The following is a 61,048-nucleotide window of genomic DNA, read 5'->3' as shown; positions in this document are numbered from 1 at the left end:
AATCCCCTCTCAGTCTTCTCTTCTCCAAGCTAAACAGACCCAGGCCTCTCAGCCTTTCTTCATGAGAGGTGCGCCAGTCCCCTGATCATCTTTGCAGCCCTCCACTGGACTCTCTCCTGTAGTTCCTTGTCTTTCTTGAACTGGGGAGTCCAAAGCTGGACACAGTATGCCAGATGTGGCCTCACCAGGGCAGAGTAGAGGGGGAGGATGACCTCCCTCGACCTGCTGGCTACACTCTTCTTGATGCACCCCAGGATGCCATTGGCCTCCTTGGCCACATTGCTGGCTCACGGTCAACTTGTTGACCAGGACTCCCAGGTCCCTCTCTGCAGAGCTGCTTTCCAGCAGGTCAACCCTTAACCTGTACTGGTGCATGGGGTTATTCCTCTCAAGGTACAGGACCCTACACTTGCCCTTGTTGAACTTCTTTAGGTTCCTCTCTGCCCAACTCTCCAGCCTGTCCAGGTCTCACTGAATGGCAGCACAGCTTTCTGGTGTGTCAGCCACTCCTCCCAGTTTTGTGTCATCAGCAAACTTGCTGAGGGTACACTCTATCCCCTCATCCAGGTCTTTGATAAGTATGTTGAACAAGACTGGACCCAGTACTTACACCTAGGGAACACCGCTAGTTACAAGCCTCCAACTAGACTTCACGCCACAACCCTCCAAGCTCTGCCATTCAGCCAGCTCTCAATCCACCTCGCTGTCCACTCATCTAACCCCCACTTCCTGAGCTTCCCTATAAGGATATTCTGGAAGGCAGCATTAAAAGCCTTTCTGAAATCAGGGTGGACAACATCCACTGCCCTCCCCTCACGCACCCAGCCAGTCATGCCATCAGATTGGTGAACTGTGATTTTCCCCTTGGTGGATCCATGTTTCCCACCCCCCGTAACTCAAATATTTCACTTATCCACACTTTGTAAGCCACTATGAAGTATCATAATTATGGTCTTTTAGCAGAGAGCTGCCTCTATGAAGGCTTGCAAAGAATTTATTCAACTGCTGCCTGTGATTTCTCTAATGCAACAGCAAAATGAGCAGTAAAATACTAGGGCATGCAGCGATAGGATGAGGGGGAATGGCTTTAAACTGGAAGAGGGCAGGTTCAGATTGAACATTAGGAAGAAGTTTTTCACTTTGAGGGTGGTAAGGCACCGGCACAGGTTGCCCAGAGAGGTTGTCAAGGCCACGCTGGACAGGGCCTTGGGCAACCTGGTCTAGTGAGAGGTGTCCCTGTTCCAACAGTTCCAAGAGGGGGGTTGGAACTCTATGATCCTTTCCAACCTAAACCATTCTATGATTCTAAGGAAATACAAGCCTTTTCATCAGTTTTTTACCATAACTCCTTTCAGTCAAGTGTTCAGTGACCCTACTGGACTTAAAGACATTTCATTTGTCTCTAGAATCCAAACACAATCAACCCAAGTTGAATAAAAAAAGACAGTTTAACTAAGGTTTATCTTAATTTTGCTTTACTGAGAAGGGACACCTGATTTTAGATAGAAATGCCATATTTAAGTGTGCCACTACCATGACAACCCAGCAGTCTGTCACAGCTTTCATGTCTGTCTTGATGTGCAGTGCTCTAACATGTTCACATACTACACACCAGCTTTGAAAAGGAGTGTACTGTATCACAACTGAAGGAGTTTCAGGCATCTTCAAAACTACATTTATGAAGCCTAACTTTTTGCTGGAGCAAATATGGTTCAGATGCCTTTAAATATCTTAACTAGTGTGACTGACAGCCATGGAGTCTTAGAACTTGATATGGCTTCTTAAAAATCAGTTCTTCAAACCTTTGTCTTTATTAGTCTTCACACTTAAAGAAATTTAAAAATATGAAAAAAAAAAAAAGTAAATTTTGTTTGGAAGGCTGCTACAGAAACATTCTGAAAGAATCCTCTCTCCTGGAGTTGCCAGAGGCTGAATTTGGTATTTGCATCTTTTAACAAGGCTTAAACTAGGCATCATTTACAATTTCTTATACAACTCTGGGACAACTCATTTGTTATTAATTGCAACTCTATTTCTCTCCTTCCATTAGCTACACCTAGAGTACAGAGATTTCCTACAAGCAGGAATTTTGGAGTAGCTCATTCAGGCACATGTGTCCTAAAGGGAATATCCAATGTAAACGCATTATTTAAGTCAGCTATGAACCTACGCTCTAGGCAGAGGTACACACCAGGCAGTTAGTCCAGTCCCCAAAGCACTCCTAAGGCTATGTCTGAAAAACAGGAATGAATTAAGATCACACCTTTTGATTCTAGCCCATTGTTCAAGAGGTTCATAATCAAAGCCTTCAAAGTCAACTTTCCAAGAAACATTCTGAAGTCAGAACTCACAAAATTGAGGTATACAAAAGACATTAAATATTTATTATAATTACAGCAGCTTTACACAGAAAAGTTAAAAATTTAAAAATATCTCAATTTTTAGATTCATGATTTTTCTTCATGACGGTTGGTCATGGGATATCTGTAGGCACCTTTAAGAGTTCTTCAACTTCTTCTTGTAAAGCCTCAGCTTTTTCACTCAGCAGCATCTATAATGGAAAAAAAAAATACAAAATGAATACAAGCATTAGTTTTAACTGTTAGACAGGCTAACACACTAATGTTTCTTTCCAAACTTGCATGTGGTCTGTAAAAACCTTCTGCTGCTGCTCACAGGACCGCAGTACCTTTGCCTCAAAGGGCATTTTTGCAACTACTACTACCAACATTTTTTACTGTTTAGTGTATAACCATATGAAAAACACTAACACAAGAATTCATACAGTACACAGATGGTTTTCTCAGTCCTGCTATCACATAATACACAACATTTAACAGAACATAAAATAGTTTTGTCTAAATCTGTGTCCTGGTTTCAGCTGAGCGAGTTAATTTTCTTTCTAGTGGTTGCTGCATTTTCAGATTTGGTATGAAAAGAATGTCAATAATGCATATTGTTTTAGTTGTTGCTAAGTGATGTTTATACAAGTCAAGGACTTTTCAGCTTCTCACAGAAGCTGAGAAGGAGCACACACAGAACAAGAGACTGGTCAATGGAATATTCCATCCCATAGATGTCATGCTCAGTATATAAATGAGGGTTGGCCAGGGGGTGGTGGGATCTGTGATCTCTACTCAGGTCTGGCTGGGCAACCAATTCTCTGGGCGGTGAGAGTGACTTGTGTCTTGTATATTCTTTTACCATTATTATTGTTATTTTCCTTTTCCATTATTGTTATATTAAAATGTCTTTATCTCAACCCACAAGGTTTGGGGTTTCTTTTGCCTTCCCCTCCTTTTCTCCTTCTTCTCCCTACCCTTCTGGGGGGAGAAAGGAGGTGAGCAAGAGGCTGCTCTAGTTGCCCTACTTGCTAGGTGGTGTTAAGCCATGACAAATTTAAGAGCATTTTTAACCTTAACCATTTATTTTCCATGTTGGAATAAACATTTGCAAGTTCTGCCTGCCAAGTTGCCAACTTCTTGCTTTATATAAAATGTCCTACTGCAGCATTTTACATCAGATATATAGGACGCCAGATATTAGGAACTGTTTAATCTACTGCCCTGAACTGTTTGTAGCTGGTAGTTGAAGTATAACGGTATAACTATTGCACGTGTAACATAATACATGCAAGCAGTCTTCTAACTTCCCAGTTCGAGAACACTCCCTCAGTTTAATGTCTGAGCATGAGAGTAAGCTAGATTGCTGCATTTAGCACTGATGTAGATGAGGAATCTGCATACTCTTTCTTCTGGCTCACACAGCAGCAAAAATAAAGCAGTAAGGAGCCTACAACAACATCAAATAGCCATGACCTTTTTTTAAGCACATAAACCCCCCCAAACCCCAAAGTGAGTACTTTTACTCCATGAAAATATACAAACCAAGACTTCGTTATTGACTGCATCACTTTCACACCAACCACCTGTTCATTAATTCTGGGCATTCCCTGACTTTATCAAAAACAGAATCAAACATGAAGCCAATGCCATTGCAACAGCAGATACTTAATGGAGACTGAGGAGAGAAAATACTACCACTTAATAAAGAAAGTACTTCCTGTATTTTTTGTTTAGGCACAACTCAATGTTTGTTACAGATCCTTTCCTTTGGATTATTTATGTGTGCCTAAGGCACTAAGCATGCCTTAGAGGCAGATACTAAGTGAAGGCCCTTCTAATAATGCATGTTCAAAATAGAAAACAATTAGAAAGGAAAAAAAAAACCAAGCAACTTAAATAGGTGAGGTTAACCCTATGTGTTGGTTTCAATTTCTACAGTCCTGAAAAAAACTATTCTTTTATTACAACTACGGCTAGAATTTCTGTAAAGTCAGTCCTGAGGTATTGGCAAAATTGAGCATTTCCAGTTATGATTCAGCACAGAGATCAAGGTAGTCACTTAATTCCCACACAAGCTGTGAAACATTTTTGCCCTTTGCACAACTTTCCACTATCCTGTATATACCAAATTGTTTTAAGAAAAGTTTAAGTTTGCCTGGCATTCAGGAGCATGAGGTCAGCAATTGCTCAATTCATAACTTTTAACCGTCTTAAATAAATGATACCGTCAAGAAAATATTTCAATATATTCTTAATACATTGTATTTGGATCACAAATATACACTAGCTAAACCAAATCCTTCACTTTTAATGTCATTTGAACATCCGCTTTTGACATATGGAAGTTCTGAAAGAGGCTTTTATAACTTTGTTTCTAACTCACCCTTGCAGATGAAACAATTTGTTTGGCTTGACGTAGTGACAAGTGCTCAATCATCTTGACCAGAGTTTCTGGATTTGCATTAGCCAAGTGTGCCAAAGTCTTGTACCCCGCATTGTAAAGCTGTTTTGCTCGTGCCTGCAAGTCCAAAATTGCATTAGATTATTAGAACAGGCAATAAGAATTACCATTAAGTGCTAATCTCTGCACCAACCTCAAACATTTCATCTTTGCGTACTACTCCAATTCTCTTCATCGTTCTAAGAACATGAATACTCACTAAGAATCTTTACTCCCCCAAAATACAGCTTTACCTCCCCATACAATCTTACCCAGCTCTTAGGAACCCATTTGTCATTATTTTCTCCAAGCCTAGATGACACTGACTGCCATCCTCTTCTGTTATCAAGTTTTCTGCATTCACTGTCTCTGACAGGAATGACTGTCTCCCATTCTTTGGAGGTGTCTAAGTGAGAGGAGGGCTGATTTTATCCATTTCTTTTTTCCCCCACAGAATTTTCACAGAACAAAGCTTTCACAAAATTCCAGAAAAGACTATACTTTCCTGTTTCAAGCTTATAAATATTTTTTCCTTTCGTCTCACAGTATCTTTTGTATTTCTCTAGTTTTGTGCCAAGTCATGGCTGTGAGCTCACATATACAGGAGAGACATAACAGGAGAGATGCTCTGGAATTTGATTATCACCAGTGTAAGGGGTGTGTGCATTATCTGCTTCTCTTAACTTGGTTTGATCCTGTTGCTATGTAAGGTAGCCAAGTAGTATTTGATTAACAGATGGTCTCTGGGCAAACATTTACTTTGCAAAACAAATACTGCTAGAATTTTACAGAGTTTAAATTAAAATGCATTTCTATATTAGTAGTGGAAGGAAGGTAACTTGGTATATCCAAAGCTTTAGGATGCTGAGTTATGAAGTAATACCCATTTGATAAACAAGTGTCACACCTCCAAGCATTTGGTCAATTACCTTTTGCTTTATTCCCCCCACCTCTTTTAAAGACAACAAGGAAACGACATTCATTTGACAGCATATGTGGTTTTTTTTTTTAGCATCCAACAGTAACAGCTTACAATATATTATCTTCCTCCACAGTAACTAAGGACTATGTATGTTCATTGATGTGAAGTAGGTGTCATTAATTTAACCAAAAATAACCACTAATTGCCAGCAAATATTTTCAGGGCTCTATTTGACTGTTATATGCACAGTATAATCGATGACGCAGACTCTTTCCCCACTAATGACTTAAATCTCATGAAAAGGTTTTAGATTGGTCTTCAAAAACTGTGCGGGTAAATGTGCAGAAAATTTTCTCTTTCACTACAGTTACCTTAAGATTGATTTTATTTCCTCCACAGAAATCTAAGCAAATCACATCTGTTCAAGATGACAGTCTACCTGCTACAAATATCAGCTGTCAGTATAGTTTTAACTCCACTGCAGAAGTATCTTGGTGATGGGTCTTCAAAATTATTGCTATCTTTAAAATACAACTTCAGCAGAATCATCCTGTCCATGCTGGTTTTGCCCTTACACAGAAACACTCCCATATGGAGTAAGCCATGAAAAAAGACTATTTACCTTTTGCATCCAATTGAGAAAATTTGATATATACAAAAAATCCCCACCACACTAGGCTCTAAGTCTTCATCCTTGTTTAGCTTCTCAGAATAAGACCTTACTGGCACTAAATTCAATGGTTTTCTGACAAACCAATTCTATGATAGGCTGAACTGGCAAGCTAGATCATTTTCCAAAGAGGTCCAGTGATTATTTATAACCTTGCACTGAAGCCCAAAAAGATTTTCTACTTTAATAGGAGTCTTCGATTCAAAGACCAGTTAAGTTTCTTATTTAAAGTACATGCAGCACTGCAAGTGATTGTAAAAGCCTAAATTCCCAAGAGGACTGCACATATTTCTATGAGGATCTTCTAGCTTAACTCAATGTGTAAATTCTTATTCCTCTTTACTCCCATGAACTTACCATAAAAGAAACACGGACTCTGTTTTCCAACTGAGTATACAGCTAAATTATTGTCCAAATACAGACTTTTCACTGTTGCAGTGGTAGCAGCCAAAAGAAAAAACATCACTGGCTCCAGCTCACATTTCCTCAACAGACCACTTTTTCCTAAACCTCCAGGATTGTTGAGGGATATCTGCACTATGCCAAATTCTCAATAAAAACTAGCTTGGTGTTCCAGGTATACTTCAAAGGCAACAGCAACATTTAGCATACAAGTTTACATTGAAAAAAATCTCACAAATCCAGGTTTACTAACCTCTAGAACCCCTGCTACCTCCATCAGAGGGATGAGCTCTGTCTTAACACAGTATGTCAGCTGCTTGGTAAGTTCCGTCAGCAAGGCTTTATAAACCCAGAATTCTTCCAATTCCTGCAGAGAGGATCTGATTTTTAATGATCTTTATAAGTTCTATATTTGGGGTGGGACTGATAAGAGCTCTGCTACGGCAACAAGCACATATTTGGCTTTTAGACAGGGAAGCACTATTATTTCTAGTTATCCTGTCAGCTAGTTGCAGAGTTGTATTCAGCACCCTCCACATGCACATGCTAAAGTTGAGGCGGTTCTGAAGGCTAAGCGATGCATTATTTCAACAGAGGAAAAAAAAACAAAAAACAAAAAACAAGAGAACAAGCAGTCAGCTGTTTTCCTGAGATTCCTGAGATGACACTCCACAAGCAGATGGCCTTATTTCCAAGATAAAGGTAAAACAGCCAATTATTTCACCAACAGCACTGACACTGATCAACGGCCTGTATGGTTTGTATATTTTCACATTCTCAGTGCATAAAGCTTAGTTTTAATATAAGTAGTATCACTGTACCAGCATACTTTTCTGAACAGGAAAAATTTTGAACAGAAAAGGTGAAAAAGCATGTTTTCGCACAGGAAAGGTAAATATACCACCTGTGTTCAGTTCTAATGTAAAAGAACGAAACTCCAGCTTTTGTTAAACCAGTCCCAAAGAATTTATTTGAATTCATTTAACACACTACCTCACAGAAATGTAGAACACAGGAGGTGAATGAGGCAGCAGAATTAAGGAGATTTTGCACATATCCTCGGGACATATTAAATTTCTCTGAAACGCTCCATATATTGGTCTCTTTCAGTAGGGTATAAAGGACAAATGACAGGTAGAGTCTGTTTACCGCAGCACTGTCCACATTCTAGGAATAAAGGAAGTTAGAATTCAGAGCCAATATCACATTCAAGATAGTTAGTGCTACAAAGAAATTCTTTTCATCTCTAATCCTTGATGTCTCTAAAACATTTCTTTGGGTATAATAAAGACATTAAACAACACTAAGCAAACCAACGACTGAGGTTGAAAGAACCTTAATTATTACTCTTCTACTTAAGAACAGTAGCAGAAAAATAATCTAGAATTTGTAAATAATCAAATGAAATGACTAAACTGTCATCTTAGGTGTGAGAAATTTCCAGCCTACCTTTCTGATGGCTTGACCAGAAGCCTTTTTTGTAATAAAGCTTTCAGGAACTCCCACAATATCCGCTACTTTTTGCTCTGCTGCACTTAGCTGGTTGAACTAAGATAAGATTGACTACAGTCAAGATTATTTAACAACTCAAAGTTACAAGTCTTATAAAGCAGAAGAGCTGCAGACAATATAAATATGTTCTATTCAGCTTTAAAAAAAAACCAACAGTAGTTCACATCAAATTTATATAATCCTGATACCACCTGCAGACAGATAATTTGCTTTCCCTTTTCTTCCATGAATGACAAGCTTTCATTCTTTTTCATCTTGAACTCCACTGGTTTGGAAATACATTTATGTATATTCAGTGTTCTGCTGATAAGCTTCTGGTGTGCATACATATGAAGTTTTTCTTTTTATAAACGTATAGCCTACGCTAGTATTACAGTGCACACAGCACCATTTTTCTCACATTCCTTGGCAAAAACATCTACTTGTATATTTAAGATTCAAGATGAACAGGTTAAAAGTCCGGGAGAACTAAGTCACTTCTAAGTGCTCACATATTTTTTCCAAGAAATGTCATCAATTTTAAAGTATCTCCTGGATTTAACGTCTTTCCCAAATGGTGATCAAAGGCTGTTCTCCAAGCTTAACAATTGTTCTGCAGACTCCAGGATAGTTTTACAAAGAATTCTCAGATATTTAGTTTTCTTATTATAGAAAACACAAGTTTATTACTCAAAGTGAAACAGTGTTGTTCAATATCTCTATACAGTACTTAAACTAGTACTACTATAGTCACTAGATATAGATCTGTAGTTTCTTTGCCTACTTGTTTGAATTATCTGTAACTGTTCATCACTGAACCCCAGATTTTAACATAATTAAATAGATTTTGGTGCTACCCCTAGTACACAGCACTTCACAGAAAAGGGAGTAGTTGTATTATGCGTGGATCTTAAAGAGTGTGGAAGATAAGGGCTGTGCTGCTAAGGCTGACATAAGCACAGTAGTCTGTAGGAAGGTATTGGTCACAGTTTAATAGTTGCAATCGTGGCTGGAGTTAAGCAATAGACTGATATCAAAGATTACAACTTAACACTCTCTAAACTACAGATTAAATAAGTGAGCATCAGAAGGCTCTTGATTAATTTAATAGTGGTTTTCTTACAAGAATACAATGATGTGATTGCATATAACTATATAGGAAAGTTTTGTTTAGGATTAACCTTGGTGCTATCACCAGAGTCTGGTTAGAGTCAGGATTTGGCACATTGGCAACTCAAAAGATGTGTTTCACAACACAGTTTTCCCCTAATAGGGTCAAATACTATAGATGCAAAAGAGAACTTAGATTTTTATGCAATACAGGAAAGCAATTCTGCCCTGTGACTGAAAATAAAATAGCGTATCTTAACTCTTAATCAAATCTTTACCCCACTCTACATTTCCTATGTGTATAAACTTAACTAAAGTTTAATAAGCAGGATTACTATATGCCCCAATGCATGTTTGCTAGTAAATTCTCACCTGTCTCAAGTATATCATCCAATCTGGGCTACAGTTAGAAGTCATATCGTATGGAGTTGCCAGATATAGAAGATGAAGATTGCTCTCAAGAATCAGCCCTTCCAAACCTTTCTTCAATTCTCTGTAAAGAAGATTGCAGTATGCCAAGTCTATAGACCCTATAATAAGCACACAACATATTGCAATATTAAATAGGCATACAGAATTAAGTGTAATAGATTTTAAGAGTTAAGTGTAATAGATTTTAACATGGAGTCAATATTTTGTTTATCTTCCACAAAAGCTTGTTATGCCATCTAAATTGAAGAGAAATAACTGTAACCTGAATAATTGCTCTAACCTAACACAAGCAGTGAAACAGAACTAAGGAAAGGCAGTCACCTACTGCCACGTATGTCCATTCTTGGTGTGGTTTTGGAGTGTCTGTGAATTGCTTTGGCTTTAATGAAATCCTGGAACAATTCTGTAGATTGAAGTAATCTTTCAGAGATTCGTTCTATTCCAGTTGTGTTCCATACCCTGTATCTTTATGCTATGGCAGGAAAACAGAACTTTCTGATATACTCTCTCCTTTATTACAAGTGGTCTACATGTTATATGCTTCCTTTCCCTCTTTAAGCTTCCCTCTAGGTCAAGAAATCCCCCTGTTCACAATATGTGTTCTTAACAATGAATCATAAAATGAGGCTGTGAGCCACTTCGATTACAGTCACTAAATCAAATCTTTACATCATTTTTCTGGGGATACAGTTCTGGTTTTACTCCAATTGTGACCAGTGTTATTACACTTCATTCCCATCATGTTCAGTCATAAACTACTTGTTCATTCCCATTTTCAGTCCAGCACATCATTTAGTAATCAAAACTGTCTCTTTACAACTTATTTTTTCATTGCAGTTTCAGACTGAAGATGGGAAAATATATCGAACTGAGATGAAAGGATTTGCTGAAATAAAGATTATAGTATAGTAAAAATAAAAATAGTCTTACCTTTGTATGTAGCTTTACCCAACGGTGTGATTGTTAGTATACATTTGGAATTGTGGTCTTTCTCAGATATTCTTCCTTTTACAAGTCCTTTTTCAATTAGATTTTCTAGCCCATCTTTAATTATCTCTGAGAGACGCTTCTCTTTAGACAGCAGCTGCTGCTGAACACCCAGCAATGTACTGCACATAAAATTGTTGATTTCCTCACAGGTAACTGCTATCTGCATCAGTTTTGCAAGCAATTAGTGTGTTTAAAGGTGTAATGTCACATAACATTTCATAAATTAGACTAGAGCAGTTGGATATCCTGTTAATGCATTTCTATAGAAATACATGACAACAAATAAAATAGTCTATGATGGATCCAATGGGATTGTTACCCATCTGTTCTATTATTCTAGCTACTGCATCATGTTAATTTGTTTCCACTGTTAGCATTTTGAATCGAGTATCAGAAAAGGAAATATTAAAACTGTAATATACCATAAGGTAGATATAATTTTTACTTACACATAGGGAAATGGTCATGCCACATGATTACTTGATAACTGAGTTAAATAAAAAGACTAACCAAATCTGTCCTTTTTATCTGATTAAAGCTGTTTTCAACTTGTAGCCAATCTATTTTAAAAGTCTGTTTTTTTCTATAGAAACAACAGATAAAATTTTCTTTGCATTCCCAAGTACTTAAGTTACTCACAGAGAAGAGTTAACTGATACCTTCAGTCCAACCAAAGACAACAACAGGCTTTGCATTCCCTTGGTCAACTCCAGCAGAAGATTGCTGTAACAATTCTCCAAAGGACTGTTAACTAAATCCTGAACCTGAAAAGGTCAATATATTAAGTTCAGGGAAAATATTTATGCACTAGTTTTACATTTTTCATAATACTGACACAAATGATTCAGCTTATAAAGACAATAAGCATAGATGTCTAAAGCTTACAGTTCACATCCGAAAACAAACCACATGAAGGTAGTTTATAAGTATTATTACATAAGTCAAATACTTGAAATGTTGAGAAGCGAACAAAAATTAAGCTACGCAGCTCAGCTCCTCCTGTTTATCCCACCAGATTAATCCAACAATTTAAATTACCAACAGCTTTGCAAAAATTACCAAGTGTTTGTCTTTTTCTTGCACTATGAGAATACTTTCTCCAGCACTGTCAATACCAGCTCGACCAGCTCTGCCAATCATTTGTTTATACTGGTTCTTCTTCAGGAAGTCGTTAGCAACATAAGGAGCTCTTAGAATAACCCTGTAAAGAAGTCTTTAGTAAGTTATGCTTTATATTAAAATTACTAAAGCAGCAATAAGATTTTACAAATGCATTCTTTATTTATGCCCATTGCTTAGTAACCAAGAAAAATCAAATGCACCTGTTTGAACAGTTGTGCAAATCAAACAGGAAAAAATTTAACAATTTAAGGTTTATTGGATAAGCCACATTTATTACGTTTTGCAGCATCTTTGGAACTAGTCTTTATATCTCCTCAAAGGCCTGAGTTTGAGTGCAAATCACTGAGATATAAAATAAACCCTACTAAAAAACATAAGCAACACTGACCATACATCAGTTATGCTAGAAAGACAACACTTGTCTGTATGAATTTTTCCCCTCCCCTCAGATGCATCATTCCAACATACACGCACACAAAACTGGATTCTTAGCAAACAGGTTTTGGTCATACAGAGTACAGCAGCCATATCTTCAGCACTTGTCTAAGGAAAGATAGCATGTTTTTGTGTTAAAAGCTATTGTTTGTGTATAGTTAAAACCCACTAGTTTGTTTTCAAACTGTATCTCCTTAGAAAGATTGTTTTACAATTTAAACACTGTTGTTAGGACAGTATCTAAAGAAACCTTATTATTCTGTGTAACAGTACGAAAATACTGAAGTATTTCCTGAATTTCCTTAATCATTTACTTAAGTGCTCTTCAGCTATGCACTCTAAGGGATTTGCTACCGATTCACATTTCCTAAGTAAAAACTTCGCAGGCTGAGTTGAACACATCTCTTACACTTCCAATTTGCTAGTAAAAGCAGAAAAATACTTTAAATAGCACCAATTTCCAACTTATTAAAGCAATTTAACAAGGCAGAGAATCAATGCAACAATGAAATATGTTTCAGTTACAAACCTTCTAGCTGGCAGGTTGACTCCAGCAGCTAAAGTAGCTGTGCAAGCAAGCAGACACAGGACACCTGTAGAATATGCTTCCTCTATACTTTTTCTTTCATCATTTGTAAGGCCACTGTGGTGATAGGCAATACCAAAAGGAATTGTTCGCATCAGAACAGGACAGACACTTCCATTTCCAATATTTTTTAGGTTCTTGATGAGATCTTGTTTCTCTTTCTCCCTGTGAGCTCTAAATTCTCTTGGAGGAGGAAAAGCATTTTTTTAGACTTCAATCAGTCATTAACTACTTTAAAAAAAATAAAAAAAAAAGAGACATGCTTACTGTCTATTTCTGTTCATTATCCATTCCTCTAACATCTAGGTTGGAGAAACAGTTATTTCCAGTAACTTTAAAATAGCAACACACAGGAGACTGATTAAGTTGCAATAGAACTCTGTTCTTGTTTGTAAACACAGGTAGAGAAGGGATGAAATACTGACTGGGTGTGGGTATTGCATGCACTGAAGAAAGGAAACAGGGCCAGTATCAGCGCAGTGATCATTATAGATACACCAAAAATGGTCTCAATTTTGACAGCAAGGGAGGGGTTTTGTTTATTTTAATGTAATTTCTTCCTACATAAAATTTAACTTTGCTAGACCATTATGAGTTGACTAAATCACATTTAAATGAAGTCAAACATATGTCTTACTTTCTTTGCTTTATTAATGAAGCCTGGTTTAGATTTTACAATCTATATTCACAAAGTAGGTATGGAACAGATACTCAATCTACTACTTACATACAAGACCAAATATCAAGCTATAGAGAAAATATTTGTTTTCTAAGCTTGCAGAGACCAGTTCCAAAGGGACACAAGGTTAGATTAATTTAGTATGCTTTTCCTTTCTTCATTATTATTTGTCCTCTAATAAGCATTTTTTCAAACAGTTTGTTTAAAAAATAAGAAATTTTTTTGGTAAACCCTTTGTTTAATGACCCTTGAGCAGTTTGCTATTCATTTATGCAGTTAGCAACTTTACACGATTCCATATTCAAAGTATTTACTTCTGATCACCAAGGAAAGTCACTTGCAAACTACTACTTAAGTTCTGATCAATTATTCCATAAATAATTAAAAAAAATGACAGACACTTACTTCTTGAGGTACTTGCACACCATTGAAGCCACATTTTCACAGTTCTTTTTAGTGGGACAAAAGATTAGGCAGGAATATTTAGGAATAACTTCAGTAACCAGTGCAATGATGTGGTCAGGATCTGCTTTCTCCAGATTACTAGAATACTATCATAAACACAGATTGCCAAACATTTAAACTTAGAAATTAAGTCATAAACTAAGTACTCAAGATTTGTTCTCAACCTTCACTAGAATACTCCCATTTGCTTTAATGTGACATAAATGCAAGAAGATGTAGGATAAGCTGTTCCCCCAGTCCCTCACTTGAAAGTGTTTACTAGCACATCTAGCTTGAACTGAGGGATACATGGATGTAAAAATCAAATGCTTTGGGTTTTCCCCTTAACAATTCTGTTTCTTTTAGCATCACCATAGTGATGTTACTTGTGCTACTGGCAGTCTACCATAACATACACTTTTCATTTAAAAGGTTGAAATGAATCCCTACAAGGCAGTAATAAGCTGACAAAACCCAAAAAAGATGTCATCTTTTAATACCATCTAAGAGTGACCAAATATTGAGAAAAACCTACTAGAAACCATTTGGTTTATATATATACCAAGCATTTGGTATACTCAAACCCATTGCTCTGCACATGTCAAAATACTGAAGAAACCTCTACCTTAAAGAGTAAGCTCTGTAAACAAATAATTGTAAAATAATACATTTCATAACTATAGTTCAAAGAAACTATAAACTCTTGGGTTTTACCTTGAAATTAAGGAGACGTGAAAAAGTAAGGCCTTTTTCTGTTTTGCTGTCAACTGCATAAATGGAGTCTCGTATCTTTACATATTCCTTTAATTCTACCTAGGGGGATATAAGCCATAAATAGAAACTTCAGTTAAATTATCAAGTCTTCTCTGAAGGTTAAGCTATTACTGACATACAATTAATGCCTTTTTTTTCCCCCCCAAGCATCACATTTTATATACATACATACTTGCATGCACACAAGCACACATTCCACCCCATCAGTAATTTTTTAAAAGTTAATTGTTGTAATTATTTGCCTTGAGAGAGCATCTATTTATAATGAAGAACATGACAAACACTGTATTCCATGAACTATTCATAAACTATTGTCATGATAGCATTCAAGCACCAGTAGTCCAGATTCTAGTTATATCAAATGAACTGTAATGAATTATCACAGTAGTTGTAATTTAGAAACTGGTTTACTTAAAATGACACAAAAGGCTTAAAACAACAACATAAAGGTACCACTGGCATTTGTGCATTTACAAGTGCATAGTGCTACTTATTGTACTGATACGAATGCAAGCAGTAGCAGGCATCATATTACATTACACTGTGAAATTAAGCACAAAAGCTGTGATATGATGCTAAACAGATGTGCTATGATTTTAAAGTCATATCTTCTTTGCTAGTTTGTTATCTTGTATACAGACCGGTCTAAAATTATTAGTGTAGTACTCTGCTTGCAGGAATTTCTGCAGGTCTCCAACATTACTTAAAGTTGCACTCATTCCAATGATTTGCGTGTTTTCTATAAAACAGAAATTGAGATGAATTTATTCACATGTTCACAATTTTTAAGACTTCTGCTCAGTATTTAATTCACAAGCCTACTTTGTTAGTCTTTTTAAATGACAAAGCAGTAGGTTTGAAGGGGGATATAACTAAGAAATATTAGCTGAGACAAACATAAAGGAATCCTTCTCTATAGAAGCATTTAATTGACACGGCTAAGGGGCTCCTATGAAGAAATGGAAGACATTTGACAACACTCAGGATTTCTCAGAGAATAAGTATCAAAAAAACTTCAAAAACCAAAGACCATCATTACAGGGTCAACTGACTAACAGTTAAATAAGTAAACATGGGTAATGCATGGAGTCATGCCACGTTTTTAAAAGCTGCCAGAACACTACAAATCAAGAAAGCAAAAGTATGAGTTCTCTCTAGAGATTCCATCACTACAATATTTCAATAACATTAACTGCAGCCATGACTTACTGCTAGTGTAAAGAATTTTAGCAAGAGTAATTTCCAGTGTTGCTCCACGACTTCCTTCACCAAGCATATGCAACTGTGCACAGAAAGGAAAATGTGAGAATATTACTGAGTTAAAATTATTTCTATTTAAAAAAAGTAAATATGTAGTCCTAAACAAATATCTTTGTTGGACTTCCTCCTGATATCCCTCTGGTAAATGTTGATTGCTAAGTTCCTCCCAGAAGTATAGCCTCACCGAAACAACAATTAAGAATCACGGAAAAACAGACGCAAAAGCAAACGCAGATAACAAGATTTACCTTCCATTTAACCAGACCATATCTGACACAAACAGTTAATTCCTGGCAGAAAACAGTTAGTGTGGAGATCTTTGTATTCACCAGCCTAAAGCAATTCTAAACAAACTATGTTTTAAGCAACGCTTACAGTAGAAGTTAATATAAAAAAAAATTATAGCAGCCAGCTACTACCAGAAAAAGTAGAAGTTAATTCTTAAGCTCCTTTCTGTTTAGAAGCTACTGTGTTAAAGTAAGGTCAGTCAGCCTGAAGCATTCCATGAATTAAACATCCCTGTTAGATGTTACACATTACCCCATGTTAACATTTTACACGTTACAGATGTTACCCCACAATCAACCCTAAGTAACACAACTCAGCCACAGCACTGAAGAGCAGAATAAGAGGCATTTCTCACAGTCAGTTGTCACTTAATAATTTTAGGGTTTTATGTTTCATTTAGTCATTATTAATACCAGACACAAAGTCTCATGGTTCCACATTTAGGACTTGAATTTTGAGATTCATAAAATATATTCCATATGATTAAAATGGTTTATGTTTTTTCTAATACATTAGAGGTGTGTAATTGACAAGTAGTTACTAAGTAATTCACCACCAACCACTAACACAGCAGAACTCTCAATATAGAATCTATTGTCCTGATATAGCAACAAATGCTTCAGTTAAAGAAAAACAGGTTTCAGTATTATGGAATTATACGCCAATGTAGAAAAAACTTAGTTAAGTGGTAATAATTTCATGATAAATAGTGCAAAAGCAATTAACCAAAAAAGCGGCTCTTTGCTAATAATTGCGTATTATAAATATAAGTCTTGTAGCATACCTCATCTACTACAACCAGACCGAGGTCATCAATTCTTTCTGTTTCAATTAAGGAATTCACTAGAGCATGTCCTTTTTCTATAGTAGCAATATAAAGAGACTTTTTAATTCGCCTCTTGATTGGTGGAAATCTTCCTTTACTTCCTGCATATTCTTCAACCAGGAAACCCAATTCTATCCCAAAACTCGATAAACCCCTAACCTGTAAAAAAAAAAAAAAAAAAAAAAGAATTCAAGAAACAAACCCATGCTCATTTTGGATTTCAGAGCTGCCTCAAGAACTCAACATGCATATAACCAACCCACACCACAATCAACTGTTTGAAGTAGTGAAAACATATTAGCTATAATTACTTTTTCCAATTGCAAAGCTGAAGTGTTTACAAATATTATCAAGCTTGGATTACATCTGTTCTCTAAAATTAACTTTTCCTTTATATCAAAGAATTATTGGTTTTTATTTCAAGACTATTTTTTCAGCAAGCTTAGCAGTACAGATCTAAGACTGCAGAACTATACATAACATTGTAAAAAGCTATTATTTCAAAATTCAGCACACTTTAAAAATCAGCATCTTCACCTCATAGTTTAAGTCTCTTATTACAAAGTTACTGACCCTCAGAGCAGCAGTTAGGAGAGAAGTCACTTGCTGATTTATGAAAGTCAGAGTTTGCTAAAATTAGTGTTAAAACCAGCTAAGTAATGAAGCGCATCAGAAACACAGTATCCAGACCTTTTCTTGGACAATGGCAACATACGGCAGGATCATCAGAACATCTTTCTGTCTGCAGAGTAATTCTTGGAGAATTATTATTTCAGCTACAAGTGTTTTTCCACCACTGGTTGGCAATGAGTATATTAAATTCTTTCTTTGCTGTAGAGATTCTAACATTAGGCAATCATGCTGCCATTCTGCAAAATTAAAAAATTATTAGCAATCACTAGGGGAATGTTAATCAGGACCAAAAATGCCTCTACTTCATATGAAATACTTTAAGCCTTGCATTTGAGTTTTTCTTCAATAAACCACTAAAAGCTTTCAGCAATTGACCCCTCCAAAGGATTCTATAAGCCATATCAATCTTTCCCACACATCTAAAAAACCAAAATAACCACTTAATAAAACAACCACTTTCCAACATTGCTTACATTAAATATTACCTTAACTTAAATATTTTAATGTAATGGGTAAAACAGGCAACACCACAATTTTTTTTTTTTTCCAACAAACCATTAGTCACATTACCATAAAGCATTTCAATCCCTCGAAACTGTCTGAACAGATCTTTAACTTTGCTAGGTAATCCATAAAAAGGGCCTATATCAACAGAGGAAGATTCTAGAGTTTTCCTAGCAACGCAAATCTCTTCAGATAAAACAGCTTCTTTAAGCTGCTTGGTCTTAGAGACCTGCAGAGTCTGGGCTTTGGCATTTCCAGTCATAGCACTTTTCAGATGATCTTTAAGACTTTCAGTTTTAAATAAACTGCACTTATTCAAGTCTGAGGAAAAGTCAGTAGGCTTGTTCCTGCGTTCAGCATCAGGACAAAAAGGTGATGGACTGCTGATTTTGTCTGAGGAAGAATTCACACATTTATTCCTCTTTTCTGAGACGGAAGATATTCTAGAACCAGAAGAAAGTTCATCCATTTTCTCAAAATACAAAAGTTGTGATGACGGCAATTCATCTAATACAGATTCAGTCAGTTCTTGATTACTATCCACTGGGTCATTTTCATTCATTTGGAAAGCATCTTCTCTGTCAGCTTTAAGGACAATCTTATCTTCTGAAGTAGAAACATTATCTTGTTTTTTCTGGTGAATTCCTGACTGATTATTCCCAAGAATGATGTCTCCAGCTGCTTTAATATCCATGCTTTTATCCTGCAGGTATTTGTGTTCTATGTCATCAACTTGAGCTAGCAAAGAATCATTTCCAGAAAAGCTGCCAAAGTCGCCAAACATATCTTCTTCACTATCATTACCACACTGTAAAAGCATAACAATGAGCATTAATACTCCAAAGTAACATCAACACATGAAGGCAACGTAATGCATGCAGCGCACATGAGGTACAAGTCATTTAAGTCTTCCCCAACTTAACAAGGAAGTGTTTTCTGATGTTGCTTGTGCAAAAAACCTAGCTTGACTTCTAAAGGAATACATGCTTTAACTTGGTGAAACAAACTACGAGTAGGCATGATGCCTGCATAACTACTTCATAACGACAATTTTTTTTTTTTTATAAAGTTAGTTTAAGGCAAAACTCATCCCCTCTCATACAAAGCCAGGCCTTCCCCCGACCAGTCACCCAGGCTCGGTCTGGGTCAAGCCCCCCTCCCGGACGGAGTCCCCCGGCTCCGCGCCCAGACCTAGGAACCTGCCCACCCGCACCCCGCCATCCCCGCACCAGGGTCTCCGCCGCGGGCACCTCACTACCGGAGCTCGGTCTCTTGCGAGCCACCGGCGAGCAGACGGCTCTAGGCTGTACCGGGGCCCGGCTCCGCTTGCGGACAGAGCTGGGGTGGCTCTTCCTCCGCACCACGAGACTGGGCTCGGCCATCACCGCCGGCCTGGGGAGCTGTGGAGGAGGGAAGAGCCTCCGCCCTGAGAGCAGGGCTGCGAGGGAGCGGTGCCGAGACCGTCACGGTCGCGGCAGGACACAGCGAGGGCCGGCCAAGCAGCCAGAAGAAGACAGAAGAGCCATGATGAGAACAGAGCTCTACTAGGAGCTTCCCCCACCAGCATCACTTCCGTTAACGAAGTCCCGAAATAAGGGTACGGTCACCAGGCAGCAGCCAATCGCCTGCCTCAAGTAGGGCGGGCTGCGACCCTATTGGCCAGCGCATCGCGTTTGTACAGGCGGTAGGGTCAGAGAGCCAGCTCGAGTCGGCGGGAAATGATGCGAGGGCGGAAGTGGCGTTGTTTGTGGGCGGCGCGCTGTGGCGGGCAGTATGGCGGCGCGGGTGGTGGCGGTGGGGTGGCCCTGGCGGAGGCTGGTGCCCGGTGCGTTCCTTCGGCTGCCTCGCTCCTCGCGTTCGGGCGGGGTGCCCAGCGGGGTGCTCGGCGTCTCCTGCCTCTAACCCTGTCCCTCTTTGCCTTGCAGCGGCGCTGTGGGAGTGGCCGTACCGCCCGCAGCATACGGCGCAGCTCAGCCCCTCCGACCAGGTGAGGTGAGCTCCGGTCCGGCCTGCGCTCGGGCCTCCCCCACCGTCAGCGGGAGGGGCTGTGGCTGGGCAGCAGGGGTGTCTGAACATGCTTTCTTCGGACTCTTTAAAAAAAAAAAAAAAAACCCAAACAAACAAAAAAATCTGCATTTGGTCGCCAGGTCTCGAAGCCAAGGCGTCGTTGGCCTGTAGCTTAGGATCTTAATTGCGGCTGCTTGAACCCAGTACTGGTGGGAGCTCAGATGTGGAGGAAAACCTTTGGCAGTGCTAACTAGTTTCCTGTATATAGCTGAGAAATGCTTTAAGGGAATGCACTAGGTGTGGTTATGTCCTAAAAATGTGTTGTCCAGTACCAGCAAAAACTCTTAAAGACTATTCTTTCTCTGCCCAAATTCTACCTATGTGTGCAAAAAAAAAAAAAAAAAATTCTCCTTTAACTAATATCTTGTAAGGATTTGGTGTTGGGTGTGTTCTGATGCTTAAACAGCCTTTCAGGGCTTGGGAGAGATATTTGGGAATCTGTGAGCAGATAGAAGCTCCTTCTGGCCACTTACTTTGAAATTATTTTCCAAAAAATCTTTTCTAACTTACCAGAACTACCTTAGTACCAGATTCAGTAGATATTGCCTTCTAAGTAAAGGGTGTAAGCGCAATTTTATTAATTGCTTTAATTGACTTGTTACATTGTCATTATTACTAAGATATAAAAGGTCTTGTAAGAAGTCTTTTAGAATTCTTGTAAGAAGTCTGTGAGAAGTCTTTTAGATTGCTAGGTATGTGTGTTAGTGTTATCAGTGTGTTAGAGGAATAGAGAGAAGAAAGTTATTGGAAAAACTTCAATGATGCACTAAATACCTCTTTTGGTTTCAAGGCATGTTTTGCCCAAATGGTAAAAATTAGAAACATATCCTTATTTTGTTGTGAAGCTTACAGATATTAATAATTCTCTAATTTCAGCCCATACAAATGGAGAACCCCTATAAAGAGCCTCCTGAAAAATGTGTCTTATGTGGCATAAAAGTGGACTATAAGAATGTGCAGGTGAGTTTGAAAATTCTTGTCCTCCAGCAAAGGTAGGTGGTTTACTGTTTTTAAATGTATGTGCGTAGGAAGTCCACAAGGATAAAAAATGAAAAACTAATTTGTATGCATAGGGGTTTAAAACTTAAGAGCTGTGTGCAGGTAAGGCTCAAATAAGGTAGTTGTGATAAGCTGTTCAATTTACTAGTCCTATATGCAGGTGTTACAACTCTGTTATTTACCAAATAGAGTCTGCAATTCTAATTCCACTGTCTGCTTAAATGTTATGACATATAAAATACTGTCTAAATCTAAGCTATGCTTTTTTTTTTGTCTCCAGGTAGAATTGAGTTTTGTAAAACAGATCAAAAAATTAAAAATAGAATGCAAGCAATAAAATAAACTAAAGCTCTCTAAATCAAGTTCTTAAACTGACTTTAGCTTTCTTAATTTTACTCAGCTTCTTTCCCAATTTATTTCTCCGTATACTGGCTGCATTTATGGCAGGCATATAACAGGTATGTGAAGTATTAAATAACTTACTGGTTAATATTAAAACTCTTGTGATCCAAGTAACTGTGCATCAGCTGTCTTTCCAAAAGTAACTACTGCCAACTCTATATGGTTTGTAATAGTATTCCTTTAACTTAGTAGCCTTCATAAAAGATTGAAAATATCCCTTAAGTATATGGGGGTTTTGTACTTAACAGTATAAGCACACATGCATTTCTTAGACAAAGCTAGAGGAAATTGTCAGTAATACCACCTTTACCCTTTAAACTCATTGTTTGGTTATTGTTGATTTAAGAGACTGAAAATGATTTCTCTCTTTAGGCTTGTGCAACAAGAAGCAGAAGGAAATTACAAAAGCCATTAAAAGAGCTCATGTATTTGGTAAGTATGATTATGCTCTTGAGTTTTTTGTAAGTTAAGCCTACTTTCCTATTAAAACTCTTCCATCTTATTTTTTTACAGGATTTATGCCAGTTATGTTTAAGAACCCATCGTTTCTCACAGACCCCAAGATATGTGATGTCAAGTATCCAGAGTAATATTCTATAAATAAATGAACAATAAAACTACTTTTCATGTTTATATCCTTGTTTACTGGAAACGTGGTTGGCTAGCATAATGTATCACTGACGGAGGGGTGGATGTCAGTTGCTTTTTTATGAAGTGTCAAGTCTCTAAAATTTTCTGAAGGAAGTACGAAATAGGAGAGCAACAGTAGAAATCTTTATGGACCACTTCCTCTGCTTACAGGTCTTGCTAAAGTTCAGGTGGCAGTTTTTCCCTTGCTGGATTGGAAGGGTGGGAAAATAAGTAGTGGATAGCTAAGGATAAATAAAAGTATTTAAATTGTGGCAAGTTATGTAGACAGCTAATTCTGTTAAGCCTGTTACCTATGTTCATTTGATGCTCCCTGCCTCAGCTCCTGCTGAGGGAAGGGTAGTACTGCTTCTTCAACAGCAGCTTGAAGTTGTATCACTCTGAAGCAGTACGCGCCATGATTGTATAACTGCTAACTTCCTGCTAGGGTAGTCTTTAAACCCTGAGGGAGCGAATACAGATGTAACTCTGGAAGGCAAAATGAGGGAATGTCATCTGGACTTGTTTCTATGCCAAACAGGATTTATGCATTAGAAAAAAAACCCAAACCTGTATGTCTTGCAAAAATGCACTGTTTTTTTAATCCCTGCAGTGCGATAAATTGATATACCACTTGAATATGCTGGCAGTAGCTTTTGGTGCAAAGTCATCTGGACAAATCATTAACAGATCAGAAAGTAGGAGAGTGTGGGTATTCATTTGAGTCTCTAACTTTTTCCAACATGTCCTCATCTGTTTCAGTGCTACTCAGCACAAGCTTCCTTTCTTGGTCGCTGTCCTCTTGGTCTTGAAGTAGTTTTTGGTGAAGCTGCAGGGATCTGGATTTCTTGAATGACTTTGATCCTGTTGTGATCCCTCTGACTTTACGCTTGGTTAGGTGTCTTGTTTCAGCTTCAGTGAAGTCTCTTTCCTTGACCATGAGAGTCAATTTGTCCATGACATTAATATTATGGTCAATGTTACAGCATTTCTTGGATATCTGTTGGCCTTTGAAGGAAACGATGCATGTCTGAAGTCCAGAATTGGGGAAAAATGTTTGCAGTGCCTGACAAAGGAGAACATTCTCCTTTGGCTCTCCTGAGGAGTATCTGTCTTCTCCTGGGGAGGAAAAAAAAAAAAAGGCTAGAGTTGCAGTCCCTCTTGCACACTTCTACTGTTTGGGCTGCCTCAAGTTCAGAAGTGTTTTGTGCTTCTGCCAATTGAATCAACTTTGGAAGTCTTAATACGATTGGCATTGCATTTGTTTAACTTACCCAAACAACTTTGTTGCTTTTTCCTCTTTATTTCTTCTTTTAATTTGCTCACCTCTGCTAAGAGTTTCTCTACAGATCGTTCACTGGCTTCTACTGTACAGCATATTTTCTACAAGAAAAGCATTTGATGGAATTAACAGTATTCACAGAAGCTGACTTTAACCTTGTTGCAAGCTGCTTAAAGGTATTCATGACTTTAAAAGTTTGACACAAAGTATGAAAAAGCTTAAGTAATGAGCTTGAGGTGGATTTTAGAGATGATAACTTAAACCTTGTGTTGAATGAGGTGCAAGATGTTTTACTTGTTCCCATCTAAGCAAAGGTGCTCTGACAAACTACAGATACTGCTCTGTCAAAATAATCCTCTTGTGAGCATTTATCACTGCACCTGAGGATTTATCAGTGTTCTTTTGATCAAATGGAAACTTAAGTCTTCAACTTGGAGAACTTAAGTGGTCAACTACTAAAAGTAAATGGAACTCCCTGATCTTTCAGTATGTGCTTCCAAGACAGCTGCATTTCTCATTTAGTGCAAGATGGTGTACCCTTTGCTAGACTTGGTTTTGTAGTACCGCTCAAGGTGACCGTATAGGCAGGTACGTCTGACTTACCTTCAGTTCCTCCTGCAAGGTTGCATACATCTCATTTATCTTATGAACCTCTTGTAAGGATCCATCTTCATAGAAGAATTCTGACCTGTGGACCAAGAATAAAATTGCATAATTGCAAGTTGATGATCCTAGTGCTTACTTATAGGAGCTATAATTGAATAAAGAAGTATTTTGAGCTTCAACACTAGGTGCCTATGTTCAGACAGACAGGTGCTCTCATGGTGAAGTATGGGACTTAACTGATTTCCAAGTACCTTGGAAAGGTAAACAATTGCAGGAAACAGGTCAACAAGTGAGTGGGGTGTGGCTGTAGCATTTGCAAAAGTACTTAAATACTCTTATAGAAGGATAACTATACTTACCTTAACAGAAAGCTACAGCTACCAGTAAATATGGCATATATTGTACCTGTGTTGTCTTACTGCTTTCACAAAGCCAGAAGATATGCAGGAACCAGACACTGTTCTGTAACCTTGCTGTTCTGCCATACCCAAGTTGGTAACCACCAAAGGAACTTTCTGGAAGAGACTTAAAAAGCAGGAGTGTAAGACATATTAACATCCGAAGTACTCTCTTTGATAGTTAAAGGTTCTTGACCATTAAGCATCCCAGATAGAGGTTTACAATGTAGTTAGGTCTTGCTGATTGTATCACATCACACATAGATGACTACTCATGGCTAAAGGCAAACTGCAAGAGCAACAAGACTGAGCAAAATATCCCTTCCCCCCTCCCCCCCTAAATTCTGGGTAAAAGTCATGCAATAGTTGCTTGTTAAGCCTAGCTTAAGGGCAGTATGTCTCTGAAGATAACTGAAAATTACCACCAATTTAACTATTTCAATGATATGTGAGGATGAACACTATGGATAATTGAAGTCCTATACATAAAACCAAATCAATCGAGAACAGCTTATGTGTATAAATGAACTGACAGTGTCTGCCTGTTGACACTGGCATTACAGATTGTTATAAAGGCAAATCCCTGAGCAGAACTCCAGGGTATAAGATTTCAACTAAGCTCTAGCAATCTAAGGAATAATCTTAATTATATTTAATCTTATTTAATTTATTTAATTTTAATGTTTAGTTTCAAGACTAAAATAAAGTGTTAACAGTAATTCAGTTGCAACAAAGAAACAAACTGTTCTGAGTGATAGCACATGCTGTGCTATTATTTTATTAAAACTAGATAACAAACCCATTACCCTTCTTGTGGCCGATGTAAGGCATGTTCCAGTCTGTAAGTAGAACAACTTTCTGTCATCACGCTAGAGGTTAATAAAAGGAATACAAGGCCCTGATTTGATAGATGTGACTGTAAATTCTTATGAAGAAGTCTTTCCCGGAATGTCATGGTCTGGTCTGTATTACGTCTGAATTTATACCATCCTATTATGCTCTGTAGGCAGAAGAAAATTCATTATTACTGTTGAACCATGCTGTCCCTGTGTGTCATATTGAAGCAAGTTAGAGGATTCAGTACAAAGTCATGAATCTGAATTGTTCAGTGATGTGTATCTACTCAAGCAATTAGTTAACTCAAAACCCTTAAAACATCTAAGCCTAATGCCAGTATGACAACTTCTTTTTCCTTCAAAATCATGCGTTGAACTGGCCTGTTTTCTGAGCTGAAACTCTTCAAACTTGGTTCTGCTATTTTGCTGTTAGTCTCTTTCCAGCTTCACCTTTCCCCTTGTGGAACTTTCTTCTGTGGAGAAGACTGTAAATTTTCTTGGTCAAGTGGTGCTTAACCACTTGAGTGAGCTGACCTTAACTGATCTTAAGCCAGAAATCAGTAGAATTCCTTTGGGATACTTGAACTGTTTGCTTGAGAAATGAATAAGGAAAAAATAAAGTTGACATGTACGTAGGCAATCCCTAGTAAAAAAATAACTTAAACCGTTCTTTCGGGGGGAAAAAGGTGATACAGCTGCCTTGACCAGCAGTATGAGGGACCAGATACAACATTTAAAAAAAGAGGAGAGGGTGGGGGAAAGAAACTTGATAGAAAGAGGTATCCAGAACAGCCTCCAAAATCTGAGTGACCTCCTTGGTATTGTTTAGGTTTGAAAATAAAATACCTTCTTACAGCCTGACAGTATTTTCTTCAGGGCAAGTTCATTCAGTTCTCCTGCAGAATTATAAAAGCTAGAAGAAAATTAGGACAATTAGAGGGGGGAGGGGGGAGGGGAATGCTACTGTAGAAATAATTATTCCCTAGCAGTCTGTTAATCATATCACTTTAACAGCGCTTTTTTTTTCCCTGGTAAGCTAGGACAGTGCAGTTAACTTCATTATTCAAATAACTATGTATTGCATGTATGTGGTCTTGTACAGCCCAGATGCTGTTCTGGCATCAGTGCTACTGGGACACAAGTTAAAGGTAGCATCTATGGTCTCTCAACTACAAAATGGTAAGATGCCTTCAATCTGATATGAAATGTCTTTCCAATAACATCTGGGTTTATTCATTTTCAGAAAGATTTGAGAAGGAAATTGTGTTGTGATTCTCCCCTTACAGGGACGCAAACCTGCACAGCAGTGTTCCCATCTATAATGGAACTCCAAATACTAGTCCTTGAAACTACTCCTGCCATGGGGCTAACAAGTGTTTCTTTTTCTGCCCCACTTAGAAGCCCACAGCTGATGCTACCCTTTTCTCTCTTTTTTTGAGGGGTATGGGTTGGGATGTATGCTTTTAGAAAAGCATTTTGTTTTTTTCTTAGTAGTTGACATTATTCTGTAGTTTATATGCTATCATAGCTCACCTGAAGGTGCAGTATGCTGTAACTCTATTTCTATATGCACAGACAAACACCAAAAAGGAACATGAAGAACCAAAATAGGAATAACATAAGGCATTTTGCATCTGTAATTCCAAGGGGTTGATACGGCTACTGTAGTTACAGCTGGGTGATTTTTCTCAGTAATGCAATATAACTTTAATTCTTGAAAAATTCAAGTTAGGGTTCATTTTAACTTTTTTGTATCTGTTTACTTAAGATTCTTACCTGAACAACTGGTAGCACGGAATATGCTTCTGTATATCTGGAAAGAGAAGGTAATATTATTCTGGGTTCATCAGTTCAAGATGTATGTTCTTCTGTATGCTATGATCAGAATTAAACTGGTAGAAGAACCAAGAAAGAATGCTATATAACTTCTTAAAATCAAATGTGTTAACATCTAATTAAATAAGGTTAATAAAGGAAATATTTGGAAAAAAAAATTCTAATTAATTTTTCAAATGTAAAGGGTACCACTTACATAAACTGTATTTTTTTTATACGTTTGTTTTGTCAAGGGAAAAATCAAATTGGGCACTTTAGTTTTTCTTCCTTTCTGTTGAGTACAGGAGTAGTATGTAATATTGAAGGATTTCACTTCAGTTACTCTGCAGCAAGGCGTGGATGCTCTAATAAGAAAGATGAGGCTGGAGAACAGAAACTCATAGGGTAGATTATGAGAACTGAAGACTGACTACCAGGAAAAAAAAACAGTAGGTGATCTAATGGCATTCTAAATCTTTTTCTAAATTCTCCACTACTTTCATTTTCACAAGTTACTTAAAAAAAAACCCAAACTCTGGAGCAACTAACTCTGCCTATGACAATGTGAAGCTGAGGCTCTGGGTAACTTGATCAATGCCACCACAAAAAAAATTCCCCACATTTCTGCTTCAGCTGTGAGATTCAGGGGAGGAAAGTGTTACACCTTAATTGTATCCTAGAGTAAAACTAGAAAATTGGATGCAATTTCTCCCTGCCGTATTTTCAGGAAGACTGGAAACAAGGCACATACTGTACTACCTTCTTTTCTTTCTTTTTGTATAACTGCATTTTAAAGGAATGGAGTTAAATGTGTGTGTGTGTATACGTATGTTTTTGTTAAGGGTTAGTATAAAATGCACATCGACTCCAGTCCCCCAAAGACTATAAAGGAAAATGCGTCTGCTCAACGAAATACATAAATAGTTTGCAGCCTTCACATGCAGTATTTGTAAGTTCCAAATTAGGTAATAGATGCAACACGATAGTTTATATCACTGAAATAGGGCAAGTTTTTCCAGGTAGTAGTTTTTGCTGTAGTCCAGGAGAGTTTGTGATGTGGCCAAGACAAAGGAGGAGTCCAAGCCCTAAATTACCTTTAATGTGACAAGATATTTGGCAAAGAGGAGCTATTGAACTAGTATTTCTGTTTAATTGCTAAAAAATACTACCATTTTACTGCAGAAAATATAATAATTTAAGTGTTACAAAATAACTTTCATGTGGTTTTTTTTTATGTCAATGTGGACCCAGCATCTAGCAGCTTCGATCCTGCTGTAAGCAAGCAGTTGTATGTTGCCTGAAACTAAGCATGGCATTAAATGCGGACAGACTAACCGATTGTATAAACAACTTCAACATCATCCATTTGTGAGTCAGTAATGCTGTTCTTGGCTTCACCTTTCACATCTCCAAGGAGAAAACCTTCCTGTACAGGGGGAGAGAAAAAACAGTTCACATTAACAGTAGCAATGATGAGGACTTTCCCTCTTGTCTATTATTAACACTGTAAACACTGTCTTCAGGAGAGGAAAGAAGCTGTTGAGCTAGTGTGGTTTTGGTGGTGGTTTATTTATTTATTTATTTTTTAACAGAGTAGGTTCTCACTCATCCTTCAATACCTGCCTCTATTTAAGGGAGGAAAAAAAAAAAAAAAAGTTGGAATCTATCTATTCCTCATGTTTTCGTTGACAAGTGAACAGTTTGTGGCTGCCCACCGCCAAGGCTCAGGCCTGACCAGCGTTTCTCTCAGTCCTTGGCAGACAGGGCGCTGCTGCCGCCGCCGCAGCGGGCGTTGGGTGGCCCACACCCTCTCGTCCGAAAAGGAAAAACCCCACCGTTTCCCGGCACTGCTCAGCGCGGAAACCTGCCTCCATCGCAGCGGGCAGGCAACACGCTGCAAAACCGCGTTCCCGCATGGCATGAGGGAGGCCCTGGGCATCCGTGGGGCCCTCCCCGGCCGCGGGGTGCCGGCGGGCCTGCGGCGGGGGTGGGGGGGTGGGTGGGCAGCGCTCCCTTCCGCCGGGGACGGAGGGGGAGGCCCGCCGGCGGGCTGCGCCATGGCGGCAGCGAGCTGCCCGCGCCACCAGCGGCCGCCCCTCCCTCCACTGCCCCCGCCCGCCATATCCCCCCTCCCGCTCCGCCCCGCCCCGTCCCCTCCCGGCGGCGGGGCCCGCGGCACCCACCGTGTCCGAGTCGGTGCTGAGGTGCTGGAAGGCGAGGGCGCCGAAGACGAAGCCCGAGAGCAGGGCCGACGTGCTCTCGCCCTCCATGCCCCCGACAATGGCGGGCCGCGCCGCGGCGGCGGGAGCCCCCAGCGGCCACCGGCGGCAGGGCAGGGCAGGGCCGGGCCCGCTGGGGCACATCCCCTCCCGTGGAGGAGCGGCGGCGGAGAGAGGAGGCGGCGTGCGGGGCGCGGGCAGCGCCCTGTCCCGGGCCGCTCCGGCGGCGGGGCGCGGGCTCTCCTCAGCCGCCTGCCCTCCCCGCGCTGCGGCAGGCCTCGCCGCCTCCCTCGTTCTCCCGGCCTCTTCCCGCCTGCTGCCCGGCGAGGCTCGCTGCAAAACCAGCCTTAAACGGTGTAATTCTTCTGTCTGAATTGCTGGGGGTTGTTTGGTTTGGGTTTGGTTTCTTTTTTTTTTTTTTTTTTGGTTTGGGTTTTTTTTTTTTTTTTTTACCGTTAAGGTGAAACAATGCCCGGTTTAGGAAGGTTGTTCACACAGACACACACAGACGCGCGCACAGCATCTCACGGGTGGCTTCTGGAGCGAAGGACAGCAGATGCAGCAGCAAGGGCTTGTTCCTGAGGGCAAGGTGAGGTGACCTGGCCTCAGGGATGCCTGCTGGTCACCTGCCAGTGGGTTCCGAGGCCCGACATGGCTCCGGGGCCCGACATAACTGCAGGCTGAAAGTCAGCATCTGCGCTTACAGAAGCGCCTCGTTGATCTATACGAAGAGCTTTCGTAAAGCATCAAAATGGCATTCACACCGGGCTGCTAGGCCCATATCATCCATCCGGGAGTGTGGGTGGAGAGGGCTGTATTCATGTCTTCCGAGTGGGAGGATTGTGTCACGCCAACCCGCGATACGGGAAGGTGTGGTGCTGGCTGAGCTCCCGTTGGTAACAAGGCTGTACCTTTTGAAACAGGACATGCAGCTGTGCGTATATCTGGAGGCGCACTGTACTGTTTGGGATCGTGGTGAGAATCTTCTGAGTTAATAACCTAATAAAATGGTAACGCTAAACGATGATCAAACAGCGGTAAATTGTACCACTTCTTCCTAAGATGTAGACTGAGCTTGCAGAATGTATGTTTTGTCTTTTTTTCAGTAGTCACATTTTATTTCTTTTTAATATTTGTGGTAATGTATTCTTCACATTCTAGCAGGTGTTGCTGACCATATCAGCCAGAAGAAAGCTCTAGAAAAAAAACTTAAGGAAGTTAAAAGTGACAGCATTCTTTGAAACATGATCAGAGATCCAGTCTAAAGGCCGCAGGAGTTTTTTCCCCTTCCCTTCACGAGAGTAAATGTTTGATTTCACCTCTCACCAGCACTATAGGTGAGCATACTCTTAGCCTTAGACATTAATTTCCTGCCTCTTGAAACAGGATGTATACTTCTGTGGTCTTTCAAGAGGTGTTTCCACGATTTTGGGGTCTCGTGTGTGTATTTTTGGGTTGCATATAAAATTATCTTTTTAGTGCAATTTCTTTTCCCTTAAAACTTGTTGGCAAGATTTAGAAAGAGAATAGTTAGTTCTGGCATATTTACATTTAAATAAAATTCCTTAAGTATTATTTAAATATATGTGGACGGTGCCAATATTTAGAAGAGTAAAATTATTGTGATTTTTACCTCTTGTCACAGTGGAGAAAGGGAACAGCTAAAACTTTTATTTCTCAACACACTCAGAAATTACCTAGATCTCTGAATAAGGGGGTGACGAGTCTTCAGATGATACAGAATGATTGACAAGATTAATGGGAATTAGCCAGTATGCATTTCTTGCAATGTAGACCACATGGTATTAAATGAATGGGTAATACATACAACACAACTGAAGTTGATACATTGCAACAAATGACTCCATTATGGACCACGTTGCCATGGCAGAGGCAACAAGAACAGATGGATATGACCAGCTTCTATAGCTGTTTGTGGAGAAAATAATGAAAGTGGACATGAATGCTGACGTCTTTCAGAAATTGCCCCCAAGGATCCTATGCTGTGATTGCAGTCCTAAGCCAGAGGTGTGAGAAAATGTTATGCATCTAATCAATGCAATAAATGCTGGCATTGACAAACCGTGTTTGCTTTTGCATTCAGCATTGATGATATGCAAACTATATACAAGATTTATATTGACAATATATGAGCTATTTATTGACAGTCAGGTAAGGCCTACACATCTGATGGGTACATTGCTGAGGCAAACAAATGTAGTCAGAACATGTAGTGGACTTCCCACTTTTGTGATACAAAAACTCAAGCCTGTTGTAAGCTACAGGATATGATGAATAAGGTTCTGTAATTGTTGCATTTATCTTGTGTAGAAACAATAATGCTTGTGTGGTCAGAGCTAAATGTGTTACAGTCATCCTAATGAGTGATACAATATTTAAACATACTTCATCATTCAACTGTTGATGGCCAAAGATAAACCATAGATAGCACAGTCTTATTGTGGTCATATATAAGCGCGAATCTGTTCAGTGGCATAGATGGGATCTGTGCAGACCTAAAGAGCAGCAGACATACATCAGTTAAGAGTATGAATGCAGAGGAGTGGATATTTGCACTTTAGTGCGTGAAGACAATGTGGTTTACATAAATAAATACTGCACCTGACTTTGCTTACCATGCAATAGGTGATCTTCAAGGTTATTCTGGCCTTTTGGAGGATTTTTCACAAGTGAAGCATGAATCTCAGTCTTGATAAAAATGGAAACAAAACTACCAGAGATTATTTCACCCTTGAATGGCAGTCAGGTGAGGGGTTTGTTGAATGTGAGGTTGAAACATTGAGAAGATATAAGCAAAAACCAAAAGGGTCTTTTTTTTTTTTTTTTCTTTTTTTTGCTATAGGTGGTAAAAGGTTAATCAAAAAAGAGGTATTCTTATAGTTTTAATGTGTGGGTACACACATCAGAACTACTGGAGTGCAGAATGCTCTGGTCAGTCCTGTTTGAAAGACTATCTTACCCTCCAAAACATCATTCCGGTACCCCTGGATGTTAAGAGATGCTTAGAAATCAGTCTAGGTTTGCTCTCTTGACTTTGTGTCATTGTCTCACAGGGCTTTTCTAAGTAGATCAGTCTACTTTGCTGTCTTTGTAGCATGGCAACACTTGCATAGAAATACCAGGGAGCTCTACAACTGGAGTCATAGGAACAATTTTAGCAATAGTAACACCTTCATGTGCCTAATGACAATGCTTAGGGCGTACTTCTAGATGTAAGTAGCAACTCAAAACAGGTAAACAATATGCCCTTGTATATATACTGTAAAAAAGAACATCAACTGATAAAGATTGACGATGACTCAGTTATGGAGCCTGTTGTCATTGGCTTCAAGGAGAAATATCTCTGTTAACCTGTAGGAAATGTATTACTTAAACATCTGAAGCACCACCTGGCTGAAGCTGATGTGTCAGTGCTCTTTTGGAACAGTATCTGCTAGGAACATAGGATGTTCTGGTAGTCTGAAAAGAAAGGCATTGCAAAAAAGGCAGGCCAGTATTGGCTGCATACTCTCCTCTATGACATCCCTCTAGGTGTCTTTTGGAGTCACTGGAATAGTTAGTATTGGACAGGAATGAAGCATACCTGGAAAAAGCGCTTTCCAAAATTCCTGTGACTGTATGATTCCTTCTCTTTAGAGGTCACACCGAGTGTTCTTTCTAGTCTTTGTCCACAGTAGGTAACGTATCAGAGGGAAAGCAAAGCCATAGTGATGCTCCTTGAAAGCTGTTATGCCCTATTGCAGTTTTTATCTCTTCACAGTGTATATGCACCTGCTTGAAAGATGAGTGCTGTATAGCTGCTCCTGTGCGGGAAAAGGCTGTTTATACCCTTACATATAAGGTGCTGCAGATAGGCAGAGGTCAGTGCTGTCTTTACTTCTCCTTGCAGTGAAAAAAATAAGTGGGTCATAATTCTGGTTTCCTCAGACAATTGCAAAACATTGCCTAATAATAAGAAATTAATAGAATGAGTAGACCGCAAGGATCAAGAGCCAAGAGTTAGGCAGCTGACACCCACTCCATCTCCTTCTCATTTCCCTAGGAGACCAGGAATATCTTAATTGTTTCAAGTGAATTTCTTATGCTTGCAGGTGTCAATTTGAGATGCGTTAAATTAAAGGGAGCTTTGGTCTTGAATTCCTCCTGTGTCACCAGCATCCCTTTTTTCTAAGTTGGATTTCATTCTTCCAAATGAACAGAGAGTTTTGCAAATTAAGTGTCTTGCGACTTTTCCTGATATACTTCGTCATGAAGAATTGCTTGTAGTTGCTTGTAGTTATTTGGTATAAATTCATCAGCTGTTATTTACTGGACCTTACAAATGAGTGAAACCTGTCTGTTGCTGCATGTTTATTTGAATTATTTGCAATACCTTCACACTTCTGGATAAAGTATCTCTTCCAGCTTCAAAATGGACATGATTGCAGCAGGCTGGCTATTGCTAAGAGGGATAAACGCAAGAAGGGCAGAGGAATAACATACAGAAGCTCTGTTTAGTCAGTGGGTGGCAGAGCTAATTCTTAAAGAAATTATAGTGCTGAGAAATTTTGTGTAGCCCCATCACAAACTGCAGTTATTCACCTCATAGTGTTGGATGCATGGCTATTCATACTGGAATTTGACAAACATGTACATTTCAGTGATTCTTTTGAAATAATAATAAAAAAAATCAATGATTGTGATGGGGGTATAATAAGCTTATGCCAATTTTCTAACTGGAAAATAAGAAGCTGTGTTATGAATTGCCTGGAGAAATAAAGAACTTCCTTTCTTATTCATATCACGAGCAAGTGCATCACCTTCATACAGGGCAGAGATACAATTCAAGCCCAGATTTACTTCTATAGCAATCCTAATGGCTTTGGAGTTAAGAAGTAGACCTGCTTTGACCACCATGTCTCAGTTGTTTTGATGCTCATGAGCCCAAGAACAGAAAGATGCTTTAGAAGTTTTGCCAGCCACTTTTGGCAGAAAATTAACCAAGACTGAACTCCTTGGTCATGATTGGACTAATTCCAGTACTCGAGTTCATTCTTTAGTGCTTTTGGGGACAATTTTCCATTGCGTTATGATTTTTATTCTATACTGTTAATAGGCAGATGCAGAGGCTCTTCTTGATTTCAGCATCATTCCCACTTTGGTGTTTATGGTGTTTGTTGTTTGTTTTTTTTTTACCCTCCAAACCATGCGACAGTAAAGGTTTGCAATAGAACAGTAAGAACACTGAAATGTTTTGCATGGTTTCAGGAGGTACAAAGTGGATAAAGCAAAGAATAAAGATGAGACCTGGCCACATGGGTCTTGTAGTGCCTTTGGGCTAGATAGTTTGACCACCTCAATAGAGAGGCTACTAGCAACTCTTCATCTTTTTTCACTTTATGTGGGATGAAAAGCGATAGACTGCCAAAGCCTCTCTGTTTTATTTGTTCCCTCTCCAAACCTTTTTTTTTGGGGTTGTTTTTTCTTTTTTTTGGACATGCCTGTGATAGCTGTCTGAGCAGCACCCAGAAAACCTTATATGTTTTGGACTGAGTGGTTTGTCAGGGAAAATTATAGCTGACAAAGGCCAGCAGTCCCATCATTCAGCATGATGGAGGGATGAACATGGGAGGGGTTTGTTTGCTGTCTGTTTTTTTAGAAGGTGACAGGGAAGAATTACAGTGTGTGTCTGTGCTGCTGGTGAGGTGGGGAATATGACTTTGTAAGGGTTAGACAGGCAGTGCAAGTGGTAAGGTCCTGCAGGATGGAAAACAATTCTCCCTCATTCAGGAGAGGAAACCTATTTCTTCTTCCTTCCCCTGGGTAGGGAAGTCTGTCTTTCCCTATCTCCTTTTAAGAAAGGATCCCCCTTTTCTGTGCCTAGGCTTATTGCTGAGGCATCTCATTAAGAGAGTCACCACACCTTCATGTGCTTCCTGGTGTGCTATCAATACTTCATTTCGCCCACCTTTCCTGCCTCAAATCAGGTCCCAGAAACTACCTCCACCCTCCTGCCCACAAAGTTCTTAGCACCCAGACGACATGCATACCAATCCCCTGTGCTGAGGCTCAAGGTAGCTATGCAGAGGTGCGCTGCATTGTGCTGGAGGATCAACGCCTGCTCATCCAGTTCTCTGCCGTGTGCCACCCTAGGGAGCGTGTGTTAGCAGGGCAAGCCACTCGAGCGAGAGACCAGAAATTAGAACGTAAGGAATGGCAGCTAAACAGAAATGGGTGAGAAAAGCTGTTTTACAAGCAATGAAACATTGTTTGTAGAGAAGCCTAGAACTAGAGCCTTTTGGTGAGGCAGGTGAGAAATAGTGGGTAATGGTGTGCCTGGCAGCAGCAGCGTAAGGGGACAATGAGGGGCTTGAGGTTGCCATTGAGAGAAAGAGCAATGGGAAGGCAGAAACAATTGAAAACCAAACCAGTTAGCTTTTGTAGAAGATACAGAAGGCTCAGAAAGAGGTCAGTAAGGGGAGAGAAGGTAAAGCAGGTAAATAATGAAAAGAAGATGCAAAAGAAAAGTTAGATTGCTGAAGAAGATGCGAACTAGTTACAAAGACCTGAAGGATGGCATTCAGCAGCAAATCTGAAGACACAGAAGCTACTTGACTTATTATATGGCACAAGAAGCATGTCATGGTATCATGTGAGCTTGTAACATGTCAAGACCCTGCTTGTTGGTGTCTGGGTACATGGTATAAACTAGAGGACTTAGTGGTGGTGCAGCCCACTCTGCTATCTGTGCTTCTGTTACTGACCGGAGAATATTGGGTGCACTTTCTACAGAGGATCTTTGGGTCTGCTTTCATTCCTAAGGAATCCAGTTTGCATGTACCAAGGTTGCTCCACGGCACAAACCAAACAATGGCACATGGGGATGGGGATATTTTAAAAGGACAGCCCCAGCTTTAGACAAACACGTTAAGGTAAGCGTGTGCAAAGGAAGGATCTTTCTTGGATCAACATATCACTGTCTTGGAAGTTATGGCCTAAATGCTCATCATTCCACCGAGGTTAGTTAATTTATTCAGTGATAAGGTTGTAAATGAGCAGCTAGTGGGCTCCTCTTAGGTTCTAGAGATATAGTTATTCACCTTTGTTTCTTTTGTGATGCATACAAAAAGGCAGGAGAGGAGTCGTGTAAGGAGCTGAACTGGGACTTTCCTAAAAAATACTGAATTAAGTTATTGGCATTTGATAGGATAGAAGGAGAAACCTGCTTATCTATTGTATTTAAATTCCGTAGTTGAATAGATGCAAAGGTAGGTGACTTGTTATTTCACCACAGTGCATTTTGTAACCCTGTAATACAGTTTGGCTAATTTCTTGTAGAGCAGTGGAGGGAGCAGGTTTTATTGTATTGTCAGTCCCTGCCTGCTGCAATTTGCATCTCCATTTCACAAACATTATTAAAAAATTAATAAAACAAAAAAGCCCGACTTGCACCTCAAGCTTCAGTTTTGTTCCTTTTGTCAAATATCAAAATAAAGCAGTCATCATGAAGCAGAAAGTCTGCCTAAATAAGTCACTAATTTGAGCTAATGTCAGTTGGAGAAGTAAAGAAGAGAAGATTTTGGGCAGTCTGAAAACCACACCTACTCGGTTCTATATTGTAATTTATTGGTGGGACACCTTGTGAAAATGAGTTGACATATTGACAAGTTTCCTTATTGGCAGCATCTTATTATGTACCATATTATTACTTATCATGTTTTTTCTTTCTTATCCCCTGTATTATATCTGTTGAGTAAATGCTTATCAATTAAAAGGAAATAGGTGGAGTTAGGGCGGGACAAGAGGTAGAAATTACATAGTCATTGAGAGCGCGCGTGGTGTCAGGCTTCAGAGGGCAGCAGTCTTCTCCTAGACATAGCTTTGGCTCTTAGAATGTGTAATTTTTATTTGCCTCTGTTGTTTGAAGCTTGCTGGATTCTCCACTACAGATGAGTGTATATTCTCAGAAAGGCAGCGGGTTGGCATTTTGAAGGAGCAAGCATGGAAGAAAATAGAGAGGGCCATGGCCTTGCAGAAGGCAAGATTTTATCTGTCATCTGGATGATTTTGTTTGTGGTGTTAGTTTTGTTGCCTTCAATGTTTAGAGTATCATTGGGGATTTCTCATTTCTATGTGAAAATTGTAATAAAAATATTAGAGGTAAGTTGAGAATTGGCTTAAAAAGGTATTTGTTTGCTACAGGATGTGTTTAACAAAAAAAATAAAAACCTGTACATTTGATGTAGATGCCATAAAAGTCAGCAGAAAGAATGCCATTAACTTGGATGTGTTGTTTGCAGCTTTAACTTCTATGATAGTTCTTTTGAATGGTGTCTTAAATGACATCTAGTTATGTGCTGGGTTATAATCTGGTACTGGTTTGAGGTTTTCTTGAGTTAGAGATTCCATGATATATTGCTTCTAGTTCAAGCTGTTTAGAATACTTCATGCTATACTCATGACAATTCAAACATAAATAAAAAGTTGTGTTAGTTTATGGGATTTGGTAAGCAACAAGAACATGTATTTTAGATGTACATAAGTTTCAATGGTTTTATTTGGATTATTTGAATTATGTGGTATTAATGAGTACTGTTCTAGGTAAGAATACTGACTCTGTGTGTTTGCTTCTTCCAATTATAAATCTGGGGGACCCAGCAGTCACAAGTGTGAGACTCAAGGAATCCATGCAACCTTCTAAAAGTGTAATTTTTCTAGACATGAACAGGTCATGGCTAAGATCCTGATTCCGCTGATGTCAGTAAAAGTTTTCTAGGGCTTTTAATAAGCCAGAATTGCATTTAACTTTTCAAGTCTGACTTTTCATATCCATCAGTGGCCAAAAGTAGGTGCTGTGAATTCATCACATTGAACAGTGAAGCATTTCAGTTTTCCAGTAGATTAACTGTCTTTATGCATAAACCTGCTTTTCAGAATATACTTTCTATTTGTGGCAGAAAATTTATTATTAGTGTTGTTACTATTACTATTATTAAGCTGCTAGAGCCATCTATTTGTTCAGTAGAACATGTCTGTAACAATGTGACACAATATCATGACCTTGCCAATCCTGTCTTATTTCTGTCTTGGAATTCTTCTGTCTCTCTCTCTCCAGTGTTTTTTTGTTTCTTCATTTTAATACTGATTAAGAGCTCTTGGGCAGGCACTGTCTTCAGCTGTATGAACATCATTTAGCATAGTGCATATGGCTTCAAACGTCAGGGGTTAATTGTCTTTTCAGATACCGATGTCAATGGGAAATGACTGCCTGTAGTGGCTATATGTAATATCGACTTTTATATGTGATACTCAGGGTATTACTAATAATTTAATTAGCATATCACTGGCTGATTAAAAAAAAAGCAAGAGGCTTGTGGCCTTGGAATTGATTTCATCAGGCTCTTCCATATCAAACACAAACCTGAGGAGGTCTTTGGGTAGCTTTGCTGCTGCAGTTAGCAGACATTAAAATAATTTCTGTAATTTTTTTTCCCCTGTGCATTTCACAACTTTGAAGGACATTTGACCCACTCAGTATGAGCTTTATAAAGGAAGGCACTTCACTTTGGAAAAGCGTGTTAAATGTTTTTCTTTCCACCATTTTTGTAACAGGTTATGAGCATGATAGTTTTGTGTTCACAATGTGGATGATTAACTTTTGAAAAAAGAAGTAATTAAGTTAGTCATTATGCAGTCAGATACAGCCTTTAATGTCGAGTTCCCCATTGCCGTAGCACCTAGTAACAGGACAAGCACAGCTCCATATACTGCATGCAATTCAGGCTGGCTTGTGTTGTTCTTTAGTTGAAAGTTGTTCCCTAACTGTCCTGTGGGCAAAAAAGGAGTTTTCTTTGTTTTCATCTTATAATTAAACTCAGCTGTTTTCTTTGAAGTGTTGTTCAAATGCTTCTCATTATGCCAAAAGTGTAACTAAGAGCTATCTTGGCAGAAAATTGGCAGGAAAGAGGATGGAGGGAATGTTAAGTCCCCTTTGCTTGTGCTGTGGCCCACTTGGCTCTTCGGAAGTAAGGGCAGGGCTGGGAAATGCTGGGTTAAAGCTCGTGCATGCAATTGTTGAGCCTCTTTTGGGAGTCCTGGGGCTCACTCACCAGAATGTGGCTGAAATTGCTGCTTGGGATACAGTTAACTTTCAAGCAGGCTTCTATGTGCCCTCTGTTCAAGAAATGAACAACTTGACATTGATAGCCTAGTGAAGTGTCAACTTGTTTCTAGCTGTGACATTATCTACCTGAGATCTTGCTAACAGGGTAATGCATAAAGACCGTCCTTGGTTCCTGTTGTTAGCCTGAGTGGTGACATAGCATGCCTTACCTGACAGCTATGCTGAAAATGCTGAGAGCAGATGCTTAGTCATGTATTGGCACACTACTGACTATATTACAGGGTTGCTCTTGGAAGTACCAAACAACTGGTTGATGTTTCACCAAAAATCCAGTCTTGAGCACTATGACTGGATTCTCCGTTGTGCTGCGTTTGATTTAGTCTGTTATGTAGACCAGCAAACTTAATAGAAAACTTCTCACCTAAGAACACTTTATATTTGCTTCTTACAGCTGTAAATGACTATGCAAATTGGGAGGCAGAAGGAAAACATGTTTTATTTTCCTCTGTGTTTTGTCAATTTGAGAAAAAAGAAAAAAATATTTTTTGACTTTAAAGTCTCCTGGATTTCAGTCTTCACTTTTTTAAAGCTGTGTTTTCAAAGAAAGTGTATCTGTAGCCCTTATTGAATTTTCTGGGAGCTCTAGGTGTTTTAGGATAAAACCCAAGTTTGCATATCTATTACTAAGCAATAAGTAATGGTGGCATATGATGAGACAAGTCATTTTGATTTCCTGACTTCACTGAAGTGTTTTAGCAGTATGAACAGAGACCAGAACAAATGGGCAAGGTGTAGTCTATGTATGGCAAGAATTCATACTGCTGCTTCTCCATCAAGGAGTCTAGATACTTGTTTTTTAGAAACAAAACAAGCTTCTTTATAAAAGCAAGATTCAAGGTTCGAAAATTTGAGGGTGATTGGGTGATTGTTTTTGTTTGGTTTTTTTTGTTTGTTTGTTTGTTTGGGTTTTTTTTCTGAGAACATATGGATAATATAATAGTAAAAGATCTCCGAGACAGTAATTTCTCAATTGCATAACTGTTAGGCCATATTTACTATTCTTACTATTATTTTATCCTTAAAATATTTCTGGAAATTATAAAGATGAATTTGGCTTGGTTTCCAATACGGTTATTCTTTTCCATATGCTTGTAAGCTTTTATTTGTGAAATAATGTGTTTCCTCTAAGCTTTGTATTTGCTTGTCTGTAATAGGGTTTGGTGGAAATGACGATATTAGTAAAGCTGTGCTAGGGACATTATTCCAGGTCTTCAGTATTGCAGCTGCAAAAGAAAATGCATTTGCTAGAATGAAATCTACACCACGCTTTCGCAGTCCTGTGGAAAGTCAAGTAAACGTGTTAAACAGCTGTAGCTCCATTTGCCAAGAATCTTCTGGAATTTTAGGAGATCTGAGTTTCTATATGAAATTGGAGTATTGTTGTTTCTTGAGAAATACTCATGTGTAGGAAAGACATCAGCCAGCTAATAATTCTGGATATTCTTCGAATTGATAGCTCACTTGTACACTGAGGTAGCTAATATGCTGTAAACTCCCACTGGAGTATGGGCAGATGTTGCAGATGCTTAAGCTACTGGAAGAAGGTCACTGCTGTGCTTTCAAATACACGGTTATCCTGAGCTAGCCACTGCATAAAAAAAACCAAAGAAATGATACTTTTGCTTTTATGCCAAACAAATGTTTGGGACCTTTCTCAACCTATTTCATCTACCCTCACTAGAGCAGGCAGACTGATTTATGAGTGCTTTTCACCATCCAGTTGTGGACAATCGCTGCTTGTACATCCTTTCAGACCTGCTATATAATATGCAGATCATTCGATCTGGGTTCTTATTTGGGGTGTAAAAGGGGAAATGAGGCCAGACTGTTGGATGAAAAGGTCGTAAGTGCTTGATCTTAGAAGGTGATTTTAGCTTGCACTAAAAACCTACTGACCTTCTCTTTGTAATTATATCGCAAGACTTTATATGCAGTAACTGCCCCAAGGTCTTTGTCACACATGAGAACAAAGCCAAGAAAAAGACTGAAAGAAGCCAGTGTAATGAGTGATTAGAAAAAGATTTTGTGAGAACATGAGAAGAGGTAGTAAAATATGGGAACATAGAGGAAGACGGGAAAAAGTGAATTGAGTTATTACACAGTACGGAAAAATAGAGTACTGAACAACACACCGAACTGTTCTTAAAAGAAAAAAGGGAGGACAAACCGCAAGAAGTGAGATTTTAAAAAATGAAAATTCCATATTGCATTGTTTTTCATGTCGTGTACAATGAAGAAAGTAATTAATCTAATGAAGTATTAGGCACCCTTATTTTGTTCAGAATTTAATTATAGGAAGCCTCAAACAAACGGGCATTGGAGTTAAGCTTCAGTATTGCAGCCGGGATCACCCGCTGGATGCTTGGACTCCTTGTGTCCTCATCAGTTCAGAAATGGGAGGGAGGAAAGCACAGCACCTGAGTTCTCATTTGGTCAGCAAAGTTAGGAATGAAGTTGCTCCATTTAACACTTAAATTCTGTGTTAGTTGCAACATCTGTGTTTTTGTAAGCTATTTAAAACATCCTTTCATTACCGTTTTGCAACAGAGACCAGCATGACAGCTCTGTCTCAATACTGTGCAAAACAAAGGTGATCACAAAGCCTTATTTCATATTTTAAAAACAAATTAAATGTACAGATGCCACTGCATGCAGAACAACATAGAAACTACTCTGTTGGGTCAATCCAGAGTTTGACCCAGACAGATAGCTTGGTTTTGGCAGGCATCACCTCAACTGCTTGATGAAAAGCCGAGGAGCTGGGTGATTGTATGGCCGTGTTGCCAGGAATACACTCCCAGCTGCTTGTTGCTTCGGCCTCCCCTGCCAATTCATGAGTTAGGAGAGTTTTGTGTCCCATTATGATTTTCATCAGTGTTTTTATGTAACTACTCCCATTTCAGATGATCTCTGGCAGTATGTCCTGGACAATGAACTTGACAACTTAACTGTGTTTTGTGGAAATATATTACCTTTTTCTTGCTCATACACTCTGCCCAGCACTTTCATACAATGCTCACCAGTTCTTGTATTAGAAGAGAAAGCGGATAACTGTTCTTTACACACCTGCTCTGTGCCAGTCCAGACTTCGTAGACCTTGTTTTTACACCATCTCAACCAGCTCTTCTCCAAGCTAACAAGCCCTGTATAACCCTTCACATGTTGAAAGCTCTTCCTCATCTGCCTTGTGCTCTGCCTTTGTAGCCTTGGCTGACTATTTAATTACAAGCTGCCACTTTTGTCCCACTGTTTCTCTGTGCTATGAGGCAGGACTTTATACTTTACTAGTAAACTTTACACATTTTTGTTGGTTTGACTTGTCTTCTTCGTTTGAATTAGTTAACATTTTTGTGAGTCAGCTGGGTCAGTAATTATTGCCCTTTTTCTACATGGGATTCAAAAGCCAGCCTCCCTGAGGTATTCTAAATCCTTCAGGATGGTACAAGCAAGCTCATTTCTGGCAGTGCTTGCCAACTGGCGGCTGCCTGTTCATGTAGCACAACTGTGATGGGCAAGATAAGGGTGGCAGACAGGTAAACAGGAGACAGGAATGCAGAGAGTAAGGCAAAGGGCTTTATTTGCCCAGCTAGGTGATTTTTATTTTTTTTCCTCTTGCATGTTGTACAACTATTCTAAAGGATATTGGGGAAGGGGTGAGGACCAGCAGTACATTATAAAGAGGTTAAGTTTGCCACGTGTCTGCCTTTACTCTCCCTGTAAAGACAGGGAATGGTGAAAACTCATTACCAAAACTACTACTTCAGAAATACTATGGATATGAAACGGTCCCTCCTCTGTTTTCTGCTAACAGAAACTGCATGAATGCCCTAAAACTGCGGTAATCTCTTTTATTCTTTAAAATCCATTTTTAGAGCTATTTTTCCAGCATGCCTCTAATGTCAGTGATAGTATTTTGCATCATTCTATAGCCTGAAGCTAAGCGTGGAAGAGAGAGAGTTTTGGAGCCATGGACCTCATAGAGTTTCTTATGAAGCCCAGTAATTTGTGGGGCCCATGAAAAAAACAATTGCCTGTGTCCTGAAAAGAAGTTTGAGCCAAACAATTTTTCCTGAAAACGGCAAAAGGTAATCTATGTAACAAATGAAACAGGAGGCATGCAGGACAGACTTCAGGCTGAATTTGAAAAATGAAAATCTAAGACCTAGCTTCAATAGATGAGGCTTAGACAATTCACCTAAGGTAATTACAAAATGCCTGGAAATAATGAAATGAAAACCATCAACATCTACTTTTCTTGTTTTGGGAACAGTGGGCCGCCCTGCAGATTGAGGAGGGAGTAAAAAAGCAGAAGGTGCTGGCACTTGAAAATTTAATCTCCACTGGTAAGATCTCTGAATCTTCATCTTGTAAAAAGGCAACTATTTTAATATCTTACCTAGAAAAGAGTAAACAGAAATATAAATTGCATCTGATGTTAAGTAAGAACACTGGAATAACTGAAATTGAGTTTGATGGGCAAATAACTGCTGAAGTTACAAACCTATAAAAGGGATCTTAACTATGTTATAAGCAAGATAATCTGTGAATGATTGAGTCTTCTGAATAAAAGGTGTTAGAGACTAGTGTGGGTATAGAAAGAAATTGCTGATAAACATTTGGGAAGTTGTCCCCATTTTCACAAGTATTTTGTACTTTGACTCCCATCACGTCTCTCTTTACAAGATTAGGAAGAATGAGTATTCTTTGCCCTTGAAATGGCTCTGTATGGGTTCTCTCTTGCTTCTTGTAACTCCTAGTATGCAAAGACCTAGGGTCTCTCAAGTAAAGGAACTGCACCATCTCTCGGGTCACAGTTACAATTTGGACTCTTCTCTAGGCATGGGGATAATATTTGAGAGACTAATTTTCATTTTGTCGTCCCAACTATTTTTCCTTTCTTCTTTGACCAAAGGGGACTGGGTTAAGTTCTCATAATAATCCTTTTACTTGTAGTGCCATTTTTAGTCATTAGTCACCCAGGCTGCTTGGTTTGTTAGCTAATGAATTTCAGGTCTGATGATTTCCTGGATGTTGAAGGCTTGACTGAAGTGCAGCTGGAGGAAAGTGTTGTGATTCTGATCAGGGAGTAGCATGCTGATTAAGATAAATTAAATGTATTTTGAATAATACATATTTAGTGTCATTCAATACCTGTGGTCCCATCTCCCCCGCCCCCCAAGAAAAAAAAAAAAGGGAAAAAACAAAAACACCCAAACAAAAGAGCTGAAAAACTGAGTTAGCTGGTATGAATCAATACAGTTTTACTCATTGTAACCAGCCAGATAAGAATCTGCTCTCAGAGTGACCTCAGCAAACATCACTGAGATTAGCTGTCGCCATCCTATGAAGCATAATTTTACAGATATGGAACATGAATGTGTTGTCATTCTTCCTGCACAATGCTTCTGTGTTACGCTATGTATATCTCAGGGGAAAATTCTAGACACTGATGTTTCTCCATAGTGCAGTGACTCTTAAAGGAGAAGGGATGGGGGAAAGACAGAAGACTGAGAAAAAATACCAGAGGAAGGTGTTTGTTACAGCTGGGAAAAAGTAAAACTAATTGACGCAGCAAGAACAACAACTACACAAATGCTGCCTGAATTTGAGTCAAGGCACCAGGAAGGGTCTGCAATCTTGGTAGTACACTGTTGACATTTCTAGGTGTGTGTACATATGTTGTTTGGTAAATGACAATGAAGTAGGTGCTGTGCTTAAGGTTTTATTTGCAGCTTGCTCTGAATGCTTTTCTCCTTTCTTCAACAATTTAGTGGTGTTATATGGCATAGGATTAGAGAATTAACTTGTGGAACTAAATGCCAGTACATAAATGAGGTGTAACAATGCAGTTATGGTGCCTGGAGTAGGAGGAGAGCTATTTCTAAAAAGCACACTTACTCTTTTTGGAATCCATGTTGTCCATTCCACTGTGTGGAAGAAAGACTCATTTCCTCATGCAGGGATCATCCAGAGAGAGGAAACCTCCATGGAAGAGGAGATTGCTGGCCAGCACCAAGGATGCTTCAACCTTGCTGATGTTATGTACTTCTCCAAGAAGGGGTGTGAGGCAGTTGCAGAAGATGAAGTCACCCGACGGTTCTCCTCTGAGGAGCTGGTGTCCTGGAATCTCCTCAGCAGAACCAATGCCAACTTGCACCATGTCAGCTGGCAACTGACTTTTGTGTGGGTCTTTGGGATTCTAATTCGGTATTGTGTCCTGATGCCTTTTCGGTGAGCCAGATGTAATTTGCTGGGATCTGTTTTTCATGTTATTTTTTTACAAAAGATGTGAAATAATATGGTATTTACTAGTATAGAAAGGAGAACCTGGCATGGCTTTGTTTTTCAAGATGCCATTGAAACTCAAATATCCCTAAAAGGAAAACAAAATAGGTGCTGAAGATGTAAATTTCTCATGTTCTGTATGTTTTATTAGTGATCAATTTGTTTTTAAAATCAAGCAAAACTTTATAGAAATGATCTGGAGATCTTTTTGTTATATAAAGTAACAACTGCGTCAACTGAAAGGATGGGGCTCTACCTGTCTAAGAGACAGGGAGACTGTATGCTGAACACCTGGGATTTGAAGCAAAGCTGATGTTCAAGGAGCACGAGGCTGGATGGAAAAAAAAGAGACATCCACTTGGAATGTATTAAATTTTCAGACTTTAAAAATTTTCTTTTAAGCAAAGCCAGCCTTTACCATATTGACCAAACAGGTTACAAATATTCCCGTGTTCTTGTGAAGAGCAGGAGCTTTTAAATTTTCTTACTTTTTTGTTGGGAGGACAGTATATTTAAAACATAGCTGCAGTGCATAGAGGGATTTTATAGCAGTCAGTCACATAGCAGAGCACATATACCTGTGTGTAAACTTAGGTATGCTACTTAAGAAGACAACTTCTATGTAGAAATGGCTTAAATATTGATTCTGCTCAGCCGTTAGTAACAAATGATGTTTAATTTTCATGATTATGTAGTAGCCTACTGCTTGGGATGGAGATATGCACTGAAATTTTTTGATAGGTTTTTAAAAGTGAAACGATGAGTCCCTTTTGGCACTAAGAAATCTCACTGTCATCTTTGAACACAGTGGCTTCTTTACCATGGGATAGCTGCAGATTAGGCTGTGGTGCTTTTTGGAAGATAGGCTGCAGGCAGCACAAGGTTTAGTACTCAGTGCAGGATTAGTTGAGTGAAAATGTGCTCATATTATCCTGTTGTCCTTAACTGGTTTGTATTGCTAGTTAGATGCTATTAATGGGGGTGGGAAGCATTGAGAAATGGATCAAAGGGTTAAAGAAAGTATTTTCTTGCTTGCTTTTCCAGTTTTGCTTCTTAGCATGTAATTAAGATTATTTTACTTCGTAGTGTCTGCTTGGCTGTTTTCAGCATCCTCTTGCTGGTCTTGGCCACTACAGTAGTGGGACAGTTTCCAAATGGCAGGTAGGTGTTTGCTGAGGGCTCTTTCCATTTCATAGAATCATAGAATCATAGAATCATAGGGTTGGAAGGGACCTTTGGAGATCATCTAGTCCAACCCCCCTGCCAGAGCAGGGACACCTTAGAGCAGGTTACACAGGAACGCGTCCAGGTGGGTTTTGAATGTCTGCAGAGATGGAGACTCCACCACCTCCCTGGGCAGCCTGTTCCAGTGCTCTACCACCCTCAAGGTAAAGAAGTTCCTCCTCATGTTTAGGTGGAACTTCCTATACTCAAGTTTGTGCCTGTTACCTCTTGTCCTGTCACTGGGCACCACCGAAAAGAGCCTGGCCCCATCCTCCTGGCACCCACCCTTTAAGTATTTATAAGCATGGATCAGGTCCCCGCTCAACCGTCTTTTTTCCAGACTTAAGAGACCCAATTCCCTCAGTCTTTCTTCATAAGAGAGGTGTTCCAGTCCCCTAATCATCTTGGTAGCCCTATGCTGCACCCTCTCCAGCAGTTCCCTGTCCTTCTTGAGCTGGGGAGCCCAGAACTGGACACAGCACTCCAGGTGCGGCCTCACCAAGGCAGAGTAGAGGGGGAGGATGACCTCCCTTGACCTGCTGGCCACACTCTTCTTGATGCACCCCAGGATGCCATTGGCCTTCTTGGCCACCAGGGCACATTGCTGGCTCATGGTCATCCTGTTGTCCACCAGGACTCCCAGGTCTCTTTCTACAGAGCTGCTCTCCAGGAGGTCAGCCCCCAGCCTGTACTGCTGCATGGGGTTATTCCTCCCCAGGTGCAGCACCCTACACTTGCCCTTATTGAATTTCATAAGATTCCTCTCTGCCCAACTCTTCAGCCTGTCCAGGTCTCTCTGTATGGTGGCACAGCCTTCTGGTGTGTCAGCCACCCCTCCCGGCTTTGTATCATCAGCAAACTTGCTGAGGGTGCTCTCTATCCCCTCATCCAAGTCGTTGATGAATATATTGAACAGGACTGGACCCAGTACTGACCCCTGGGGAACACGACTCGTCACTGACCTCCAACTAGACTCTGCGCCCCTAATCACAACCCTCTGAGCTCTGTCTTGCAGCCAGTTTTCTATCCACCTTACTGTCCATTTCTTTTTTATTTCTTTAAGGATTTGAATTAGTGTGTTGGAATATAAATCTGCTTGAGTCTGGAGGATTAATGTGGGGTTACTTTTTCTCTACTGTAAACTCAGAAGCACTACAAGAGAGAGTATGGCAATAACATCTGAAAGTGGACATGCCATGTAAGCCAGATAGATAGATACTGCTGGAAGTGTGTCTTAGGGTGAAAAATAGAGTATGCTCTACTTGAGTCAGAATAGAGCAAGTAAACCTTCTGTCCTGAGCAATTCCATATTAATACTGTGAGATAGTTATGTGCTGTCAGAGCAGAAAATTCAAATGTGATTCACCAGCTAAATATTTTTATATAAATTAATGCTAATGAATCAGTCAATGATAGTTGCTTCCAGAGAAAATCTATAAAACAAAACCCTAACTTATTTTTTCTACTTTGAATCTGGGGGGATTAGAATAGATTACAGTAGAAGAATGGAACAAGAATAACTTTGATACGCTCTTCCTGCATGGTATTTTATGGTCTTAATATGGTCTTTGTAATAACAACTATTGGGAATAATTTGGGGAGTTTACATTACATTGTTCTATGAGTGATTGTATAGAACTGGAAATGTATGTATGGCTTCATTTCTTTTAGAGTTAAATGTTGGCTGAGCAACCAGGTTCAGATGATATGTGCCACATTAGGTGTCCGATGTCTAAGTGGTCTTGTCCATTTCCACAACAGGTGAGTGATGCCACCCTGCTCTTGTTGGTTTGGTATTGATGTTGTACAGTACTCAATGTCTCAAGTTGCAGAGTGGGATTCTTATTCTGCTATTGCACATATACTATGGTGGTGCAATTTGATCCAAGAAGCTGTTTGAAACATCTAGACTCTGTCAAGATGTTTGCATGCCGTGCTCTGTTTTCTGTTGTGTATTGGCAGGGTATGCGAAAGTGTAGTAGTACTGTGTTCTTGTTTAAATATACCCTTAGACATTTTTCTCAATGTTTGCCATGAATGTGTTATAATCACATGCAAGAACATTACCATAAAATATTCAGCTGTTCTATCAGCTGATTTTTTTGGTAACTAATTCTTCACGCTCTCTCCTAAAGTAAGTTATGGATGGCATTTCATTAAGTTTTTGTAGTATCTTGTCTGCTTAGTGGTGGAGCTTTATGTAATGGAGGCTTCGGAAATATTTTTTGTTTATGCTTTAGAAAACAATCAAAATTATGCTTTAGTGTCTTTGCTTTTAGAATTTTAGTGTCCAAATATTCTTTGATATATGCCTCTGAATGGTATTGTATGCAGCTAAAATGCCTACTCCAATGAAGTCTCATATTCTCAGCTAAAAAGAAACTGGTTTTGGTGAAATGCCAAAATGACTGAAATATGAAGGAGCTCTTGAAAGTATGAGGAAGGATGACATATCTGCTGTAATGTACTGCCAGAAATTTTAACATCTATCAGAGTAATATTAGTATTTTAAAATGTTTTGTGTTCTTCCACTTCCTATGGATCTGCAGATAAGCTGTGTACCTGAAATGCTTTTGTCACTGAAAGTCGCAGTTGTGGATGTATGCTCACTGGATGAATCACCTGATGGGGCCTGTAGTCTGGAGAATAAACATTAAGTAATTACTTTAATGGTTGTCATTGCAGGGAAAACAGGCCGCAGAAAGGAGGCATCTGTGTAGCTAACCACACGTCTCCATTAGATGTTCTAATCCTGGCTAGTGATGGGTGCTATTCCTTGGTACGAACAAGAAAGTTGGTAAACATTGGTAATGGTGAGATGCCCATAAATGTAGTGTTGGATAAGAGGATAAACTTACTGGTAGAATGAGTGGGATTTGATAGCATTCAAACTTGCATTCAGGACTGCAAAATAATAAACACAGGCAGATGTGTGCACACTTTTGACTGAGAGGATCGGTATCATTCGTGAATGAGCTTAGGCACTGATGCACCTGTGTTCAAAATTTTATCATTTAAGTGTGTGTGGGTGTTTGCATAGTAACCAGTTTCTTTTCGGCTTGCAGGTTGGCCAGGCACATGGAGGGCTTATGGGACTTATTCAAAAATCTTGCATGCAAACCACTCAGCATGTTTTGTTTGAACGCTCAGAAATGAAAGACCGTCATCTGGTGAGGAAAAAGTAAGGTAGTGAGGTGTTTGCTTAATTGTCCCGTCAGCTCTAGTAATTGTGAGGTCCAAGCGTGAGTTGAGAGTGTTCTCACCCTGTCTCTCTCCTTGGTGGGAAGCTGTAGGTTGTCATCAGTGTAAGGTTCGAAACTGCTCCATTAATGAAGGTGCAGGGTGTAGAAATTATCTACTGAGCTTTTGATCATTTGCCCTGTAACCTCTAGGAATTTCCATGTTGCCACAATCGCCCTGCCTGCCACAGGCAGAAGCCTGTTCATTCAGTTTCGAGGCCAATGATTCAGGATGCCAGGGCAGAAATCTGAGTTCTGTCAGCACATCTTCTTCCCAGATCATGCCTTGCCCTGGTACATTTTTCATCAGCTCTGAGCATTGAAGCTGGTTATATCTGCTGTGAGTACAGGATAAAGGGAGGCTGATTGTAGAGGGGGGAAGAGGAAGAAAGACCAAGGTACCGCCTATCTTCTAGAAGCTGGAAGAGTATCCTGGAGAAGTGTCAATATGTTTGCTTAATGTCTATACTACTCTCCAGGCCTGCAGTATTGATTCCTGGCAGAGACAGCATGTTGGACTTTAAGGACATGAACAGGATTGACTCAGTATGGCAGTTCTTATATTCTCAGGTGTTTACAGAGACTGTTCTTGTCATCCTAAATCTTCATGAAATAGGGTGCAATGCAGCTAACATCTATGACAGTTAGTCCTTAAAAATGGAGAAGGTTCCCCCATGCTGGATCAGTCACTCCTTTTTTTGATATCTCGTGTTTTGGTTTTGTTCTTTAATGCACACTGGAGAGGAACTGCATGCTCTTGAGTCATAGGAAAGACAGGTGTCTCAGAAAACAACAGATTTTTTCTGTCAGCAATCTGCTTAGTGGTAATATATTTGTTTTTAAGCGACACAGCAAATATAGTAAAATAGTGGCCTGTCTCTTAACTAGATGCAGAGAATCATTAGATACATAAAAAACTGATGTTATGAATCTAGAAGATGTGAAAATTTGAAATAGGGAATATACTTAGTCAAAAGAAAAGTTCAACTGTGTTCACAGCTAGAAACTGTCAAAGATAAATGGGAAGAGGTTTTTACATGCTTCAGGTTCTCTGGCTTTGTGTTAATTGGGTTAAAATGGTGAAATAAAACTGCATACAGTTTTGTAGAAAACCTGCTTTTGCAATTAGCAAGACAGAACCTCCAAGGTGAAGGCCTGAAACTAGCACAGATCCCGGCTGAGGCTACTGACTGGCCAAGGGCGATTGGGCAAGGGCTCTTCTCATCCTGTGTAAGAGGGAACGGATGTTTAGATTCTTGGCCAAATACAAACATGAAGTATACACTGAAATTTTATTTTCTTTCCACAGAATTAGAGAACACATTGCAGATAAGGCCAAATTGCCCATTTTAATTTTCCCAGAAGGTAGGAAACAACTATATTGATTATATTGCTCTTCTCACTTCTTGCCACTCAGTGCAGTTTATTATATCCAGCCTTTACAAATGAGGTGTTTGTTTTTAGTCTGTAGAGTTAATTAGCTCTTGTGAGATATTAAAAGTCAGATTTTAGTATTTTACAACAGTCTACTTGCTTTAGTGTATAGCATAATGGAGGAGAGAACAGGCTCTGGGGTTATGTTTTGGAACTAAAGCTTACTTTCTCCTTTAGCAACTTAAGACAGTTTAGAATTCATTTGTTGATACTTTTCTTAGAGTGGATTAAACTCTTCATCTGTGTTAATTACGGCCAGGTACCTGCATAAACAACACATCAGTAATGATGTTTAAGAAGGGAAGCTTTGAGGTAGGAGGGACCATCCACCCAGTAGCAATCAAGGTAATGTATCTGCAGTTTTTCAAACGTGGAAGGATTATTTGTGTAAACCTTGAAAAAGGGATTGTTTTGTGTGAATAAGGTACTGAATAAGCCCTGAGAAAATGGGATCTTTTAATGGCGTGCTACGTCTTGCAGTTCAGTGCAGTATGGAAAATGTTTCATTGAGTATCTTTACAACTGGTTAGGAGCAACCTGAAAAGCACAGTTGCAATTGCTATGCTGAATGTTCAGTTCTTCCTGCTCTTTCTGTCCTGCTCTTGGCTCTTATGTGCTTTGGGGATAAAGGCACTTTTCTTGGTACTTCCAAGGCTTTCTGAGTAGTTTTAGCCAAGTCACCCTAGCTCTACTTTTTCTGGAACTATAGTGTTGCCTAATCTTATGGAAATTGTTAAAACTGGTGTGTTTTCAAGGAAACCTTTAACCTTTGAGGTCAGCATATTTGTAGGTGAGTAGATCATCTTGTTATAGTTGAGATGTGTTTCAATGGGTCTGTCACAGTTTGGGGTCCTGCATTGCTTGTAAAGGTTAACTGTTATAAACTGGTAATAAATGTTGAAATGTGAAGCTTTACTCTGAATTTACTGTTGCTTTTAGGAGGTGTGGTTAGATTTGCCTCTGATTTCACAAGTTGAACTGTGACTTCATGGCCAAAAAAGGGGAGCTTACGTGATTTAAACTAAGGTAGCAGATCATGCCCTTTTGCTTATTCTTCTTGTCTTCCAGTATGACCCCCGCTTTGGAGATGCATTCTGGAACAGCACAAAGTATTCCATGATGACCTATGTTTTTAATGTGATGACCAGCTGGGCTATTGTCTGTAATGTGTGGTACCTGCCACCAATGGTCAAAGAGGTACTTACGCTTCCTTATGTTTTGATAATGCTTGCAAAATATTGTCTGGGAGAAAGTCTGCATTACTACACACAGTGTGTTGGCATTTTGTTTGTGAATCTTTATTGACAACTTAATCGACAAAGACCAGAAAGCAGCACTGTAATCTTGAAATTAAGTGAGCATGGATTTATGGGGGTTAGTTATCTTCAAGTGAAAACTGCTCTCGCAGCTATTTAGACATTTCTGTACCATGCTCCCTCTTACTCCCAAACAGCTTGGGTGCAGCTGCCTTGCTTTCCTCTGCTCCCAGAGACTAGAAGAGATGTTAAAATGTGGTTTTATGCTGCATGCCCCTCAGCATGGCACAGACCTCCCTTTTTTACTCCAAAAGTGATACGTAGATTCAGGCCTTCTCTTCACTCCATACTGGGGTGCTTCTGCCTGCTGTCCCCCCCCCCAGCCTCTACCTCCATCTGCACAGCTTCCTCCCACCTCCTTGTTTCTCAGCCCTGTGGAACATCTAGCTGATCCTTTGCCCAGCAGCTTTACCCCACCACTTGGCACAGCCTCTCAGCCTGCTGCCCCTGCATACCGACCTGACGCTGACAAAGTGGTCAAGGCCTTTGCTCCAGCAATGCTCCGGTTTGGTATTGCCTACCCTGGTCTTTGCTCAGCCCTAGCCTTGGCCAGAAAGCCGCTGTAGTGTGTGTATCTTTGGTCCTCTGATGTTTGGGCAGACAGATGCCAGTGAACTCAGAATGATTCGCTGATCCTGAATGCACCAGGCCCCAACCCTTTTCAAGGCACCCCATCTCCTCCAAGGTGATCCTGTCGAGGTGTTCTCAGCTTCAGACTAATAGTGAAGTACCGGGAGCAGACACATATCCTGCTCTGGCCAGACTGTGACCTCATGCTGTGTGTTCTTTGAGATTTGCCCCAGAAATCATGGACCCTCCTACTTAGTTCTTTTTCAGCACCAAATGGTGGCAAACCAGGCAGCGTTCCCCAGGACCAGCTGGAGCTGCCCTGTAGGTCACATTTGGTTTCTGGGCCTGGCATAAACCCAAGTGCCTACTGTCTGACAAAAAGTATCTCTTTGAGACATGGAGAAACTGTTGAAGTTGCAAAGCAAATAATTCATATACTTTTTTCAGGAAGAAGAAGACGCTGTTCACTTTGCCAACAGAGTCAAGGCTGTCATTGCTGCTCAGGGAGGAATGTCTGTGCTTCCTTGGTAAGAAGAAACAGCTTCAGGGTTGGGTTTAAAGCATATTTAGGTGTTCTATATTCTGAAATCTTAGCCTGGAATCTTTTAAAACTTCTTCCAGATTTGCTTTGCTTGGGCTGTGGTCCATCACCCTTACTGACTCCAAGTCAGAAAATATTACTTTATTCCTTGAATAGTTCCACTAGAATAAATAGACTAATATAGTATAAAAAGAGAAACGGAGCTGACTGGTGGATCTAGCCAGCAGGTAGTATTTGGTGAAAATAAATTATTGGCCTGTTAAATGCTGGATTAAAGGAAAGGCATTGTTTGTGTTGTGTGGTAAGTCTTGGCAGTACAGATAATTTAGCATTGTATTGCAAAAGCCAACATTTACAGTGAAAACTGCTTTGACTACATAGTCTAAATATTGTAATGTTTTTTGGCCTTGACCCTGAAGTAAGGTCCAGGCTGTTTCTTTTCTGTATCTTTCAGGGATGGGGGACTGAAAAGGAAAAAGGTCAAAGAGTCTTTCAAGGAAGAGCAACAGAAAAAATATTGCCAGATAGTAATAGAAAATGGATCTGTGGGAAACGGAAATGTTTGTTAAGTGGTATTTATTTTATTTCATTTTTTCCATGACTTAATCTCCACCAGAAGATGGACTATTTTTTATACTAAAACTGACATATTTTCCTTCTGTCCCTGTAAGATATTTTGCATATGACACAGCAGGGAAGCCATAAAGAGATGGTATTTTGTATTAAATAAGAATATCATTTTATAAATAGGAAGATTTACAATATACTAGTAAAATTCTCTCTGTCGCTGAGTGAGAAGAATGTGCAATAAAATTGCTTAGGTTCATTAAAACACCATTTTTAAAATCTTTATGTTACCCTGAAGGCTTAAATGGTAACTTCTTAACTCGTACCAAAACACCTCTGTACTCCTAGCCCCTATCGATGCCTTGGACTAGCAGTTTTCCTGTGAGCCACAGTCACTGTGTTGCTGTAGAGATAGATCTCCTGATGTCAGAAGACATTAAGCAGCTCACCAAATTGCAAGTTGGTGAGGAAGTGTTGGATGTCAGAGGGAAAGAGGCAGTTGCTGACTTTCCCTTCCATGTTGCAAGACCAAGGATGGCAACGTAGAAAGTTTTCCAGGGTCCCATTGACAAACAGCAGAACAGTGTCCATGGCAGCACGTCCCTGATGCCTGGGTATGTGATGCTGGGATAAATTTGTCACAGCTAAGGACAAACCCATATAAAAATATATTGCATTTTTAAATTGCATCATGTCTTCTGATTTTGCTATATCCCTTTCTGTATATGTTTGTATGTATTACACAAATTAAAGAAGACCTATGATGTGACCTTTGTTATCCTCTGTTGTAATTATTTCTGGATAGCCACCTGCTTGTGTTACAGCATGATGTGAAAGCTACTGATTTGCTCTCTGACAAGCCCACCCTCCAGAAATAAACAGAGCCAAGTGCACTTAAGGAATCTGAAATGGAAATATTTTCATCACCTATAGTATTTCTTTGGATAAAATACCCGCTTTCCTGTTAAGTAGCTCCTACGTGGAAGAATCAGGCTTCTTTAATGATCTGAATGTCACTAATGAAACGCACACGAATAGGCGTTATTTTGCCCAAGTTGCTTTAAGACGGATGAGTTGCTAAGGTCAGTTGTTAAGGTTTATATGACAGCGGCCTATTGACTGATGTCTCAGCAGATTTGGAGGACCTGTTGTGGTGAGCACAAATACACCCTGCAGAAAGACAGAGGCACAGCGAGAACTCTGCCCAGCCTTGGAGAGTCTAGAAAACTGATGTTCAGGGGAGAGACTAACAGAGGTGATAACTACCCTGTGGCTGCATGGCACAGATGTAGCACAGAACTGAGCTCTCCTCTTCTGTGGCCAGGCCTGGGCTATCATCCCTGGGCGTAGTTGCTACAGGTGTGTGAAACCTCTTGGTGGATCAGTAGGTCCAAATTTTGGTGTCATAGGTAAACAGCAGGAGAAACTGCCCTTTTAAAAAGCTATGAGCCACCCTAGTAAGGAGAGTGCTAGCAGCGTGTCTACAGAGGAAAACTGATTCAGCTCTCCTATTGTGAAAGAGATCTGCTTGCTCCTGACTGTAATAAGATGTGCTTCCATCTCTGTTGAAGCTGTTGATCTAGTTTTTAAGTATAAAAATCTGAAGAAATGTGACAGACTCTCCTGATAACTGTTAAATCTCTTCAGTGTGCCAGAGTTTAAAATTGGGAGGTTTTCCTTCTTTGTGACTGATGGCTGAGAGTTGCTAATGGAGACTGCAGTTGTATGGAAGGGGTTAAGACAAGTGTTGGGAGCATCCTTCCCACACTACTGCGTGCCGCCTTCCTGCTCGGAGGTAAAAGGGGAGACAGAACAGGCAAAAAGAGGGGTCAGAGGCAGGAAAAGACGGGGATATAAAGAACAACTGTTGGAACAGAAATTTTCTCATCTGGGCTCTACTTCTGGAAGACATTAGGAGATGACGTGCCTTTTTTCCTGTCCTGTGACACTTCCCCAGCTTGCTGAGAGAAGAGCCCTTGAATGTGTGATTGTCATTACAGTTATGACTCCAAGTCTTGTAAAAGTGTAGCCTCTGAATGCAGGAGTATTACATGTCACCTGTTGAGCTGTGGGAGGAGTGGTGGGGTTGTCTATATTTTCTCTGCTGTTTTTTGGCTGTCTTGACAAAAGCAGCTTAAAAACTCTGTGAAGTAGGTACTTACATATAGGATAAGTAAAAGAAAAAAAAAAAAAAGCAAATGACGTACCCAAGAACTTGTCAATGACAAGAGCGAGGTGTGCTTTGTTAGCTACTGGTAAAAATTCAAGCTGGCTTGAAATAGAGACTAGGTTATCTTGTCCTGCTTTAAATAAATGTTTCTGGGCTTTCTTTACCTGCCTTCCACCTCCCCCTTTCCTTTCTCTTGATACTCTGTATTTCATTTGTGTTTATCAGCAGTGGCCTTGACAATTGCTTTTAGCTGAAATTGTATACTGCACTTAGTGCTGAGGTTGTGGAGGAACTGATTATTTTCCAAAAGGACACCATAGATAAGCGTGTCTTCCTTCTCCATCAGCAAGGCATGGTAACAGTCAAAAGAACATGTTCTCATGATAACACATGAGTGGGAAGCTGGTAAACTGCAGCTTATTTTTCACAATTAAAGAACTCACACTTGTGTTACTCCTCCTCTTTGCTTATCTTCCACCGGTCTCACAGGAACCGGGCTTCTAATCTGTTTGAGCTCCTTTTTTACTCTGTACCTTTGCAGGATCAAATGTTGTATGGTCTAGTGCTCACTTGTGCCAAGTGATAGGCTTACATGGAAGAGAATAAATATTTTGGTGGATCAGGCACTCAAAACAAAACAAACCCCCAAACAAACTCCAAAACAAAAACCAAACCCTTAAAAAAAATCTGTCAGTGTCAGTAATGTTTTTTCTTTTTAGTATTTTTTCTTTATTTGCTAGCTGCGCAAGTTGCATAGACAAGATTTATCATCACCTTGGAGGAGCTTGCAACTCTGTCTTCCTCAAGAGCACACATTTCCTCTGTTTTTTACCGTTTAATGTATTTGCTCCTTATTCAATGAGCCTTGCACTTTTAATTGACTGGGTGGCCTCTTCTCCAAATAAAATATGAGGGCCTTCTGCTACAGCTAATCAGTGTAGGGAAGACCTACATTGTAAGCCATAGCCTTGCTTTGTAATTTGGTGCTGATGGCTAATACCTATGTATGAAGCATCTAAGTGATGCTGCTGTAGCACTAATGCACCATGGTGACGAAAGTGAAATGAACCAAAGCAGTCCAAGGTGCATTCATCCCGAACTTCTGAGATGTCTAAGACATTGGGCCATGAGTTGAAAATAAATGTGTGTTGGAATGAGTGAATAAAATCAGGCCCTGTTGCTATGTTGGTGAGTTAGAGTGTCAAAATAGGTGTGCCAACTTTTGACGATCTCATGGTTTGATCAGCTGTGTGGATGGAAAACCAGATATATTTAATAAACTCCACCTTTAGGTCCTTAATAAGACTCATGTAGCATGCCCAAGGTGCAGTGCGGAATCTCTGTACATGGAATCTCTGGGTCCTGGAGTGGTCTGGGACCTTAAGTCACTTAGGGGCGCTACCCTGCTTCTGCACTGGGCTGGGGGCTATAGCTGTGTCCCCTGTAGAGTGCCAGAGCCTTGAATAAGTAAGGGCAACTCTCAGAATCCCATAAAGGCTGGGTCACTTTGTCTAACGAGCCTTCCCTTCCTCAGGCAAGCTTCCAAAACTGGAGCTTGAGAGGAAGTCCTCTGAAAGCATCTTTTTGGGTGTTCGCATTACTATTACCTTAATATTCCTTGGTTGGGAGTAGAACATGTAAAGATGATTTATGCTTTGATCCCTTTAAACTAAATGTGCAGACTGAAATAGCTTCAACATCTGGCTCATATTTCTGGGGTTTGATCTCTGGATTAAGAAGAGGTTATTTGGATGTTACCACTATTCATGTTTAAAGTATATTGTACTGCTCTACTACAAGGGGAAAGTAACCTGAAACAGGTTGTAACTATACAGCGTTAAAGCAGCATAAGGGGAAGTTCTGTGTAAATGACTGTCATTGCCTTAATGTATCTGAGCCAGTTTTTTAGACAGGTTCTCTAAATTTCTGGCCCTCCAAGAACACATGTGACTCAAAACCAAGAAGTTTTGAGCTCTCTTTTTTTTTATATATAAATATATATATTTTTTTTTCTCTCTCTCTCTCTGTGTATATATATACACACTTTGTTCATGTATAAAAGGGTGCCCAAATGCCTACTATCTATTTGTAGCATAGCATGGACATGAGAAACATGAGTTAATTATAACAATAGAAACGTTACAGATTATTCAAAGATGTAGTGATAAGCAACTTAGTGACCTCTTGTACTCTGTGAGAACTGGCGTTTGCTAAAACGTCTAATAATGTACCTGTATGTTACGACAGATTGATGTAGCTGGAGTCCTTTATTCTCTTGACTCCAAATGTCTTCTACAGTTGTGTCTTATCTTTGGGAATGTCTGAAATGCTCTTCTCTCTCCGACTTCTGCTGATCTGCTCTACGTTATTGGGAGACACCTCTTTTCCCTGACCCTCGGTTGTTTTAAGGGGTGTTTCAATAATTGTCCAGCCATGTATTACAAGAACTGTGCAAAGGATGCCATCTCGTGGCTTCTAGTTAGTGGTAGCAAACTCCCCCTTGCGCAGCCTTCTCGACATTTCATTTAATGCAGAGTTGCCCTAAATCCCGATGAACGAGCCTGTTATTTCTCCTCCGTTTCCAGGAAACCATGGAAACGTAGAAATAACTCTGCACGCCCCAAACACCGCATCTTTGATTATCTGTCATGGTGTACTTACCAGCAAAGCCTGTGCTTGTTCTAAGTTTCAGCAGCTGGCGTTGTTTGGGGTTTCCCCAGGCTGTCTCTTCCCTGTGACAAACCAAAATCAGGAATACTTCTGTCCTTCAGTTGCTTCAAAATCAGGTAGGGGTATAACCCCTGAGTTTTCATTTTTATTTTAAAGTTCAGCAGAGGTGGCAAGCCCTGGAATGTTCCTGAGGGCAGCACGACACTTGCATGTGCTATGATGAGTTTCTTCAGTACCTTGACACTTTTTGCTCCTGATCTGGGCCTGGGGACACTTTCAGAAGAAAACATGTTTTCAGAATAATAAGGGAGATGTTCTGAACTTGTTTTCTACCAGCATGCATTTCCTTAAGCTGTAGTGAGAACAGCAAGCCGTTAGTGATGAATTCAACGACCCAGTGTTTTACTCAAACTCTTCCTTGTGCAGCCTGCCCTGAACCTGCTTGGAGATCTGCTTGGTAGAATTCCGTGGGATAAAGCCCTGGAGGGAAGAGAGGCCCAAGAAAGCTGGTTAATATTCAAGGATCACCTCCTCCAAGCTCAGGAGCGATGCATCCCAATGAAGAGGAAGTTGGGCAAAAACATCAGGAGGCCTGCATGGATGAACAAGGAGCTCCTAGACAATCTCAGACAGAAGAAGGAAGCCTACAGAGGGTGGAAGCAAGGACGGGCAGCCTGGGAGGAATACAGAGAAACTGTCTGAGCAGCCAGGGATCAGGTTAGGAAAGCCAAAGTCCAGATAGAGTTAAATCTTGCCACAGACGTCAAGTGCAACAAGAAAACCTTCTATAGTTGGTGACCAAAGGAAGACTAGGGAATATGTGGGCCCTCTCCAGAAGCCTGGTCACCTGGGACATGCAGAACTAATGAATGAAGTTGCTAAGCCACTATCCATCACATCTGAGAAGTCATTGCAGTCTGGTGAAGTTCCCAGTGAGTGGAAAAGGGGAAACACAATCCCCATTTTTAAAAAGGAAGACCTGCGGAACTACAGGCTGGTCAGTCTCACCTCTGTACCCAGCAAGATCATGGAGCAGATCCTCCTGGAAACTCTGCTAAGGCACATAGAAAATAAGGAGGTGGTTGGTGACAGCCAACATGGCTTCAGTAGGGGCAAATCGTGTCTGGCAAATTTGGTGGCCTTCTACAATGCCGTTACAGCGTTGGTGGACAAGGGAAAAGTAACTGACATCACCTGCTTAGACTTGCGCAAAGCATTTGACACTGTCCTGCATGACATCCTTGT

General features: G+C 39.8%; 4 protein-coding genes across 5 annotated transcripts; 2 read left to right on the top strand and 2 right to left on the bottom strand.

Moving 5' to 3' along the window:
* Window positions 1-2,355: 2,355 nt before the first annotated feature.
* On the bottom strand, window positions 2,356-19,735 carry HELQ (helicase, POLQ like; the record flags this gene model as incomplete). Its single annotated transcript, XM_082483014.1, is given in 18 exon segments — window positions 2,356-2,551; window positions 4,729-4,863; window positions 7,033-7,146; window positions 7,773-7,946; window positions 8,229-8,327; window positions 9,753-9,910; window positions 10,743-10,962; window positions 11,462-11,566; window positions 11,862-12,003; window positions 12,889-13,128; window positions 14,030-14,175; window positions 14,783-14,875; window positions 15,481-15,581; window positions 16,052-16,124; window positions 17,175-17,375; window positions 17,907-18,085; window positions 18,420-19,161; window positions 19,583-19,735. Coding segments are annotated over 18 exon segments (3,153 nt in total). The 3' UTR covers window positions 2,356-2,473.
* A 379-nt stretch (window positions 19,736-20,114) lies between these two features.
* MRPS18C (mitochondrial ribosomal protein S18C) lies at window positions 20,115-22,456 on the top strand. Of its 2 annotated transcripts, XM_082483016.1 has the most exons (6): window positions 20,115-20,178; window positions 20,279-20,340; window positions 21,297-21,380; window positions 21,820-21,877; window positions 22,194-22,253; window positions 22,335-22,456. In XM_082483016.1, exons 1-6 carry the CDS (start codon window positions 20,127-20,129, stop codon window positions 22,409-22,411), a joined length of 393 nt encoding a protein of 130 aa, XP_082339142.1. In that variant the 5' UTR covers window positions 20,115-20,126; the 3' UTR covers window positions 22,412-22,456. The 2 variants fall into 2 exon arrangements, with proteins under 2 accessions (XP_082339142.1, XP_082339143.1); XM_082483017.1 differs by lacking the exon at window positions 21,820-21,877.
* Window positions 22,456-29,669, bottom strand: ABRAXAS1 (abraxas 1, BRCA1 A complex subunit). Its single transcript, XM_082483015.1, has 9 exons — window positions 29,569-29,669; window positions 28,721-28,811; window positions 27,347-27,383; window positions 26,417-26,483; window positions 25,541-25,734; window positions 24,742-24,861; window positions 24,334-24,418; window positions 23,723-23,831; window positions 22,456-23,567 (listed from the first exon to the last, which is right to left on the bottom strand). The coding sequence occupies exons 1-9, from the start codon at window positions 29,653-29,655 to the stop codon at window positions 23,140-23,142; spliced, it is 1,218 nt and encodes a 405-aa protein (XP_082339141.1). The 5' UTR covers window positions 29,656-29,669; the 3' UTR covers window positions 22,456-23,139.
* A 7,936-nt stretch (window positions 29,670-37,605) lies between these two features.
* On the top strand, window positions 37,606-54,965 carry LOC309671549 (glycerol-3-phosphate acyltransferase 3-like; the record flags this gene model as incomplete). The annotated part of the gene is made up of 12 exons (XM_082482810.1): window positions 37,606-37,764; window positions 44,058-44,130; window positions 45,748-46,018; window positions 47,159-47,233; window positions 48,968-49,057; window positions 49,982-50,075; window positions 50,362-50,477; window positions 51,845-51,900; window positions 52,229-52,314; window positions 53,038-53,166; window positions 54,303-54,382; window positions 54,851-54,965. The coding sequence occupies 12 exons, from the start codon at window positions 37,606-37,608 to the stop codon at window positions 54,963-54,965; spliced, it is 1,344 nt and encodes a 447-aa protein (XP_082338936.1).
* Window positions 54,966-61,048: the final 6,083 nt, after the last annotated feature.

The sequence above is a fragment of the Vanellus vanellus genome (genome assembly GCF_965231255.1).
Source record: "Vanellus vanellus genome assembly, chromosome: 4".
In the NCBI taxonomy this organism is placed as follows: Eukaryota; Metazoa; Chordata; class Aves; order Charadriiformes; family Charadriidae; genus Vanellus; species Vanellus vanellus.
This window is presented reverse-complemented; position numbering and strand designations above follow the sequence as displayed.

Excerpts from the sequence above, each read along its gene's own strand:
- MRPS18C (XM_082483016.1), top strand. The coding sequence starts at position 20,127 with ATGGCGGCGCGGGTGGTGGCGGTGGGGTGGCCCTGGCGGAGGCTGGTG. Across the intron at positions 21,381-21,819 it reads TGGACTATAAGAATGTGCAG|CTTCTTTCCCAATTTATTTC; the intron begins GTGAGTTTGAAA and ends AATTTTACTCAG. Across the intron at positions 21,878-22,193 it reads TTATGGCAGGCATATAACAG|GCTTGTGCAACAAGAAGCAG; the intron begins GTATGTGAAGTA and ends TTCTCTCTTTAG.
- ABRAXAS1 (XM_082483015.1), bottom strand. The coding sequence starts at position 29,655 with ATGGAGGGCGAGAGCACGTCGGCCCTGCTCTCGGGCTTCGTCTTCGGC. Across the intron at positions 23,832-24,333 it reads CCTTGCAGGAGGAACTGAAG|AAAATATGCTGTACAGTAGA; the intron begins GTAAGTCAGACG and ends CTTTTCTTGTAG. Across the intron at positions 23,568-23,722 it reads AAAGCAACAAAGTTGTTTGG|GAGAAGACAGATACTCCTCA; the intron begins GTAAGTTAAACA and ends TTTCCTCCCCAG.